This window comes from Phascolarctos cinereus, unplaced genomic scaffold (genome assembly GCF_003287225.1).
Source record: "Phascolarctos cinereus isolate Bilbo 61053 unplaced genomic scaffold, phaCin_HiC Scaffold_8;HRSCAF=390, whole genome shotgun sequence".
Taxonomy (NCBI): domain Eukaryota; kingdom Metazoa; phylum Chordata; class Mammalia; order Diprotodontia; family Phascolarctidae; genus Phascolarctos; species Phascolarctos cinereus.
The window spans coordinates 76,819,465-76,891,553 of NW_027556291.1; the positions used below are offsets into that span (position 1 = coordinate 76,819,465).

Here is a 72,089-nt window from a genome sequence, read left to right on the forward strand (position 1 = left end):
CTCTGCCTCCTCTTCCCTGTTTTTTTAATAACACTATTTCTCTGAATATTTTAGTAGTCTCCTTCTTGGGGACAACTTTTGTTTTGCATCAGTCACAGCTACATGAGAAAAGTAAGTTTATTTAATTTAATTCATTATCTTAGACCAGGGGTGGGGAACATGTGGCCCTTTAGGTCCTCAAGGGGGTTTTTCTCCTACCAAATAGATAATCAACTGCCCCCTCTCTTTGCCTGTGTATTACATGATCTTTTCATTCTTTCTGCCCTCATTTTTGGTAAGTCTGTTCCTTGGAAGATTTTATTAATTTTTCCCTTGTAGATCAACTTCAAATTGAAATCACTATTGTTATCTTTGACAAATAAGTTTGTACAACTCATGGAGGGAAAAGTGTGTGTAGAGCTTAGGCATGGGGAGGGGAACAGGCAATTCTTGAGGAGTGCCTCCTGATGGCCTCATTAAGTTATTCTGTCCTTTTCCTAACTGATCTTTTATTTGAAATATTGATGCAAAATGATGATGATTGTGTAGGTCATAATTATAAATGTACTTTAATAAAGTACGATGTGCTTTTTGCCACCATAGTAGAACTAGCAGGCAAGCACCTAAGGGTACTTTCACCAGATCAAATAAGCAAAGAGTGACAAAGTCCTGATAGGGACAGCCATACCTTCTGAGCCCAGTGCCAGACCTCTGTCCATTGCGTTTACTTTGCCCACCCCTTAGTCTCTTTTTCTTTGGGCATGTGTTTTCACTTCCCTCATGCTAGCATTTTTGGAGTGGAGGCAGCAGGAATAAGGTTGCAGGTAGCAATGAAGGTATCAGGCTTGCAGCAGTTTGTTTCTTCATCAGGGAGGTGATGCCATGACATGCAAGTGAATTGGATTTAAGTGAGGAAGGGCTATGCAAAGTCACCAGCCTCACTTTCTCTTCCAGAGCCATCTGGGTCCAATGGCAAGATATAGAACAAGATGACTAAAGATGGCCCCCAATGGAGTGGGAGATTTTGTGTTTTTTTTTTTTAAGCTAAGGTCTTTCCTAGTTCTCAGTTTGATGGAGGCAACAACACCCATTCAGTGATTAAGGCTAGGTAAGAAATGAGGTAAAAATGATCTTTCTTACCTAGTCAAAAAGTAATCAATCTTGAAGGGGAAGACCCTTAGGGTTTCCTGCCAAAACAGAAACAATTACTACTCACACTCATTCTAAGCCATTAAAACCCAAACAACGACTAAGTGAAGCTTGAGCTGGAACTTGTTAGCCAGTAAATGAGAACCAGAGTGATTTGGTATAAGGCATGGTCAAGTAGCTTCTTTTGATTACCAGTGAGTTTTATCAAAGTCTGGTTTTCCAAAGCTGTATTTCCAGAAATCATAAATGAAGGAGGAAGAGAGTAGCCAGGATGTTGCCTGAGCTCTCCGCAGTTTCCCTCAGAAACAACATTAAATCAAGTCTCTAAACTGATTCTAGAGCAATAGAACATACAAAAAGATGGAGTGAAACAATTTTCCAGCTTAAGTAAACTTAGAAGGACTTCAGGAAGGTCTCTCTCAGTTGGGTAAAAGAAGAGTGCAGCCTAGCAGAGATAGTGCCCAGGAAAGCCAGTGGGAGGCTCTTAACCACAACACAGATCAGCAACTGAGGCCCCTCAGTCCTGGCTCTAGAGACAAGTAGTACAGTACACCAACAGTGAGGCTTCCAGCCCTAGCACAGAAGGCAAATTGCCAGCCTCAGAAACCAGACAACAACAGGCACAATGAGGCCAGGCCACTCCAGTGCAGTAAGCAAGCCACCAGCACCCAAGGCCCCAGTACACAAAGCCAGGGACCAGGCCCCTGGTAGCTAACACAAGAATCTTGGAGCAGCACCCCTTATACCCCAGGAGCGGAGCTGAACTTTAAAAATCACTAAATAGGCAAAAATATGAGCAAGAAGCAAAAAAGAATCTTGACAATAGAAAACTACTATGGTGATAGGGAAGATTAAAATACAAACCCAGAAGAGGACAACATAGTTGGAATGCCTACATGTGAAACCTCAAAGGGGAAAATGAATTGGTCTCAAGCCCAAGAAGCCTTCTTGGAAGAGAGCTCAAAAAGGATTTTAAAAGTCAAATAAAGGAGTTAGAAGAAAAGTTGGGAAAAGAAATGAGACACAAGACAGAATCAATAGCTTGGAAAAGGAAGGACAACAATTGACTAAAGAAAATGATTCCTTAAAAAAATAAAATACAACTGGAGGGGGCTGGAGCCAAGATGGTGGGTTCCTTGAGCTCTCCCCCAAACTCCTCCAAATACCTGTAAAAATGACTGTAAAAAAATTCTGGAGTAACAGAATCCACAACAAAAAACAGAGTGAAACAAATTTCCAGCCCAAGACAACCTGGATGGTTGATAGGAAAGGTCTATTGCCCTGGGATTGGAGAGGAGCGCAGCTCACTGTGGGCCACGCAGGCAAAAACGAGGCATTAGTGAATCTGGAGCAGGCCTCAGGAGACTAAATAACAGGTAGCTGTGATGGATTCCAGACTTCTCAAACCACAAACGCCAAAGACAACTTAGAAGGTCAGTGGGAAAGGTCTATCAGACCTGGGTGAGAGATGAGTGTGGTCTAGCCCTGGCCCTAGAGCAGCCCTGGGGTGGCAGCCATAGCTGCAACTGCTGCTACCTGAGCTCCTGGCTCTTAACCACAACACAGATCAGCAACTGAGGCCCCTCAGTCCTGGCTCTAGAGACAAGTGGTACAGTACTGAGGGGGAATCGAGTGGCTGATCAGAAGGAGACTGCAGGGATCTCGTTGCTGGTGCTGAGGCAGGAATCTCTTACTTTGCCTGTGCTTGGATCTGGGTCACAGTTCTGGGTGGTGATCCTGGGGCAAGGAGGAGTGCTGGTGTGGTGGAGTTTGTGGCAGTGCTGAAAAGAGAATCCTTCTCATAGTTCCAAGGCAGAAAAGAGTGCTTGTGGTCACTCATAGACCAGAGCACAGGCCAGGAAAGGAGTAAACACCTCGCCCCTTATCACACCACCTTGGAAGAACTAAAAACTTACAGGTGCCTAGAAGTATCTCTGAAAACAGCTGCACAAAACCCCCAAAGCTTGGGACAGTACATTCTCTACACTGGAAGCAGACCCCTACCTTAACAAAGAGTTTATAACTCAAATAATTGGCTGGGATCATGAGCAAACAGCACAAAAAATGTCAGACCATAGAATTTTACTTTGGTGACAAAGAAAATCAAAACATACAACCAGAAGAATACAACAAGGTCAAAGCTCCTACATCCAAACAAAAATATGAATCAGTCCCTGGCCATGGAAGAGCTCAAAAATGATTTTGAGAAGCAAGTAAGAGAAGTAGAGGAAAAACTGGACAGAGAAATGAGAGTGTTGCAGGAAAATCATGAAAAACAAGTCAACAGCTTGCTAAAGGAGACCCCCAAAAATACTGAAGAAAATAATACCTTAAAAAAGAGCCTAACCCAAATGGCAAAAGAGGTCCAAAAATCCAATGAGGAGAAGAATGCCTTAAAAAGCAGAATTGGAAAAATCCTCACCAGATCAAAGCCTTTGGTGCCTGACTCAGAATTACCAGGGGAAGCCTGACCATAGCGAATGAAAGCCCGTTGGATTTCCACTTCCGGAAGCCAAGATGACAGAGTAAGAAGTCAGTCACTCTCATTATCCCTTATTAACCTCTGAAAGCCCAGAAAATACTGCCCCAGCAAAACCCTGGAACAGCTGAACCAGAAGAAAGACAGGGTACAGCAGTCCTGTAGCCCAGGAAGCTTGAGGAATTAACGAGAAAGACCCCTCTTGCCTGGGGAGAAGGGGAGCAGTATAGAATGAGAGACATCCCAGCAAGCCAGGGGAAAGCCTCACCTCAGCATAGTGGGGGGAGATCCTAAACCCCAGGTGGTGTAGCAGACAAACACCAACACCAGGACCCCTGAGTGCCTCAGTACAGGCAGGATAATCAATGGAAACTGGCTTAGAAAACCACCACATGCCTCAGTGTTCTCTGGTAGCCAAGTCTCCCAGTGCCTCAGCAAAACTCTGGGAAGTACAACTCCAAGAAGGAGAGCCCCAGGCAGAGAAACATCCAGTAGCAGCAAAACATCCATCTGCAAAGAGCCGAAGAAAGCAAAAGGCCCAGGTGAACAGGCAACCTCCAGAGGCCAGACTGCCCACCCCTACCCCTAGAGTTCCAGTGTTGCTGATTCCAGCCCAATACCAGGTAAGCTGTCAGAACTCTACAGCCTCCAACTGCCAGCATCTGAGGCCCCAACACACAAAGCCAGTGACCAGGCCCCAGGCTCCCAACACAAGAAGCTTGGGTCAGTGCCCTCTGCTCCCCAACAGGAGAGCTCAATTTTTTTTTTTAAAGGCCAAGAAATAAGCAAACACCATAAGTAAAAAGAAACGTACCATAGATGTTTATTACGGGGAAAGTGAAGATCAAGGAAGAAATTCTGAAGAGGACAACATTGCCAACAAACCCACATCTGAAACCTTAAAAGAGAATACAAAATGGTGAGAAGCCCAAAATGCCTTCTTGGAAGGATTTCAAAATTCAAATAAGAGAGGTAGAAGAAAAATTGGGAAAAGAAATGAGAGGTATGCAAGAGAAAGTCAATATCTTGGAAAAGGAAGGACAACAATTAATTGCAGAAAACAAGTTCTTAAAAAAATACAATTGGGCAAATGGAAAAAAGTACACTGAAGAAAACAAGTCCCTAAAAAATACAATTGGCCAAATGGGGGGAAAAAAGTACACTGAAGAAGACAACTCCTTAAAAAACAGAATTGGCCAAATGAAAAAGGAAGCACAAAAACTCACTGAGAAGAAGAACTCCTTAAAAAGTAAAATGGGCCAAATGGAGAAGGAGGTACAAAACCTAATAGAAAAAAAAAACAATTTGTTAAAAATTGTATTTGGGCAAGTGGAAGCTAATGACTCCGTGAGAGAGTGAGAATCAGTCAAAGAGAAACAAAAGGATAAAAAAAAATAGATGAAAACGTAAAATATCTCGTTGGTAAAACAACTGACCTGAAAAATAGATCCAGGAGCAGGAGCCAAGATGGTGGAGTAAAAAGGTAGTCACTCTCACTCTCCCCTATCAACCTCTGAAAACGCAGAAAATATCACCCCAGAAAAAAAAAAACCTGAAACAGCTGAACTAGAAGAAAGACAGGGAACAGCAGGGCAGCAGCCCAGCAAACGGGTCTCCCAGTGCCTTAGCAAAAATAATCCAAGCAGCACTACAAAGGGTCCCAGGTGGATAAGCACTCTGCAGCATTCATCTGAAAGGAGCTGAAGAAAGCAACCTAAAGTCTTCCTAAAGTCCCAACCTTGCTGATTCCAGCCCAACACCAGGTAAGCTCTCGGAACCTCCAACTGTCAACCAGGAAGAGATCCTGAAGCCCAGGTGGTAGAGCAGGCAAACACCAACACCTGGACCTCTGAGTGCCTCAGTGAGGGCAGGGGAACTGGTGGAAACCAGCTCAGAAAACCACCAGGTGCCTCAGCACTCTACCTCAAAGGAATCTCCCAGTGCATTAGCAGAAACAAGGAAGGCAGCATTGCAAGGGGCCCCAGGCAGATAAACACCCTGAAGCACCCATCTAAAAGGAGCTGAAGAAAGCTAAAGGAAAGGAAAAGCAGGCAACATAGAATTACCTGAAAGTTCCAGCCTTGCTGATTCCAGCCCAACACAGGGTAAGCTGCCAGATCCCTACAGGCTCAAATTGCCAACATAAGAGGCCCCAGCACACAAAGTCAGTGACCAAGACCTAGGCTCCCAACACAAGAAGCTTAGGTCAGTGCCCTCTGTTCCCCAGCAGGAGAGCTCAGTCTCTTTAAAGGCCAGGGAATAAAGAACAGCATGAGTAAAAAGAAACGTATCATAGATTCATATTATGAGAAGACTGAAGATCAAGACAGAAATTCTGAAGAGGACAACATTGTCAACAAACCCACATCTGCAACATCAAAAGGGAATATGAACTGGTCTGAAGCCCAAAAAGCCTTCTTAGAAGAGCTCAAGAAGGATTTTAAAAGTCTAAAGAGAGAGGTAGAAGAGTCCTTAAAAAATACAATTGGCCAATTGGAAAAAAAGTACACTGAAGAAAACAAGTCCCTAAAAAACACAATTGGCAAACTGGAAAAAAAGTACACTGAAGAAAACAAATCCCTTAAAAATACAATTGGCCAATTGAAGAAGGAAGTACAAAAACTAACAGAAGAAAACAATGTGTTAACAATTAGAATTGGATAAATGGAAACTAATGTCTATGTGACAGAGCAAGAATCAGTCAAACAGAAACAAAAAAATGAAAAAAATAGATGAAAATGTGAAATGCCTCATCGGTAAAACATCCGACCTGGAAAATCGATCCAGGAGAGACAATTTAAAAATTATTGGACTGCCTGAAAATCATGATGAAAAAAAAAAGAGACTGGACAGTATCTTTCAGGAAATCATAAAGGAAAACTGCCCTGAAGTCCTAGAACCAGAAGGGAAAATAACCATAGAAAGAATACACCACTCACCACCTCAAAGAGATCCCAAATTGACAATGCCAAGAAATATAATAGCAAAATTCCAAAATTACCAGGTGAAAGAGAAGGTGCTGCAAGCAGCCAGAAAGAAACAATTTAAATATCATGGAACCACAGTCAGGATTACACAGGACCTTGCAGCTTCTACATTAAGACACTGCAGGGCACGGAACATGATATTCCATAGGGCAAAAGACCTTGGATTACAGCCAAGGATCAACTATCCTGCAAAAATGAGCATGATTTTTCAAGGAAGGAAACGGATATTCAATGAAATAGGGGACTTCCAAGCCTTCCTGATAAAAAGACCAGAGCTCAACAAAAAATTTGATCTTCAAGTACGAGATTCAAGAAAGACACGAAAACGTAAATGGCACAGAAAGATATAATATGTTGTTAATAAGGGTGGACTGTTTACATCCCTACAAGGGAAGAGGACACTTGTAACTCTTGAGAGCTGTAGTTATAACACCATTTTAAATGGATATACATGGGGGGGGTATAAGTCGACTTTGATGTAATGATAAAAAAAATCCAATTAAATGAGTTAAATGGATCTAAGTAAGTAGATTAATCTGATCTAATGAAGGGATTGTACTGGGAGAAAAGGAAAGGAGGAGGTAGACAAGGGTAAATTATGTTACAGGAAAAGGCACAAAAACCTATTACAGTAGAGGGAAAGAAGGGAGGGAGATGAGCATTGTTTGAACCTTACTCTCATCTGATTGGGCTCAAGGAGGGAATAACATAATCAGTTAAGTATAGAACTCTAACTTGCCCTATAGGCAGTAGGATGGAAAGGGGGAAAGAAAAAGGAGAGAAGATAGAAGGGAGGGAAGAAGTAGTAAGGGTAAAGGGGAAGAAAAGGGAAAGGGCTAATAGAAGGGAGGCAGGACTGAGGGAGGCAGTGGTCAAAAGCAAAACACTAGTGAGGAGGGAAAGGGAGAAAGAAAGAAAAGCATAAACAGGGGGAAATAGGATGGATAGTAATCATAACTGTGAAGGTGAATGGGATGAACTCTTCCATAAAACAGAAAGGGATAGCAGAATGGATTAAAAACTATAATCCTACAATGCGTTGTTTACAGGAAACACATTTGAAACAGACTGACACACACAGCATAAAGGTGAAAGGTTGGAATAAAATATATTATGCTTCAGCTGAAATTAAAAAAAAAAACAGGGATAGTAATCCCTGGAGGTTCTCTGGGACTTCTTTCAGGAACACAGTCTTGGCTTCCTCTGGTCCCTTCCAGGGCTTCTCCAAGGAAGGTACCTTAGTAAACCCACAACATGGCACCCATAGCCTGAGCCAAAGGCCAGCCTTCCTCTAAAGTAATCCATCAGGCCTATCCCCTTAGCCATGATGGACGACACTGAGGGATGTGTGCAGCCCTCCATGCCCAGAAAACCCACCTGAGCACAGGTAAAAAGGGATGGTCTCTGGGCATCTGTGTAAGTATTTTCATAAGTTCCCTGGGTTTTGTAGGTGGGCAGTCACTGCACATAGAAGCTCACTGAAAATATAATCTATACATCCATGCTGCAGCTATTTCATCTGGCTGTTGTTGCAAATCCTTAGGAGTAGTCTGCAACTCAAGCCCAGCCAGAGATCTAATTTCATCATGCAACTCTCCTTTTTCACCACCCTCGGCTTTACAGCCCTCCTTTCTGTCTTTCCAGTGGTAACAGGGAAAGCTTGGGCTAGGCACTGGTGGGAGGAGGTTCCTCACCACTCAGATCGTCTTCATTTATTTCCTCAACTCAGCCTGCCTGGAGAGGGTGGGGGTGGAGCTAAGGTGGATATTCAGCCACCATCCTGGGCAGTGTGATAAGCAGGGGCTAGGCTGGGAGATGCTGGCACATCTCCCTTGCACCCTGACAAGTGTCTAAAACCCTGGTAATTTTTTGAGGGTCCCTAACAGGTGAGTGCCCAAGGGATTCAATCATTGTTCACTTTTCTGAGCAAAACTCAGGCTGGGATATTCCGAAGATATCCAAAGATATTCCACAGAAACCAGAATCCATTCAGACTAAGAGAGTGGTTCCAACAAGGACAACAGCAAAGCTGGCCAATGGCAGGTCACTTCCTTGTGAAGCTGGCCCACCTCCCCTGCCTCTGAGTGATGACTAATGTTCTGACCTTAGCTGCATCTGTTGCCACGGTAACCAGAGTTGCAATAAGGACCAGAAAACCTCTAGAGACAACCTAATGAGGGGGCGTGGCTAAAGACATTTTAGCAAGAGGGGTGGAGATTTCTTCTTCTCCAGACCCTGGAGAGAATCCAGTGGCTATTTTTTTCCCTGTACCAACTGCAGATACGAAGTAGTTCACACCCTCTCAAAACCTACCTGGGGTTCTTTTTTTCAACACCCGAGTTGCCAAGCCCAGCTTTTTTTCTTTTCCCACACCGTTTCTGCTGAGGGAAGAAGAGAATATTTTTCCCTCCCCAAAACTGTTTTCTACACATCCTGGAACTCAAGACACTTGAGTTCATCCCCTCTTTTCTCCAGACCCACAAAAAACCAAAGGGGCCTCATAAGCTAGACGAGCACGGACATGGCCCCCTAGTCTAAAAGTCCACTGCAGTAACAAACACTTTTCTCCTAACTCCTAGGGAAGAGAGGAGGGGAAAATAGGAGGCTCTAGGCTGGAGAAGGGAGTGGGGTCGCATCAGCCCAACAAGGGTGAGGAGGAGTGGAAAAGCTGATAAGGGCAAAAACCTGTGGTCACAGGGCGCCTCAGACCATGCTTGAGGAGGAGAAGTTAGGGCCCGGGGCAGGTTTGGGGTAACGTCCCAACAGCTCAGGCTGCAGGGGGTGGGCAGCTGCAGCACCAGTGACCTCTCTGAAGCTAGAGTGGAAGGAGGGGAAGGAACCCAGGCTGGGGTTCAGCCATTCCTTGTGACCCAGAATCGAGAGGAAAGGGAGGGGCAGAGCATGGTCAGCATAAAGGGGAGGAAATGGGGTGCCTACAGACACAGAGAGGAAAGGGGTGAGCGCATGGTTGATGGGGGCGGGGGCCCAAGCCAAGATCTTTGCCCCTTGCCCCAAAGGGAATCTGGCTCCCATTTGTCTACAGACCCAGCTCCTTATCTCCCTTTAAAAGCCCTAGCCTCACCTTTTGACCTTACTCAGATGCCTGCCAGTTCCCTTCATTACAGGCCCCATGAAACACTTCCAGTTCCCTCCATTATCTATTCCAATTGTCTATTCAATCTCTCAGACCTCCCAATCCGAATTCTTACCTAGACCCTTTTCCCAGCCCCCTTTTCTGGCCACCCAAAGTTACTTCAGTGTATAAAAATCCACCCTGGACCCCATTCAGATGCTGAGAATCTCATGCCCAAAAGGCTGAGACTTTCTCATGCCCGCTTGTCCTTATGGGCGTCACCTGACCTATGTGTTTTATCACTAATAAACTTTTCCTCTGGCTGGAAGAAGATTTGAGTTGAATTCATACAGTCAGGGCCCTGCGTTGCGATCTTGGGGGTTCCCCCAGCAGAACCACAAAAACCTAGACCTCTCTGCCCCGCTGCCCCCAAGAAGAAGCTCTCCACCCCAAGACACTCTCTTCCAAACAAGGGAGGGGTGGGGGAAGGACTAGAAGCACCAGGTTTATGGGGCAAGGGGGACTGCCCCCTTGTGAAATTCCTTGCAACAGCTTTAATCCTTTTCATGCTTTTCAATGGGGAGGAAGGCAACAGTGCTGCTGGCTGTGGTTTTGCCTTTCCAGGGGAACATAAGCACTTGGGTTCTCGCAGAACCCGGAGGGCAGATATTTTTGAATAGGCTCAAAGTAAAGAGTGGGATGATGAACCCTGGCTTTCTATACACCTCTTGGCAGAAATTCCAAATGGTGTGACCCACTCTGCAAATTTGCCAACTGAATGGATAATTAAATTATGGAATTAGGGACTGGCACGAGGGTTCTTTGGGCATTTACGGGGAAAGACAGGGAAGCAATCATACTTTAATGAGGCAGAAACAAGTGATGAAAAGTGGGGAGGGATACAGAGGCAAACAGCTTGGCTCCAGATGTGGAGTATCCCATCTGGGTGAAGGGAGGCAGGTATCCTGAGGAAGAGGATGGGGAGGGGGAGAGGCAGAGTTGGGAGAACTCGGGAACATGGACCCCTGTGAGTGGGATTTTAAGACCACTTACTCAAATAAAAACTCAGAGGTTTCTCCAGGTAGGAAACAGAAGTTTTATTCTAGCAAGTCTCGTGCGAGAGTTGGGCATCACCTACCCAGGGCAGACTGGAGCAGCGAGGCCCAGCACAAACAGCAGCAAGCAGTTATGTAGTCTTAGGCAAACCACTCCAAAAAGACCCCCTCTGCACTTGTTTGTCTCAATCTCTTTGTCCTCATTGGCTGAGGCAAGAGACCTCACAGTCTATATTTAGAACCCAAGAGACACATTTTACTCAAAACACGCTTGGGAGCTAGAAGATTGCCTTATTTGGTAAAGTTAAGGTACTAAACAAAAGAGGGGGTGGTTACAAAACAAGGGAGGGGGTGAGCAGCTGGTGCACAGTCCCCATTGCCCAAAAACGAAAGTGAAACTTAGGACCAGCTCATGCTGAAGCCTCACTACATTTTGGAGCATAGCTTACATTTCACATGAGAAACTTTCACTTGTCCCACACACATGGAAGAGGGCTGGGGGTAAAGGTGGCAGGGGAGGGGGAGAGGGGGGTGGAAAAGAGCTTGAAGTATCCTTTTTATAGAGTTTTTTGGCATAAGAGACCAACTCCTATCTGTGCCACCTTGGGGTTACTTCATTAACATATCCAAATCTTATCAAAGTTATCCGTAAAACGTCAAAATCGTGATAGCAAAGTGTCGACCTGAAAGTTGGTTAAAGAAGCAACAAGCTAGGTGATAAGCAAACTCATATTGTATATTCCCTTAAGTTAGCAGCATGTACGTGGAGACAGAGCTTTAACTCTGACGGACTTAAGCAATTTGAAAGAGACAATTTATATTCTTAGAGTAATCCCAAGTCAAGATGTCTGTGTCACTCAAAAAAATATAGCCTCCATATGTTTTTAACATATAGCATGAGAAAGGAATAGGCTGTAAGTACAATAAGACAAGAGAAGTAACACAGTGTCAACTGAAATTATAGTCCCAGGATATCTGTGTTTCCCTTACATAACATATGTCCACAGCATACCAAGATAAGAAAAGTCAAGACAGTGTCTGATCCCAGGCATCCTCTCCTCAGTGATCACAAACAGGAAGAATGCTGGTCAGCTTCATCTGCTCCTGTAGTTGCTGACACAGGAAGGGGCATTTTTAGTTCACTCAGAGAGCAGAGTATGCAAATCATTATGGTATATTAAGCCCAGAGTGGGCCAAAATGTCTCTCCTGATTAGCCAATTTAGGTTTTAGGCCTTTCTCAGGTGTTGGGGTTCAAAATGGTTTGAGTAAGGGTCTACATTCCTTCCTTTTGGTCAGTGGTGTGCCAAATGGTGCCACCTGCCGACCAAGAAAAGCATGGGAAAACTTCACTCTTCCTCAGGGAGTGGAGAGAGATGTCCACTTAGAGCAGGCATTTTCAGATGATGCAGGAGTCCGTATTCACAAGTTGGCAGCTGTAGGAGTAGTCTGATAGACCTGATAGGGGCTCTCAGAAGACATGTGAGTTGATCATTAAGAGAAAATAGCATAACATAGGTCCTTAGTTAAAGGGACACAGAGATGGTTCAGTTTCCAAGCCAGGCAGGGCTAGGTTCAAACAATACAACAAAGTTTTACTCATAATTCACAAAATTACAGTAAGTCAGGTACAGATTAAATTACTTAAGGACTCACAATGGACTAGTTTTGAGAAGGGAGATTTACATGTCACCAAGATAACCCAGAAAACTTAAACACGAACCATAACTAGCATTAAGTTCCTTGTATCCCAGTAACCTATTCCCAATGTCTATTTAAGCAGCACCTTTTGAATCCCAGATGTCTCATATAGTTATCTGGTCCCTAGATATCCTTTCTTGGACGATAGGTTTTATTCTTAGGACAGTTCAAAAGGGAGTTCTGCTTCTCTGGTTTAGATCTAGAAGTTCCCAGATAATTCTTACTTATTATAAATCCGTGGAGTCACTTAAATTTGATTCTCCATTTTTGAATCTTCAGTTTATGTATCATCTGCTGCTTCTGTTCTTACCTAAATCCTGTACCTGGTCTAAGAATCCTTTAAAATGTGAGGGTCCAACCATAAAATGAACTCTTCTGCCTTTTAAAATTATCAGACAGATGCCTTAATGACGGAAAAACAATTTCACTTACTTTTACCACTATCCTATACACTTTTGTATAAAAATCCAAATTTGAGATGTTATTACCAAAACATGCTTAAAGCTTGACTTTCCAAGATAGATAAATTTTGGAAGCCAATCATATACATCTGTATATAATTCTTAGAGGAATCAGTCTAATCCTGTTGCTTTTCTCAAAATTTGCTATCCTACTTAATTAGACATCTATCACATTACATCTTTTGTCTTATTACTTTGTCTAATCATTTCCTCCTGTGGAGGATGTTATCCCTATATTATTATTATTTGGCCATGATTGTAGGTTAAAATTGTAAGCTATTCATACTTGCATCCTATTATAGTAACTCAGAGATGTTCTAGTATCCATCTAGCATTTAATAGATTTAGTATAGTACTTACAGAACTTCTTGATTACAGAAATTTGGCATAAAAGAAAACGAGAGACAATGTCATACTTCATATCAGAAGGAAGGGGAAAAAAAAAACTTCCTCAGCTCTGTTTGATTCCAAGTATGAGTCGTATCTGTTAGCCAATCATGTAGTCACTATTTGTTAAGAGCAGGTGGGGAATTTTCCTTTTCAGAAAGGAAATAGTACAATTGGGAAATAGAGTCAGGAAGATCCTACCTAGGCTGTGTCCAAGATCGTCCTCAAAACTCTTCCCAGGCACAGACACCCACCTTTATCAGTTCTTAGCCTGCAGCACATGCCATTCAACTACTGGCTTCATGATACTTCAGATAACTGTACCTGTAATTAAAGCTCAAAACAATAGTAAATTGCAGTCCCCAAAGTCTTGCATAGTGAGTTCCAATACCCAATGCTTCAGGTGAGTTTAGTTCTCAAGGACCACACATCCTAGGTGACAAGTATTTAATCTCACATTGGTAACAGTAAGAGATTGATCACAGAAAAATATCACTGCTCTCATAATTCCTTTAAACGATGGGAACATCTTAAGCTGAGTTGCGCAGTTTGCAGAAATCTCTGCACGTGTTCTAATTCCAGATTAAAAATAATTCGATTTCCCATTAAGATAACACAAAAGAGCTCATAAGTTACTACTTTTCACTAACATAACTGTCTGTACTAGAATCCTATTCCAGTTTAAACAAAGCAAAGAGGTTCCTGACTAACCTCACACATTGATGAATTTATGTCCTTGTTCACACATCCTCAGCATAGCTGGTGAAAATCACCTTGTGAAAATCTCCCTATCTTTCCTTTCTCTGTCTCATTTCTCTTGGTCTCTGTCTCTCTCCCTCTCTCTCTCCCTCTCTCTCTCTCTCTCTCTCTCTCTCTCTCTCTCTCACACACACACACACACACACACACACACACACACACACACACATACACAGAGGAAATCATCTGCATAGAAATAATTGAAGTCCAAGGAGCTGATTAGATTAACAAGTGTAACAGTAGAGTGAGAAAAAAGAAGAGGGCCCAGAAGGCCCAGGACAGATTCTTGGGAGGCCTTGGTGACAGAGAGTGAATTGTATTTTATGACTGTGAATGTATATGGGGGGCAGAGGGAGACACTCCGAGGGAGAGGAAACAAAACCAAAAATAAAAAACTCCACCCACCCTAGTTTCCATGGAAACATTGGATATCTTGAAAGGAAAAAGGAGGTGGAAAGTCTGCCTCAGACACTGAAAAGGTGGACCCAACTCTATTCATGGGGAGAGATGGTGCTGTGTAGAGAACCTTTCATGAGATATTTTGTGCTCTGTGTGTGTGTGTGTGTGTGTGTGTGTGAGTGTGTAATATGCACAGTCTAGATTTCTTTTTTCTTAAGGACCATGCCTTAAACACAAATCGCTCTGGCTCTCATCAATTGGACAACAATAGGTTCCAACTCAAGCCCCACTTAGTGGTCATTGTTTGGGCCCTGATGACTCAGAGTGAGTGTAAATAGCAATTGTTTCTGTTTTGGCCAGAAACACTGAGGGTCTTCCCTTCCCGGATTGATTATTTTGAGTAAGTAAAAGAGGCCATTCTTTCCCTCATTTCTTCTTACCTAGCTTTAATCGCTGAATGGGTATTGCCTCAGTCAAACTGAGACCTGGGAAAGGCCTTAACTTAAAAAGGCCAAGGTCTTCCACTTCATCTGGGACGTCTCTAGTCATCCTGATCTATATTTTGCCACTGGACCCAGCTGGCTCCAGAGCAGAAAGTGAGACTGGTGACTGCACAGCCCTCTCTCACTTAGATCCAATTCACTTGCAAATCATGGCATCATCTTCCTGATGTCATGGTCTTCTTGGAAAATGAAGGACAAACAACAACAACGTGCCCAGTGTTGAGCCACGCCCCCCTCCCAACCTGACAAAGGCTGAAAACCTGGATTGGCCAATCAGGAAAAAGATTTTTTGGCTCTCTCTGAGCTAATATACCATAATCCTTTGCATGCTCTCTGAATGAACCCAAAATCCTCCTGGTGTGTCAACATTCACAAGACCTGATGAAGCTGACATGAAACATTCTCCTGTTCATGACTGATAAGGACCAGGCACCTTGAACTAGACACTATCTTGATTAACGGCACTGCTCTTATCTTGTTTTATGAACACCATCCTGCTGACATTCAAGTTTTATGACATTCCCATGCTTATGGCTTACAGAAAACCAGACATTTTGGGTGCACCCTCCTGTACTATGGAAACTATAATTTTTGGTAGACACAGGCATCCTGAGTCTGGAAGGGAAGGGGCAGGGCACTTCCTTGCTCTATGGGTATAAAGTCTCCTTCAACTGGCCTTTCTTTGAGCCCAGTAATCTGGCTCCCATGCATGCATGTTTCGCTGCACATATATGACCTAACTTTGTTTGTCTCTTTTAAGACCAAACTCTGAAGGCTGGCCTACTTCCATTTGTCTCTTTCAGACCAAACTCTGGGGGTTGTCAGTTATGGTGTAGCGATGAGGATGGAACTGATGGAGTAGAGAGATGACACCCCAGCCCAACAACACTAGTGACTCCAGCACCTCAGGATATATTTTCCTGGAGTCTTAACTTTGGTGAGAGTGGGTAGTCTCTCTCTATTCTCAGCTTCCACTGGTTTGGTCAAAGTCTGCAATTCTCTCTGAGCTAGCTAGCTCTGGGGATGGGGATCACCTTGCTCTGCATTGTGTAGGTCTTCTCCGTAATCAGGACTCTGCAATTCAGCCTTAAAACAAAACAAAACAAAGCAAAACAAAATAACAACAACAACAAAAAAAGATGTCTAGACAGGGGTGAGATCCCTGAACATAATCTCATCGGGACCTGTCCCTTTACATCTGCAACTTTAGGGGTGGTCCGAGGAAAGTTTGTAGGATTCGGTTCCCATCTGCCCCTTTTTGCCCCTCTCTCAACTAGGAGAGGTGTATAGGGCCACCCCATGGGCAGCCTTGATGGATACAGGGTCATGACAGGGGTTCCTAAGAAGCCCCTCTGGGCTTTTGGACTTCCCCTCTCCATGTCATTCTAAGCATATTTGTCTGTGTCTGTGTCTGTGTCTCTGTTGTAAAATGTCTGCATCATGTTCATGCTGTGAGCTAGATTCTGTTACCTTAAAAGATTTAAAATTCAGCCAGCCAGGAAAAAAAAAAAGCTAAAGAAAACATTGTAAAAGATTAACACAGATTCTGGAGGTTTTGAGATTGATCATTAAGGAGTCTGGAAATTAATCATTTTAGGATTTCAGGATAAAACTCCTAGGACTTTGGAGTAATTCCAGAAATTCACCTGCTGAAACATCTCCCCACAATCCAGATCACTCAGCTTTCCCCACTCCCCACCCCCCACCCAGAGTTAAGAATGTATCTCTACATGGAAATTGTTAACAACCCATGCTTCCATGTTAACCCCTCTCACCCCAGATCAGATTAAGAAAGAGAATGCTAGAGAATTGTACAGGAACACTGAATCACCCTTTCTCACCTGGTGGAAGAAGAGGGGACAGTACCCATAGCTGGGGGGAGGGGAGGGAAGGGGCAGAACTGGCAGTGGCCCCAGTGGCCCTGTGCTCCTGAGCACCCCACAGCTTGCCCCTCTAGGCAAAGCCTGGGACTATCACCCAGATGCAATACATCCTGCCCATCTTGCTCAGCTGCTTCACATGGACACAGCCCCAGCAGCATCAGCAGATGTGGAGAGGAGGAAAGCAGGACAAGTCAGGCCCCACAGCCAGCATTCCCTGAGCTCTGCCACCAAGAATTACCACTACTAAAAAGGCCCTGCCACCAGCCAACTCAGCCCCTAGACAGTGCCCTCTGCCACAACCCCCCCAGCACCCAGCTGCTACCTGGAAGAATCCAGGTGCCACTGGCAGAGTCTAGCATGGCACTACCAGGTGGGGGAGCTAGCCAGTCTCTGCTCTTGGGAAGCCCACTCTTGTCTGTTCCAGTTGCAGAAATATGTCAACTATGTAATTTATGGCAAGTTATTTTATCTCTATCTGCCTCATTTTCTGGTTTGGAAAGGGAAAAATAATAATGATTATTGTTGTGGGATCAAAATGATATGACTGCATCCAGGGAATGATGTGGGGACATTGGCTGGTACTTGCTGTTTGCTACCCACTGTAGGTGAATGGCCCATAGTCTGTTGTTGTTGTAAGGTTTGTTTTTCTTTTCTTTTCTTTTTTTTTCTTTTCTTTTCTTTTCTTTTCTTTTTTTTTTTTTTTTGGCAATTGGGGTTAAGTGACTTGCAAAGGGTCACACAACTAGTAAGTGGCAAGTGTTTGGTCTGAGGCCGGATTTGAACTCAGGTCCTCCTGACTTCAGGGCTGGTGCTCTATCCACTGTGCCACCTAGCTGCCCCTAATGGCCCATAGCCTGGAAGACACAAATTTGACAGAAAAAACTGCAGGGCCCTGATACTAGATTTAGGGCTCAACTTTTAGAGGATAAAACATCCTTAGCTCTGTTTGGATTCAGATAATTCAGTTTTCCAACCATGCACTATCAAATCCACCTCATAGCCAGACTTGGGAATAGCCAGGTGGGTAACATTTCCTTTCAAAGCAACATAATGGGGAAACTGAGCCAGGAGGATCTCATCTTAGACTGAGGCTAAAATTGTTTTCTCAGCTTTTCCCAATGCTGACCTCCCACTACTATCACCTTCTCTGAGTAGCTTGTGGCATTTCTCTCAGATGGTGGATTATTGATTATCAATGGATTATGACACATCAGACAACTCAAAATAAAATCCTATGAGTTTTTACCTCAAACAGCAAGTTTTACTAATCATAGCTTAGGAAAAACTTTTCCAGGATTTACATCTCAAACTTAAATTTGTCCTCATGTAAAAAGCCAATCATTAGAGATTTCTATACACTTGCAAATTCTCAGCAAGCCATACATAACCCAAATAAACTTTTTGGCTAGTTTACACATTAAAACAATAACCAACAATAGCTAAATCATTTTAGTGGTAACCAAATTACGAAAAGTTGCTTGACATAACTGATACAGAAAGTTCACCAATTTGAAACTTGAAACAAACCCATTACCAATCAGATGACTTCAGTTTTGTTAAAGGCACTTCCAAATTACTTTACACAGATGTGAGGGATGAGTGAAGTCTACTCAAGGGTTAAGGAATAGGGGGATCAAACAACTTGAAATCAACATGACCATCTGCTTGTTGAGCAAACATTTTTGCACCTTCGCCCAGGGTGGAGCCTCAGCACATCCCCCTGTCCAAGTCGCAAACATCCTGCTCTGCTTGGCCTTTTTCCCCTTTCACATGCTGACTTTGTAAGCAGTTGTTAAAAGAATGCTGTAAAACTCTGTATCTGGACAAAGCAGGCAGAATTCTGTCGTTCCTAGGCAGATCCTTTAGAATGAACAGATTATGCACCCTACTTACTGGCCAATTAGGAGTAGGGGGAGTACAGGTAAGGGAAGGGGTGCAGGGTCTCAAAACTGTATATAATCCTTGTTCTCTAGATAGATGCTATTTATTATTTTATTATTTTAAGGAACACTCCATTTATATCTATGCTTTCTAGTATTTTTAATAGGAATGGGTGTTGTATTTTGTCAAAAGCTTTTTCTGCATCTATTGAGATGATTTCATAATTACCCAGTCACCTCTTGCTTGGGGGAATTCGCTGAGTCCAGTCTTGGACTGAATTCCAAATTGAGTCTGCGGTTTTTATAACAAACCTGGGGGCTCATGTATCCCGGATGGATAAGTTGAGGAAGAGCGCTCCTGTCAATTTTTGGCGGTCCTCTGCTTTTCCCTCTGGCTCGCCTGGGCTGCCCATGAGACCTGAGACTTTGGTATTTGCCAAATGGAGTGTTTGATCAGATCCAGGGAAGAAGGGAAGAATTTGCCGTAGATCACGTGGAAGTGGATATATCGAGCAAGGTAGGAAAAAAAAAATTCTTTTTGCGGCTAGAATACCTACCTTGTTGATCTAAGAATTCTCATTTCTAGGGACTGTTGAGGCAAGCTTTTAGAGGATCAGTCTAGAAATGGGAGGGAGGAGCTCAAAGGAAAAGGCACCGAGGGAGGGGAAGGAGGACCCCCTGCCCAAAATTCCCCAGAATAGCCTGCTGGGGAAAATGCTGAGGTCCTGGGAGGACGGTGGGTCTAGAACCCAAGGGAAAGATAAGAAGAAAATGATTAAATACTGTTATTATTGTGAGAGATGAACTCTCAGAAGTGATGCGTCCTCAAAGGTCAATAATTCTTGATTATTACTTTCAAAATCCTCCCCCGCTCAGACCCTGTTTTTAAGCACGTTAACAGAAAAAAATAAGCCCTGTCCCCAACCTGAGTCGTTTGCCCTTGGCTTCCCGCCTCTTTTCTCCTCTCTGGGATAGGGGAGAAAGGGGGTTTGGGGAGGATTTCGGTTTTCTAGGAATTGCCTAGCTCTTGGGAATTTGGCCCTAAACCCCCTCCTGATACGTCAGCATCAGGTTTACAGAATGGGAGTATGTGTGCTTGGATTGGCTATACCCTGTTTCCTTGTCTTTGAATTTTGCCCTTAGAATGTAAGCCTGCCTCCCAGTTAAGGGGAATAAGGGATAGTGGTGGGTGGGGACTTGTTTGCGTTAGGATTTATAATCCATCTCCTTTTGTGTGCCAGTCTCTCTCTCCTGCATGAAGAGCAGACAACCATCCGGCAAGATTGTAATAAAGGTAACCTTTGCTTTCCACCTTGAGAAATCTCTGAGTTTAATTTGGGTTAGGGTCGCTGTCCCACACATTATGAATGGCCAAAGGAACCTATAAGGAAACCTTCTGTGTTTTGGCCTAAGTTCGGGGCAGATGAAGATTGGCTATGTCAGTTACTGAATTTGTATGTTAATGATAAACAGCCCTTTAATCAACAGGAGGTAGAGTATGCTGTCTGCTGGGTGGGACGGCCCCCAGCAGCAACCCAAATCTTCCTTGGTAAAATAAAAGGAGATGGAGATAGGGATAAGAAATGGGATCCATTATCAGCTCTTCCCCCTCCTTATCCTCCTCCTCCCCCAGATGCCCCACCGCTCCCTCCAACAACACCCCCTCAGGCATCTCAGCCTGCGACCCCAGAACCAAAGTGTGAGGGCTGAGGAGGTTGAGGGTGGTGGGGGACCTTTCTCCAGACTACAGCAGGAGTTAGAACAGTGCTGAAGGGAGTTAGAGAACTCTCTCCTTTCTTCCCACAGTCCCGACAGATCTCCTCCAATGTACCTCCTTAGGGAGGTTCCCCTGGGAGGAGGAGGGATTGGATAAGTTAACGCCCCATGGAGCAACCAGGATGTAATGGTCTTTAAGGACAAGATGAAGTCCCTAATGGAAGACCCTAATGGATTGTCACAACAATTAGATTAATTTTTGGGACCCAATGTTTACACCTGGAATGAGCTAATGTCTATCCTAAATGTACTATTTTCTCACGCAGATCGAGGAACGATTAGGAGAAGAGCAATGAGGAATGGGAAAGGAGACACCCTCCTACTGCTGGGGTGGTCCCCGCAGACCAAAACTACCCTACTCTAGATCCTCGTTGGGATCATAATAATGAATCTTACAGAACTCATATGCAGGATTTGAGGGAACTAATAGTAACTGGCATTAGAAATGCTGTCCCTATGTCACAAAACCTGAAAAAAGCTTTTAATGTCATGCAGAAAAAGGATGAGTCTCCATCTGAGTTCTTGGAAAGGCTAAAAGAAAGCATGAGGATGTACTCAGGTCTAGATATGAATGACCCTACTGCAGAGGCTGTGTTAAAAATGAGTTTTTTCAATAATGCTTGGCCAGATATAAATAGGAAGATATAAATAGATAGGTGGAACAACAGGACTTTAGAGAGCTTGTTGGAGGAAGAGACTAGACTAAGGTGTTCGTGAGAAGAGAGGATGATAAGTAGAAGCAGAAAGCTAAATTAATGGAAGTGGTGAAAGCAGAGAGGCAGCAATATAAAGGGGGCAGGGGAAAGGGGTATCAGGGGAGAGAAGGTAGAAAAAGGAAAGTCGAGGAAGGAGTCAAGGGAAAGTGGAATGGTAAGAACGAGTGTTTCTATTGTGGAAAGCTGGGTTACTTTAAGAGGGAGTGCCCTGAATTGAAGAGGGAGGAACGAGTAGTGCCTCTCATGATCTTTGATGAAGAAGAAGAATAGGATATTCTGGGGTTCTTTCTCCTTAAGCCCAACCCACAACCCCTGGTAAACTTAAAGGCTGGGAATTCCAGAGAGCACATAGTCTTCCTTGTGGACATGGGGGCTGAAAGATCTTCCCTGGCCCTTTTGCCAGAAGGAATGAAATTAAGTGAAGATACATTGAAGGTCTCTGGAGTTAAGGGAGAAAATTTCTGGGTCCCAGTTTTTGAAGAGGTGAATGTAGAATGGGAAAATAAGAAAGATAAAGCTAGATTCTTGCATATACCTGAAGCAGGAACTAAGCTCCTGGGAAGAGATTTAATTATTAAATTTAAATTAGAGATTAGAGTATTAAATGAACAGTTAAGAGTTCAAATGTATGTGTTGACCGCCGCAGAAAGTAAAGAAATCAACCATGAGGCATGGGTCAGGGAAGGTAATAGAGGAGGGCTGAGAATAGAACCCCTAAAAATCACACTGAAAGACCCCCAGATGGTGGCATGCATTAGGCAGTACCCCATTTTGATAGAGGGAAGAAAAGGATTACAACCAGTAATTAAACAACTGTTAAAGGACAGGCTCTTCGAACCTTGCATGTCCTGGTTCAACACTCCAATTTTACCTGTGAGGAAGCCAGATGGAACTTACCGATTGGTGCAAGATTTAAGGAAAGTTAATCAACTGGTGTTGGGGCACCACCCTGTAGTCCCTAATCCTTATACGCTCATGAGTCAGATCCCTTCAGAACACAAATGGTTTAGTGTCATAGATCTGAAGGACACATTTTGGGCGTGTCTGCTTGACCCAGACAGCAGGGATCTCTTTGCATTCACTTGGGAGAATCCTGAGACTGGGAGAAAACAGCAATATAGATGGACAGTGTTGCCTCAGGGCTTTCCTGAGTCGCCTAACCTGTTGGGGCAGATTTTGGAGGGGATTTTGGAATTATTCCAGGTCTCCCCAGGAGTCAAACTGTTGCAGTATGTGGATGACCTCCTGTTATCTGGAAGGAAAAAGGAAGAAGTATAGAAGGTTACTGTTGCCCTATTGAACTTTTTAGGCTCCCAAGGTCTGAGGGTTTCCCCCAAGAAGTTACAATTTGTGGAAAGGGAGGTAAAGTATCTGGGGCATCTGATCAGTGAGGGAACGGGATCGTGGACCTATCCTTACCCCGAACTAAGAGAGAACTAAGAAAGCTTTTAGGATTGATTGGATATTGTAGATTATGGATTGATTCTTATGCCCAAATGACTAGAGAACTATATCAAAAATTATTGGCAAAAGAACCTGAAATCCTAGTCTGGAAGGGGCAGAAGAAGGAGGAAGTGTCCAAACTGAAACATGCCTTTGTTAGAAATACACTTGACACCAAAAATTTAGTATCGAGAAAATTTATTACAGAGAAAGTCCAGAGGATTTAGACGTTTCTGGCCAGAAGCAGGCTCCACCCCTCTTCAGGAGGGGTGGGCCCTGAGTGTTAAGGTGCAAATACTTTTATACAGTTAAATTCAGGCATGAAACCTCCCAGGCCTGGATTGGTCCATCTCTCCCCAGGTTACACCTTTCCTTACATGTTTCCCCTTGATATGCTCAAGTATGTTCCCCCTCCCTTGGTCATACGTCCCATGACTCATTAATGAGGCCCCAATTTTATGTGGGGTGTGTCAGGTAATAGTAATGAAGTTCATTAAGCAGGCGCACTAACATTTTTCAAGTGTCCTCAGGTTGACCCTAACTGGTCTGAGCTGGCTTGACCCTTATCTTGATTTTGGGGTCTTTTTGGAACCATCAACTTACTTTTTACTGGCTAAGCCCGAGCCCACCTACAGTGTACTACTTCCTGAAGCTGTTGTTCTTTAAATCTCTGCATTATTCTCTTTCTCTGTGGAAATTTAACCTTTACCTGACTCTCACACCTTGATGACTGCTCCTATCCTAGCCCTACCCACTCTCGATAAGCCATTTCATTTCTTTGTCGCTGTGGACAAGGGGGCAGCATTGAGGGGTATTAACTCAGTCGGGGGTGGGACAAAGGTAGCCAGTAGCCTTCCTGTCAAAACTGCTGGATCAGTGTCCCAGGGGTGGCCTGAGTGTGTTCAAGCTGTGGCTGCCACAGCTTTACTGGTAGAAGAAAGTAGAAAACTGACGTTTGGGGGAGCATTAGTGGTGGGTACTCCTCACCAAGTGAGGACAATATTAAATCAGAAAGCCGGAAGATGGCTGACAGATTCAAGAATCCTAAAATATGAGGCTTTATTAATGGAAAAAGATGATGTAGTCTTAACTACCGATAGTAATATCAATTCGGCCGCTTTTCTGAAGAAGGGAGATGGGATGGGTCAGGATGACTTAGAACACGATTGTCTAAATCTGGTGAACTTTCAAATCAAAGTGAGACAGGATCTGAGAGACATTCCTTTTGAAACAGGGAGAAGGTTGTTCGTGGATGGGTCCTCCAGGGTGGTGGAAGGAAAAAGAAGGAATGGCTATGCTATAATAGATGGAGAAACTTGGCAAATAGTAGAATCAGGAGCCTTACCAAAACAATGGTCCGCTCAAACATGCAAATTATATGCTTTAAACCAGGCACTTAAGGCCCTGGAGGAGGAAGTTGGGACTATTACACAGACTCCAAATATGCTTATGGTGTGGTGCATACCTTTGGGAAAATATGGGAGGAAAGAGGACTAATTAATAGTAAAGGAAAGGAATTAGCTCATGGAGAATTAGTCAAACAAGTGCTGGAGGCTTTACTACTACCCTCCTATCCTCTGAGATTGCAATACTACATGTATGGTGAAGTCAAATCCCCAAGATCAGTCTCCATCTTCAGTGAAGAGGAGGAAGGGGAGCTAGACAAAATCAGGGCCATTAAAACTGAAGAGGGGTGGCGGACACTTCCTGATGGGAGGAAAATGCTTAACAAAGAAATAACTAGAGAAATACTGGGGATACTACACAAAGGAAGCCACTAGGGAACCCAGGCTATGTGTGATGCTTTTCTAAAAACCTTCAGGTGTATAGGGTTGTATACTGTGGCCAAACAAATCACTGAAAGATGTGTGATATGCCAGAGGGTTAGTAGAAAAGTGATGAGAAAATCCATACCTGGGGGAAGAGAATTAAGCCTAAGACCTTTCCAGAGCATCCACGTGGATTATGCAGAGATGCCTCTGGTAGGGAGACTGAAATACTTGCTGGTTATAGTAGATCATCTCACGGAGTGGGTTGAAGCTTACCCTCTGAACTATGCCACGGCTTCAGGGGTGAGCAAAATAATTTTGGAGCAAGTGATTCCTATGTTTGGATTAGTAGAAAGAATAGATTCAGATAATGGAACCCACTTCACCTCATGGGTACTACAAAATATCATGTCTAGCCTAGATATTCCATATTCTTTGGCACCCTCCCTCCTCGGGGAAGGTAGAGAGAATGAATCAGACCCTAAAAAGGCAACTATCGAAACTGGGTATAGAAACCAGGCTACCTTGGACTAAGTGTTTACCTACAGCTCTGTTAAGGATAAGAACCACCCCAAGCAAAAATATAGGAATCTCTCCTTATGAAATGTTATATGGAATGCCATGTTTGTGTAGAGGGGATGAACTCCCCACCTTTGAAAGTAAAGACAGGTTCTTAAGGGATTATATGCTGGCAGTGTCATCCTTCCTTTCAGGACTCCACCACAAAGGCCTGTTAGCACAAACCCCACCTCTTGAGTTTGCTTCAAACCTGGTGAGTGGGTACTCATACAGACTTGGAGAGAGGAGAAATTACGCCCTAACTGGGACAGACCTTATCAGATACTGCTAACCATAGAGACTGCTATGAGAACCACTGAGAGAGGCTGGACTCATTATACCAAGATAAAGGGACTGGTGGAGGAACCTCGAGTATGGAGAGTTGTATCAGCTAATCCATCAGCCCTAAAGATTACCCTTGGCAAAGGGACTTAACTACACATGACTCCTGAAGAATATCATCAGCAGCTATGGTGCAGTGCTGGGAATCTGTTTCTGTTTACCTCTTTGTTGTTGCTTGGGGGCGGGGATATGATCTTACTCTGTAAACTTATTTGCAAGTGCGGGAAAGATTTACAGAAATAATGTATGTCTCTCTTCTACAATTACCCTAGCCAGTCTGGTAGTACTTGGTTATACAGCCAAGTCCCTCAAGCCACTCCTTGGGGAGAGGAGAATAAGTACATTCAACTGACAGAAGTCATTGCCCAGTCCTTTAATGTGACCAATTGCTGGATTTGTGGTGGTCCACAAAAGTTTGAGAAATGGCCCTGGGTGCCGGTGCCTCTGAGTCCAGCCTGGATTCTCGGTAACCGGTCAGAGGTACACAATGGCACAGGGTTTTGGTCTGACTCAGAAAAACACCAGTGGCATTTGACACAGTCAGTGCAGGACAAGTATTGTCTGAACCAGACGGGGCAGGGAAATTATCTAGGACAGAGTGAGTGTCAATGGACTCACACGAGGAAACAGGATCTATATACTCGGGATTGTACAATCTACAGAGAAAAATGGAACAGGACACACGTACAGTGTGATGATGGTACCTCGGTTCCGTGTCAGGATTCACAAATTGAGAGACTTCAAAAAGGTAACTGTGATTACAAGTTAACGTCAGGCTAGATGGATAAAACACAGACTTGCAAAGGAAATGTTGCAATAGCCACTTGCAAAAAGTATAACCAAAGGAATGTCACTAAGCATTTCTTCTATAGCTGGGGGTGGTCTAATGGAACGACTTCCAGAATCTATTTTGATCAATTCCGGAGTAAGGAAGATCATTCTAATGAGCCATCCATAGATTCTTGTCAATGGAGAGAAAGAAAAAAAAAACTTTGAGGTGCACTTAACTATAGTGACAAAAATATGGCTCATAAGGGAGGACCCCTTGGAGATAAAGATGAACAGTATTATTCATTTACTGGAAACAGAGACACCACATTTTTAAAAGAACCACCAGCCTTGAAGGGACATTACTGGATATGTACAGCATATACTCACTTGTCCAAAGACTAGTCAGGGAACTGTTATATTGGACTAGTCAGACCCAAATTCTTCTTCCTCCCTGTCCAGGGAGGAAGTCAGCTGGGAATACAATCACATGATGATCTGAACCGAGATAAAAGGAGCACTGATAACCTCATTAACTAGTACTGGTGATGCTAACGGTTGGGGAGATACTCAGCCCCCAGAGAGAATAATTCAGACTTATGGACTGGCCACCTGGGCACAGGATGGGAGTTGGGGTTACACAACTCTGATTTACATGTTAAACAGGCTCAACAGACTTCAGGCAATAGTAGAGATCATTACCAACCAAACTGCTAGAGCTTTAGACCTGTTACCTGATCAGCCCACTCGAACAAGAGAGGCAGTCATTCAGCACCGGTTAGTAGTAGACTACTTGCTGGCAGAGGAAGGAGGAGTGGGTGGTAAACTGAACCTGTCAAACTGTTGTATAAGGATCGATGATAATGGAAAAGTGGTAAAAGAAATAACTAAGGATATTAGAAAGCTAGCCCATGTCCCTGTTCAAACCTGGACAAATCCCTTTGGCACATCCTGGATGGGTTGGTTCACTGGATCTTGGTGGAAACAATTGTTAGGAGTCGTGTTGCTAGCTTTGAGTGGAGTAATATTGCTACCTATGTGTCTCCCTTGTATTATTCGGTTAATAACTCAAATAGTACAGGAATCCACCAACAAGATAGGGCAGATACATGTATCCAACACTGAAGGGGTAAAGATTTTAACAGAGAAGACCAATGATTCCACTAGGAATGAGGAATGTGAATTGATGTTAAAACGGTTTGAGGAAGGGGCAGCTGAAGAGGCGTGGAAACCAAATCCTTATTTAAAAAAAAAAATGGGGGAAGTGTGAGAAACATTAACAGTTTGGTTTCCACAGGTTTGATAGAAACACAGGAAAGGGGTACATTAGGTTATTGATTGGTTTGTCGTTTTGTTTATTGGTTTACACAAAATGTACAGACAGAAGAGATTGGTTTTCACAGATTCTATAGAAATAATAGATATCGTAAACACAGATGGCACAAGGAACATGCAGGAATGTTGGGACAAGTTGGGGGTTAAAACCAAGAAATTCATGTAACTGTTTCCTTTACTTCTGTATGTATGTGTGAGTTCCATGAAGGAATCTGCGCACCCGTTTCTCGTGAGAATCGTCAAATAAAGGTATCTCTTCTTTCACTCCAAAAATTGTGATTTCATAATTACCCAGTTAACTCTTACTTGGGGGGAATTCGCTGAGTCCAGTCTTGGACTGAATTCCAAATTGAGTCTGGGGTTTTTATAACAACTGTAATAAAAATAAAAAATATTGCCACATTCTTAACGCAGCAATAGTTTTCCAAAATATTTTCTATGAAGCAATACTTTAAGAAAAGTATCAGAACTTATCCAATTATCCAACACAGCCAACTTTTTTCTCCCCCTCTGCTCCCTTTTGGTCAGTCGGGACAATAAGAAAAATGATATGAAAGGTTCATAAAGTTGGTGACTCTGGATGTTCAATGCTGTCCTTCGCTTTCTCAGCATCTTCATCTGTTTCTATATTGCCTGTCAGTCCTTTTTCCCTATCACTGTTTTCATCATCTCTTTTAAGGGACTGATTCTGAAGTTGTAACACTCCTGCTTTCTTGAGTGGTCTTTGGTTCTCAAAGTCAAGAGATTTACGCTTAACTTTGCATCGTGTTCCATCATCTTCTGCAGAATCAGGGCTTTCCACCATCAGAGTTAATTCACTCACTACACTGAGCTTATGGTCAATGTTACAGCACTTACTAGCAATCTGCCTGCCTTCCAAAGAAACAACAGATGAATGAAGAGATTCTTGATTTGGGAAAAATGTATGTAAAGCCTGACACAGCAAAACATTCTCTTGTGTTTCTGGGTCACCGCTTTTTCCTGCTAAATGAAATAAAACAATTTATTATTATTCAGCATTATGTAAAAGTTCAGATTGACGTGGAAGGTGAGGGTATAGGGCCTTTCACAGCTTATTTGATCTAAGAGTCCAACTGCAAAATTTTAATGAAGAAAGAGTCCCTTCACTTTTCAAAACGTCTTCTTGTGTGCTTACTGACCAGAGACTGCTGACTACATCCAATCTTGTTAAACTGAGGTTATTTAAAACTTTGACATGGCTCGCTGCATACTGGTTTAAGAACTGGTTATTACAAGCATCCAAGCCATCGCTTTCTGAGCCTCTGTTTTCTTTGCAAAATTGGGAGTGCAGGGGCTGCTTGTGAAGTAACAGGTTTGTCAATTTGAAAGTGCTAGGTAAAGGCTATATAGGGGGAAAATATGGTTATTAACTTTTCTTTTTTACCTGATACTACAGTCTTTGGTCTCTTTCTTGTTGCAAGTTCCTCTTTTAGTCTCTTTATATCCTTTCTGAGTTTTTCTACTAATTGCTCACTGTCTAATACTTGAGTGCATATTTTCTACAAAAGAAAATTAGTTTAATTATACAGACAACATTCTAATTCATGATACATTAGTAACCTATACTAAGTAAAAGGAATTCTATTGGAAAGAATAGGGCAACAATCACAGATCTTAACCACTTCCTAACCATTTCACACATTAACTACTGCATTTCTGCAAGGGCAATTTTCTTCTTTACTTAACAACAACGTGGCTAATTAGGGTGTGGGTGGAGAAGCTTAATGTAACCAAAGATAATTCAAATTTATAGGTTTATAAGTTTATAGGTTGAGGAATTTATTAAAATAAACTTTCTGAATTAAAAAAACTTTAATGTATATGTGGAATAATAAATTATTACTTTTTTGGGGTACAATATATTTTTTGATAGACGTTTCCTCTAGGCAAAATCCATACATTTATTGAGAAGAAATCCTAAACATGCAGAACTAGCATGATTTCTAAATCTAGAAACAATCTTTAAAGGTCTGATATAATTACCTTTAATTCTTCCTGCATAGAGACATAAAGATTACTTATTTTCTCTACCTCTTTTAAAGTTCCATCTTCATTAAAAAATTCTGACCTATTGGTGAGAAAGAAAATGTTTCCTTGTGCATATATATGTCAAAACTGATGCTTATAGTTCATCTGTAAAATGAAGATTTGACTAGGAGATGCCCTTGAACACAGATTCTATGAGTAAGCGGTATCAAAATATTTTGGAGATACTCTGTCCCTCAGAGCTAAGGCCCAGCAAGCAGGCTGTGCCCTGAGCTTGGCCTAACAATATTCTTTCTGCTCCTATGATATCACCCTGTGGCAAAGTGTATTGCTCAGATCAGCACCAGGTGTTCACTGGAGGATTCAGCTCCCCTTATTTCCCAGGGCCATCTATCACACATTCACAATGCCTGTTCCTTGTATTGCACTGCTGTTCCCTTCACAGAACTCCAGTCTCTGGTTCTGTACCCCACAGAATAATCACAACCCCCCAGCACTTGAGACAATGACTGTTCCCATGGGACCCAAGAATGCCTGTATTGTCCCAAGAAAGGCCAACCATGAGAACTATGCCAAGACCCAAGAATGATTGTGTTATGAGTCAATACCTTTCATGCATATAAGTGGCTCCAGCATCAGCAGCTTTAAGCCCACCTTCTTGGGGGGGAGGGCTTCCTCACTCTGAAATTAATTAAACTGCTGTTTGTGTCCTGACTTTCCTGTCTCTGGCCTATTCTGTTTTGCTCTGGCCACCTGCAGGTTAGAGGCTGATTCTGGTTCAGCTGACCAGGGTAAGGAAGTAGAGTGCTACCCTTTTTCTTTTTTTTTTTTTTTTTGAAGAGGAAGGTAGGAAAGATAAGGACAAGTAGGGGAGTAGCCTCTGCTGTAGGATCAAAAGTAAATTTATTTTTTTTGGATGAAGTAAATCTGCATGTTTATAAGCAGAAGCTCAGACGACAGAAAGTCTGAACTTTTAAAAAGTAGGGGTGAGGAATGGAGGTAGGAAAAGTTAGGTGGGATTTAAGCAGGATGGCATTAAGTGGAACTCTTAAAGAGAAAAAACACCTCATTCTTTCAGAATGAAGGGAAAGAAATGATGAAGACCAGGAAGCTCATATTGAATGGGCTTTATCTTATCAATATCATAGGTAGTGAAGTCTTTTGCAGGGAAGAGGCAGAGTGGAGACAGAGAATGGAAAAGATTTGCAAACAGCCACATGGCAAAGTATGGAATTCCCAAAGCACAAGTAGGACCATGTCACTTCCCTGAAGAAGAAGCTCCAGTGGCTGGCTCTTATTGCTTCTAGGATAAACATGGACTACTCTATTTGGCATTAAAATTAAGTGAAGTTGGGTTATAAAACAGGCAGCCTGGTGTACCCACTAAGTGGCAACCATGAGAGGGGACAGAAGGAAAAGTGCATTGAAGGGGGCAGCGTGATTCTGTTGACAACAAGGCTATACTGGCTAGGAGGGAAAAGGAGTTTAACATGCCCCATCTCACTCTTTGGGGTGAAGCCGTGTTTCCCAGCAGGGTGGGCTCCAGACCTAACTCTGGAGATACCATGAAGCCCTTGACTCTTTTCAGGTACCTTGTATATATAATTTGTATTTCCTCACCTATGAATGTGTTGTTCCCCCACAAAAAGAAATGTAAGCTTCTTGAGAACAGGAATTGTTTCACTGTATCCCTAACTTGGGGCCTGACACAAAGAAGCCACTTAATTATGCTTAATGATCAATGGATAAGATAGGCAATTACAGAAGAATAAAAGGAAGCCCTGAGGACTTGATTAAAGTGAGAGAGCATAAATTTGTAGACAGCTACATCCATAGTGGCTTTAAGTTTAGATCCCTTTTAGATTTAATGATACAAAAAAATCCTTGTTTAGAAAATCAGCATGTTTGAAATTTAGGGCACCTAGGTGGTGAAGTGGATAGAGTGCTGGGCCTGAAGTCCGGAAAACTCCTCTTCCTGAGTTACAAACTGGCCTCTGACACTCACTAGCTGTGTGAAGTCAAGTCACCGACCCCTGTTTGCCTCAGTTTCCTCATCTGTAAAATCAACTGGAGAAGGAAATGGCAAACCACTCCAGTACCTTGGCCCAGAAAACCCCAAAAGAGGTCACAAAGAGTTAGACACAACAGAGAAAACGACTGAAAAACAACATCTTTGAAATAGGTAAGGTGAGGAGTTAGTGGCTAAGGAGCCATCTTACCCAAGTGTGTGGATTGTTCGGCTCAAGGCAGCGGATCTACAGGAATCTGACACAGTCTTATATCTCTGGCGCTCTAATGTACCCAAGTTGGTCACCGTTAAAGGCACTTGATGGAAAAGTCTAAAAAATATTTTTTAATATGAATTTAAAGCAAGGTTAAAAATTTAGCAGTGGCATTCTATTACCTTCATTTTCCATTCATTGTAGACAAGCATCTCTTATTACTTGTCCAAAAATAATTGTTCAGCTAAAACTGATCCAATTATAAGCAATTACTTTTATCTACAACACTGTCAATCATTTTAAATATTAAAAAAAAACACTTTTGTTGATTTTACAACAATTAGTTCACTCAAAATGGAACACAATTATCATTAGGCATAACTAATATTTTAGCTTAAACTATTATCCATTTGTTTAAAAAAAACAACTATCAAGTCAATGCATTTTTGATAACACTCTGAGGCTGTGTGGAAAAGGCATCTGTATAACATGAGTTAGTATTACCCTTATTAGCATCACTAAGGGAAGGAAAAATTTGTGATTTTCCTCCTACTGGTAACCAGGCATCGCTATGATCCCTGTGTGCAGGAAAATCCAGATATAAAAAGGAAAGGACCATCTCACATACACCCATGCGTAAAAGTTATTACATCAACTTAAACATTTGTATAAAATATTTAAGAACTATTGAAAAATCACATCCTGAAGTTTACTAGTTGATAACAAATACGCGCCAACACTTACCCTTCCTGAAGTCTATGCAATGCATGATTCAGTCTATGAGTGGAGCAGCTTTCTGTGGTTATGCTTGATGTTAGCAACAGAAAAACAAGTTCCTGATTTGAAAGATGACGTTGTAAATTTTTGTGAAGATTCCTCTCTCGAAATGTCACCATTTGGTCTGAATTACGTCTGAATTTGTACCATCCAATCACATTCTTGGAGGGGGGGGAAAACCAAATTTAAATGTCTCTATTATCTAAAACTGTACTACCACAATGAGACAAAAATAAATAACAAAATATTCAAAAATAATGATCAACATTTAGAAAAACTGTTGACAACCTTAAGGATTTACATATATGCATTTTGCACATTCCAAAAGTGTAAATATTTGTTTGTACTTACAGTACTTTTATGCATTCTTCAGTTTTTACCCAAAAAATTTCAAGAGAGAAAAAGAAGTCCTACTCAAGACAACTTTCCTATTTTTGTCCTGAGACCAGAACCTGAGAGATGTGATTATTTTTGTATTATATTAATAACCAAATTAGGATGGAAGCTTTTTTTGCCTTTCTATTTCCTCCTTCAGGGACCAGTGCTTATAGGTAGGTCAGTCAGTCTCTAAAGTGCAGGGCTGATGAAGAGACTGGCCTAATCCTCCTTCTAATTCAAGAGCAAATAGAATCTAATCTAGGTGAATTCTAGCCCTAAAGCATTAGGCTCATGCCCCTGAAACCTCCCATTGTTGCACAGGAGTGATCTGGGTAGAGTAAGATTCCTTTGTCCAGATCAGCTGGAGGCAGCTGATCAAATCAAGTTCTGAGCAGGAGGAGCTGACCCTACACCTCCTTATTAAAATGTCAACCCCCTAGTAATTGTTCACCAGTCGGGGTTGATTTTCACCTGTCAGGGGCACTTCCTTTTCCAAAGGTATTTAAGCATTCAGTAATCTCCATGGTTTTGTCTTTCCTTACCAAGAGAGACCACTGACCATCAATTTATTGATTATTTGCTAGCCTAATTAATAAATTGCTTACTAATTACCCAGAAACTCTCTCTTGGGCTTTTCATTTGTAACCAACCTTTAATTTATAACAAGACCATTTTTAAAAGATGGGATTAATGCAACTAAAAGTATAAAATTCACCATGACTTAAGAAATACCCCACAGTTAACCAAAAATGTTTATTCAAACAGAATTATTGAAGCAGAAAGGTGAGAGGCTCTACCCTGATCAGACCAGAAGGATCATATTCTCTTCAGTTCTGGGACCACATTTTAGGAAAGGTCCTTGATAAGCTGACCAGTGCCTAGAGTAGGACAGTCAGGATGATAAAGGGTCTTGAATTCATGCCATATAAGGATTAGCTGAAAGAACTTAGAGCTATCCAAAAGTGGAATGGGTTTCCTTGGGAGGTTGGGGTTAAATAAGGTTTAGTGAGTTTTCCCTCACTTGAGGTATTTAAGCTGAGGATTGTTTGAGCCCCCTCAAAAGAGGGCCAAAACCTGGGCTAACCAATCAGAAGAAGCATCCTGGTTGGCATAACAGACACACTCTCCAAGTGAACCCAAAGCTCTCCTGGATTTGGCTGACTGGGAACATTTTTCTGATGAGGACCAGATGCCACTGGACATTTCCTTTATCTTATTATTTCTATGACTCTCCCTTGTTTAGACATTATCTTGAATAATGGCACCTCTCTTTGCTTATCGTATGACACTTATGCTTTGACATCTTTGTTTACGGCAGAAGAAACCCAGACATCCTGGGCATCTTCTTGGAACTATAATTTCAAGTGACACTATGGCACCTCTCATGCTCATGCTCAATGGACCCTATCCTTTTATGTCATTCCCATGTTTATGGTTGACACACATGGAGACTATAATTTTGGGTGACACAGGCATCTTGAGTCAGGAGGGGAAGGGGGCTTGCTCTGAGGGTACAAAAGTCCCCTTCCGATACAACAGAATGGTCAACAGAAGGGTTACAGCATAGCTAAGAAATAGTCAACCAGCCTGACACTGTTTATGAAATAGAAGTTTTCTCCAGAGATAAAGCTTCCTGGATTGTGAGGCTGTTTTCAAAAGGTATCAAACCGCTAAATGTCTTCAGCCCAAAGTTCACTGGATGCCTATTAACTCCTCAAGAGGCAGGACCCTCATTGCATTTAGATTCTCACATATACCTCTGTGTTGTTTTGTGCCTAGTGATGCCTTAATGACCTATTTAAAGAAAAAAAAACAGTCATTTTGTTAAAATTAAGCAAACAACCGATCTAAAAAAGCCAAATCCTGGATGAGCTACAAGAAATTCCCTGACCCACTTCCTAGGTAGAGTTATGACAATGTTGTTTGTGTTCTGGATGAACGAATTGTGACTAGAACAATGGTTTGGTAAAAGAAAGTTAGAACATATAAAACAGCATGTATACAACCTAATTCCGTTTGTTTCTTTATAGACCAAACCTCTGACCAGGTTGACAAAGCAAAATCTCTCTTTTTTCTTTCTGTTTGGTATTTAAAAATACCTCTTCATATTTTTTCCCTTTTCCTCCCACTTTATTTGTTTATTTATTTAGAGTTTTCAACATTCACTTTTATAAGATTTTGAGTTCTAAATTTCTCCCCCCTGCCCCAAGACAGCATGCAATCTGATATAGGCTATACATGTACAATCATACGAAACATATTTCCCCATTAGTCATACTGTGCAAGAAGAATCACAGCAGAAGGGGAAAACCAAGAGAAAGAAAAAAAAAGAGAAAACAGTATGCTTCAATCTGCATTCAGACTCTATAGTTCTTTCTCTGAATGTGGATAGCATTTTCCATCACAAGTCTTTTGGAATTTTCTTAGATCACTGTATTGCTGAGAAGCGCTAAGTCTATCAAAGTCGGTCATGGCACGATGTTGCTGTTACTGTGTACAGTGTGCTCCTGGTTCTGTTCATTTCACTCAGCATCAGTTCATGCAAGTCCTTCTAGGCTTTTCTGAAATCTGCCTGCCCATTATTTCTTATAGCATGATAGTATTCTATCACATTTCTATGCCACAACTTGTTCAGCCATTCCCCAACTCCCCTCAATTTCTAATTCTTTGCCATCACAAAAAGAGCTGCTATAAATGTTTTTGTACATGTGGGTCCTTTTCCCTTTTGTATGATCTCTTTGGGATACAGACCTAGAAGTGGTATTGCTGGGTCAAAGGGTACGCACGTTTCTGTAGCCCTTTGGGCATAGTTCCAAATTGATCAGTCCACCCACATCTTCTTCACCATTTATCATTTTCCTGTTTTGTCATATTAGCCAATCTGATAGGTGTGATGTGGTACTCAGAACTGTTTTAATTTGCATTTCTCTAATCAATAGTGATTCAGAGCACTTTGTTAATATGACTATAGATTGCTTTAATTTCTTTATCTGAAAACTTCTTGTTCATATCCTTTGACCATTTATCAATTGGTAAATGACTTATGTTCTTGTAAATTTCACTCAGTTCTCTATATATTTTAGAAATGAGGCCTTTATCAGAGATACTGGCTGTAAAAAGTGTTTCCCAGCTTTCTGCTTTCCTTCTAATCTTGGTTGCACTGTCAGCACAAAGCAAAATCTTGCTAAGTACTTAAAAGATTCTCTTTCAGAGGCCATCTAGTCCAATCCCCTCCTTTTGCAGATGAGGAAACTGAGGCCCAGGGAGGCAAAGTGACTTGCCCAAGGACACAGAGTTAAGAGGGAGGGTTTGAGCCAGGTCTTCTGGCTCTGGAGCCAGTGCTCTTCCCACTAAAGGGGAATCCTTCAAGTCTGGAATACCCTTTGAGTTCTAGCCTAACTCTTAAGTTCTGTGGTAAAGGGCCTGTCATTCAGATTTATACAGCACGTTAGAGGTCTTTTCTCACAAAAACCCTTTAAGGTACAGCATTTTATCTCCATTTGACAGACAGATGAGGGAACAGGCTTAGAGAAGCTCAAGGACTTGCCTATGGCCCTATACTGCCTTTCAGCTCTTCTTTCTTACTTTGGAGGATAATATGAAGATATTATTATATATAATATTGAAGCCATGTGTGCAAAGTTAATGTCACTATAAGTGTTGCCAGAAGCCAAAAGAGCAGAGAATTAAAGGATTAAGTCACAGAGGTGGAGTAAATCCCAATACCTTTTCACAGCACAGGATGATCTTCTTCAGTGCCTGCTCATTTACTTCACCTAATGAGTCATAAAAGCTAAAAAGAGGCAGGTGAAAACATATTTCAGTAAGATTCCTTAATAAATAACTCCCTCAATGCCAGTATCATATTGTAACTGGTCCTAACCAAAGTACCTCAATGCAAAGCAACAAGTATCTACGTGTCGCCTATGTGGGCAAAAGTCAAGAGGCAATACTATCTGCCTTGACATCCTACTGGACCCTACTGAGTCTACGTGACAAATGAGCCCTAGAATATACACAAAGACATCTTCCCAAAAGTTTTCAAATAAAGTTACTTAATTCCCAGTCTACTAATTGTTATTCTTTTCTTTAAAAGCACATGTCAACAAATTGCTTTGTTTTTAAAACGATTATTCATACTTTGTTTTTACATCACATTCCTTATACTCCCCCTGTGACCTCCAGCAAATCATCCCTGGCAACTCAATATAAACAGAGGGAAACGATGCCAATTCAACAAAACTATTACATCAACTGAATCTGAAAGCACATGTAGCATTCCATAACCATAGTCCACCACCCCTTGGGGGGTGGTGGTGGTGTAATTTTCTCATTTCTTCAGAGCCAAGCTTGGCCGTTATAATTAATGATCAGTTTCATTCTTTTTGTTCTTTACACTTATTTTGCTGTTACCGTGTGGACTGTTTGCATCATTCTGCTCTTACTTGGTGTTTCAGGACTTTTTTTTTTTTTTGGTTGGCTAGGTAGAACATTTGAACTGCTACTGATGAAATGTTAAAGAGTAACTGCTAATGATGATGGAACCAAAGATGAGAAAAGCTCACCTTTAGCTCTTCCTTTCTACAACATAGAAAAAAAAGCTAATCCTAGGCTCTGCTAGAATAATTTATAGGATTACATAAAGCAAAGTAATCATTTATATTGGAATGTCTGACAAATCTGTTTAAACAAACACAGATCCTTACACTCAGGTCTGATCACCTTAGCCCCTCTATTCAGTACTCCCCCATGACTTCTGGGATCAACTATAAAACCATCAGTTTGGTGTTTCATAAGCTGACCCCAAACCTACCTTTCTAGTCTTCTTTTACCTTACACCTTTTACCTTTTACCTTACACAGCATCTCCACATACTGCCCCTCCCCCCAACTCTTTAATCTAATGGCACTGGTCTCTCTGCCATTCTTTGAACAAAACACCCCATCTCCCAACTCCAGGCACATTCACTGGCTGTCCCCTCACACCTGGAATGTTCTCCCTCCTCATCTCTGCCTCCTGGCTTCAAGTCCTAGCTAGAGTCCTCCTTCCACAAGAAGCTAGTGCCTTCCCTCTGTTGACTGCTTCTAATGTATTGAGCCTATATCTTCTTTGTAAATAGGTATTTGCATGTGGTCTCACCCATTAGACTTTGAGTTCCTTGAGAGCAGGGACTGTCTTTTGCCCCTCTTTGTATCCCCAGCACTTAGCACAGTGCCCTGGGCTTAATAAAGGCCTATTTTCTGACTGATATCCTTTTGGATGTTATATTACTAGAGATAAAAGAAAATTTATAAGTAATTTTATTATAAATTTTACTTACCCAATATATACAATATACTATTTGCAATACAAACAAAACTTGCCTATTAGAGGTAAACATTACCCTCAACATATGTCAGATTGTCAGCCTATACAGAAAAACAAAAACAGCTGAATTTCTTGAAGGGTAACTTCACATACTTAAGGTCTCCAAACTCTCCTTGAGTTGTGCCAACTTAACTGTTCATTGTGTCTCAATTACCCACTGCAAAAAATACTGTGTTGTAGACAAAAACATTTGGAAAGATCTTGAGGTAGAATGTGATGGGGCAGAGAAACACAAAGTGCTCCACAAACATCTGAAGTCAGAAATGAGTGTCATGAAACTACAACTGAAGTTGCAGACAATGCTACAACACATCCATTTCTCATACTGGTGCAAAAACTCACTCAATTAAGCAAGCATTAAGGGCCTACTATGTACCAGCAACTGGGGGATACCAAGAAAAAATAACAACAAAAGTTTACATTCCACGGGGAAAGATAATAAGTCCATAAACAAATAAATGCAAAATATACACAAAGCAACATGGTTGTGGGTTGTGGGAAAGTGACACCCCTAACAATCAGGGTAAACAGTTAAGATCTCATGTAGGAAACTGGCATTTGAGCCAAAATTTAGGGATTTCAACATGAGGAGGGAAAGCATTCTAAGATTGCAAGACAGTCTGCAAAGGTATAGAGGTGGGAGATAGGTAATAACTCTACATATATGTTTGTGTGGATGAATCTGAACAGATGTTAGCTCTGTTTGTAATAAAGAGTTGCAAAGACAAACTCCTTATTGAGTTTATTTGCCCTTATCTCTCCTCCCTGTGCTTTTACATTAAAAAAAAAAAAGATCTGAAATTGAGAATGGCCGCTCTCCCTCTGCCCAAAAGGAATGCTAAAAGGATCATTTATAGCCCCTAATTTCTATCTCCAATCCCACAAATCTATGCCTTGATATGGCAACTCTGTAAATACAAAGCATTACATATTATTTTTCTAATACCTCTTCATTCCTGATGGGATAAACTAGATAGAGCTTTTGAAAATGCTATCCACTCAGCTACATACCAATGCTATACACCAAGCTCAGCACTTGGTAAAAACCAGTACAGCAGCAGGCATAGCAGATAAGAGTACTGGACTCGGAGTCAGTAAGAACTGGATTCATATTCTTCCTTGGACATGACTAGCTATGTTACTGTGGCCAAGGCACTTATGCATTTTCCACACCAGCGCAATCCTAAGTCCCGAAAGAAACAAAAGGACTAGATTATCAGTCAGTCAAAACATAGTCAGCAGGCACTGACTAAGAGCTTACTTTGTGCCAGCCACTGTGCTAAGCCTGAGGATACAAAGAAAGAGAAAAAAGTCTCGCCCTCAAGGAGGTCACAATCCAACAGGGGAGTAAACATACAAGTAGATGAAAGAAATACAGAAATTCATTGAAGCAACTGGTGCATACCACACTGAAAAACTAGCTGAAAAGTAAGTTTCATTCTAGTCTCGGTTTTCTCAACTGTGTAATCTTTGGAGGGTCACTCTTGGCCTCAATTTCTTTATGTGTAAAATAAGGGAGTTGAACTAGATGATCTTGCAGACTCTTTCCAGCTGTAAGACTGTATGATTCTGAGTAAATGATTCAACAACCATCTGGAAACCACCAAAACACTCCCCAAAGTGACATCAAAACAGTCACTGTTTTTTTTTCCATTTTCCTCAACTCCCTCCCCAAATAGCCCTATGACCTACTCTATGAATACTGTTTACAGACCCTACGGTTGTAATGCAGAGGCTTCTCCTAAGAATCTCTTAAAATCTCCTTTCCTGCCATACCATGCTAAGACTGATCTTCATAAACCTTTTTACTGTAATCCTTTCTACCAGGGTTACCTACATCAGGGACTTGATACCCCCATAAAAGTGATCATATTCTCTATTCTTCCTCTACTTGATCCTCAGAGCTGTGTAGCTATTATTTCTGGTTTTGTTTTTTTGTTAACTGATCAATAAATATTAAATCAAGATATATTAGCAGACTTACACTTAATGACAGGTCCATACAGATTCAAATTTTCTCAACAAATGTGTTCTAATTGCTATGAAAGTTATTCTCATGCAAGGTGAGCAAATGATTCGCTGTGGGAAGGTGCCGCATACAAAGTTTCTAACTATAAAGCAATGAAGCCTCAGTCATATTAGACACTGTGTGGGTGGTGGTAGAAAGATCAAAACTATAGCCCTTTAGAAAATGTAAGATGTAAAAGGTGAGCAACCATCAAAGAAAGGACAGTGGGTGAGGAATAGAACTAGTTAGTAGAGAGAGAAGAAAGGTAGTTGGATTAGTAAACAAACTGGGCAAATGTGCAGGTGGCTGGAGTGATTCAAAAGGTGAATCTGAAGGTCTGGAAAAGTGTAGCAACTAAGTATCACAGGGAATGTGAGCATTCAGGTTGAATGAGTAAATGAAAAACATTTCAGATAATTAGAAAAAAAACCTTTTTCATTATAAGATGGCTGGTAAACTTCTTGAGGGCAGGGGCTGTCATTTTTAAAATCTTTATATCCCCAGTGCTTAGCACAATGCTTGGCATATAGTAGGTGTTTAACAAATGATTACACGCTTGCTCGACATAACACAATCACAACAAAATACTGGTCAGAATTCCTCACACATGGTAATACTCACCTGAAAAGCTGATAGCATGGAATGTGCCTTTGTATATCTGAAAGTAAAAGATGAGTATTTTTATATTAATTGAATTAAAATTCTTAACAGTGCATTAATGATTACAAATACCTTCCCAAAGGCACAATCTTAGCCTGCTATATTTTCACTGAATTTCAAGATGTTTTTACTCTAATTTCATATTTTTGGTAAAGCAGCTGTTATTATTAGGGAAGGATTTTATATATTATACACACACATACCCCTACCTGTATTCCGTGGTTGCTTAACAGATATTAAGCTGCATGAATGTGTTGATGCTTAGGAACTATTTTTATAACTACAAAGAACTAATAAATTCTAAGGAATACATTACACAAATTTAGATGTACTGATGCCTGGGCATAGTACACAGGATTGCTCTCAGTGTCCATAAAACTTAGGTTCAGGTCCTAACTCAAGACACATTCTGACTACATGACTCTTGGCAACTCACTGAACCTCTCACTGCTCCAGACACACTCTAAAACTCTAAGTTGCAGAATCATCGCTGACTAAAATGGGTAGAGGGAATTTTCTCATGGTAAAAGTGCCCCTAAACTTACCAAATCACTAGTTTGGACCCCACAAAGGATGCACTCTTTCCACTAAAGCAGAGTATTCTATTTGGGTAGAAAAAAAACCCAAGAGACGTCTAAAAAGATGTCTACCTTATTTCCATGCCAAAAGCCAAATCAGGTCTAAGGAAAAGGGGTGGGGGTAGAAAAGAGACCATCTCCTTGGGCATACATTTATGAGAAGTTATACAACAGGAGAAGTGCTGCACTTAGAAACAGAAAATCTGGGTTTAATCCCAAATCTGTCACTTAATAGCTGTCTGATCATGACTTGGCTTCCTCTTCAAAAAAAAAAAAATGGGGATGATATTTGTACTACATACCTCACAGGATTTTTGAGAAAGGTTTTGTAAATCCTTAAATGCTACGTAAATGATGATTATTCTTATTCACTAAACATTTAATAAAAGACTACCATGTGCCATTCACTTTTCGGGGAAGTACAAAAAGTAGCAGAAGTATGAAGATAAGCCACAACAATCCATACCTTCGTGTTGTCCCAGCGGTCTCTATCTATGTTCCTCAGGAAAGTCTAACTGCAAACACATTGTGCACTGCTACCGATGTAATGGCTGTTACAGCTAGTCTAGCTGATGACTGCCCTTGCTACAATGCTGTGCACATGAAGGAAGCAGCTGTCACCACAATTTACAACCTCCAACTAAGGAGCAGGGAAAGTGGGCCCTTCCTGGATACCAGGAAAACTATGTTTTCTCATAATAAAATAATTTTAAAATCATTAGATTAAATCCCCAGGCACTGTAACTGAGCATAATACAACCGAGGGGACGAGGAGTGGGGTGGGGGAGAGGAGAATAGACTTTAATGAAATAGAGCACTGCGCCAAGCTTTCAAGAAGAAAAGATGAGTTGAGTAGAATTTTGAAATACAAACAAAAGAATCAAGAGAAACAGAAAAAGATAAATATAAGAGAGCAATAATAAGGTATTAAACAAGGATGCAGTGTTTACATTCAGATAGAGGGAGATGATATAAGTTTCCCCTCAAAACTCTAATATCATCAGGGGTCCAGAAAATGCCAAATAAAAAAGAGGGTCTGGTAGAAGTTTTGATATAATCTAGAGGAAAAGGAAGGGAAAAGGAAAACGATGGGGGTAGGGGTGAGAGGGTAGAAAGGGTGAGGGAAAGTATGACACGTATCAGGATGCACAGTCAGAAGACTATACAAACAAGGAGGAATGAGTGGAGGGAACAGGTGACATGTGAACCTCACTTTATCTGAACTGCTCAAAGGAGGGAAGAATACAGAAACACAATTTCCCTCAACAGGGAAACAGGAGGGGAAAGGAAGAGGGGGAATCAAAGGGAAAACTGACTTGGGGAGATTTTCTAAAAAATCTAACCATAGAGGGTGGTCCATAAAGAGGGGTTTAAAAGGAAAGCAAGCAATTTGTGATTGGGTACTTGGAGACGGAAAGAGAAGAAAGGCAGGGAAAATAAAAGCAGACTGCAGCACCTAGAGCACTGAGGCTAAGCACACTCCTTGCACAGTCCTCTTCTTTATAAGAAGAGAACAGGAAACAAAGAAAGGGGAAAATATGAGAGAACAGGATAGAAATACATAACTGGGAATGGGATGAACTCACCCATAAGGTGGAGGAAGATAACAAAACAGATGAGAAAGCAGAACCCAACAATATGTTGTTTATAAGAAACACAAGAAACTTGAAAAAGCAAGATGGTTAGGAACTATTTAACACAGAGTTAAAATAAGGAGCTGGAACAAAATCTATCATGCCTCAGTTGAAGTTAAAAAAAAAAAGACATGGTAACAACCATGACCCCATGACAAGGCAATAGCTAAAATAGGCTTGATTAAAAGACATGAAAAGAATAACAACGTTTTGCTGGAAAGTACCACAGACAATGAATTCATATCAATACCAAACATAGAGACCAACTGGCATAATATTTAAATACAGAAAAGTAAATGAGTTAAAGGGAGAAACAGACAACAAACCTATAACAGTGTGGGAGGTCAATATGTCCTTTTCAGACCTAGATGAATATAGCCAAATAATAAACAGGAAAGAAGTTAAGGACCTGAACACATTTTAGAAAAGTTGGATACGACAGAAGTTTGATGGTTACTAAATGGGAATAAAAAGGAATAGATATATTTCACTGTATGTGGCATTTTACAAAAATTAACCACGTCTTAGATAATACAAAAAGCAGAATATTAAACACATCTTTTTAAGTTTTGTTGAATAAAAGGCTGCTGAAGAAATTATTAAAAATTAATTTGAGACCAAATAACTTGACCCTAAAAAATAGGTGAGTAAAAGAACAAATCACTGTATAGAGATAGCCAGAGTGTGAATGTGTCCTATGACTCCACAGAAGACTGTAAACTACCTTGAATAAATATAAACAGAAAAAGAAACTCCAACTATCCCATGGGAACACTTGTATGTAACCCTGGGCCATCCCTGGCACTATGCATTCTTTGTTCTGTTTCTATATAATATATGAAAGGGTTCTGGAGAAGAGAGTGAAAAATCCATTCCCGTGCAAGTCAAGACATCCCGTTCCTGATGTCATCGGTCCTCTTCACTAATGAAGAACAAACGATCTGTGAGTAGTAGTAGCTGCACCACTGGGGACCCAACTGGCCACTTCCAGTTGGGCAACGCTGCTCCCTCCCTCCTCTCCCTCTGGTGCTGTGCCCAAAGGAATATAAATTTTGATCCCTGAAACCTTGCAAGATATCTTGGGGTTTGTAGGCTACAGTTGTTTTTTTTTTTCTCCTCTTCCCTACTTATTTATTCTAACATTAAAAAAAAAATTGGGACAAGTAACTCTTTTTGCCCCGTGTAGTTTCATTTATGATTTCTTGAAATACAGCATTGGAAAACCAGGCTTTGATAAAACCCATTGGGATTCAAATTCAGACAAACTAACACCTGGGAAAGACCTTAGTTTAAAAAGGCCAAGGTCTCCCACTGCATCCGGGACTATCTCCAGTCATGCTGATCTATATCTTGCCACTGTACCCAGATGGCTCTAGAGGAGAGACTGAGATGGGTGACTTTGCACAGTCCTGTCTCACTTAAATCCAATTTACTTGCAAGTCAAGACATCACTTTCCTAATGTCATTGGTCCTGTTCCAGAACAAAAAACAAACAACAATATAATAGGTGACCTGGCCTAGCGTGGGTACAGGGATCCACGGATGTTACTTTGTCCCAGTGCCATCCGGGATGACTGACCTCTTGTGAGTAAACTCTCCCTAATGAAAACTACTAATAACCAAGCTGCCATGGGGCCTTCTTTCTTCAGTATCTCAGTATTTTCTCAGAAGGTATCCCACTAATTATGACTGGCATAATTAGGGCAGAAGAGATGCTGCCCCCTTACGACCACAGAAACAACCAATAATTTCATTAAAATAATGACAATGATGAGTCAATATACCAAAATTTCGGAGATGAATATTTCTTAGTGGAAAACTTCTATCTCAATACTTTTATCCCTAAAAGAGAGAAGTAAAGAACAACAAACAGGTCATGCAGCTTGAAAAAGAAACCCATCTACCAAAAAATTATTTTACAGAGCTAGAAAAAAATAACAAAATTCATCTGGAAGAACAAGAGGTCAAGAATATCAAGATATCAAGGAAATTAATGAAGAAAAATATAAAGGAAGGTGGCTTAGCTGTTGAGGGCTTGCACGGATGTGTTTGAGGATTTAGGCCAGGCCGGGTTTTTCCTCCAGCCTGTTCTAAAATCTAAGAGCCACCTAAGTCAGAAAGTAGGCTCTCTAACCCCTCCCCTGTGCTGCCTTTCCCTTGAGAACAGAAGGACCTTCAACAGACCTTGACAGATAACCAGGAAGTGAGGAGACGACTCTGGGGGGACTCCCCCCCCCATTACTGTTACCATGAGAAAAATTATTGTTGATACCTGGCTTTTTCTACTCTGAGTTCTGGTCCCACAAATGGGGTATAAAAACCCTAGCCCTCAGATCAATGAATGGAGCTTGTTCTTAACTTGCTACCCCCTGGTCTGCGTGATCTCTTTTTCTCTCTCATACCTCACCGGCAAATAAACACCGTCAGGGACACAGGAGCCCGAGACACTTAGCAATACCAGATCTCAAACTGTATTATAAAGCAGTCATCATCAAAACTACTTGGTACTGGCTAAGAAATAGAGTGGTCGATCAGTGGAACAGGTTAAGTACACAAGACACAGTAGTCAATGACTATAGTAATCTACTGTTGGATAAACCCAAACACTCCAGTTTCTGGGATAAGAATTCACTATCTGACAAAAACTGCTGGGAAAACTGGAAAACAATATGGCACAAACTAGGTATATAGACCGACATCTCACACCATATATCAACAAGATACGGTCAAAATGGGTACATGATTTAGACATAAAAGGTGATACCATCAGCAAATCAGAAGAGCAAGAAATAGTCTACCTGTCAGATCTATGGAGAAAAACATGGGATAGAGAGCATTAGGAAATATAAAATAGATAATTTTGATTCTATTAAGTTAAAAAGCTTTTGCAGAAACAAAACCAATGAAACCAAGATTAGAAGGAAAGCAGAAAGCTGGGAAACACTTTTTACAGCCAGTACCTCTGATAAAGGCCTCATTTCTCAAATATATAGAGAACTGAGTCAAATTTATAAGAATGCAAGCCATTCTCCAATTGATAAATGGTCAAAGGATATGAACAGGTAGTTTTCAGATGAAGAAATCAAAGCTATCTATAGGCATTTCAGGAAGTGCTCTAAATCACTTTTGATTGGAGAAATGCAAATTAAAACAACTCTGAGGTACCACCTCACACCTATCAGGTGGGCTAATATGACAAAAAAGGAAAATGACAAATGTTGGAGAGGATGTGGGAAAATTGGGACACTAATGCACTGCCAGTAGAGTTGTGAACTGATGCCCAAAGGGCTATAAAACTATTCATACCCTTTGATCCAGCAATACCACTACTAGATTTGTATCCCAAAGAGACCATAAATAAGGTTGAAAAGGACCTACATGTACAAAAATATTTATAGCAGCTCTTTTCATGCTGGCAAAATATTGGAAACTGAGGGGATGCCCATCAACTGGGGCTCAACAAGCTGTGATATACTGAATGCAATGGAATACTACTGTGCAATAAGAAATGATGAACAGACAGATTTCAGAAAATCCTGGAAAGACTTGTACAGACTGGTGCAAAATGAAATGAGCAGAACCAGGAAAACATTGTGCACAGTATCAGCAACAATGTGTGATGATCAACTATGATCCAACACAAAGATCCAAGCCAAGTACAAAGGACTCACAAAGGAAAATGCTATCCATATCCAGATAAAGAACTGACGGACTCTGAGTGCAGATCGAAGCATTTTTTTTCACTTACTTTATTCTTTTTTGTGATTTTTTTCCTTCTGATCAGTTTCTTCTTTCACAACTGTGAGTAATATGGAAACACGTTTTACATGATAGTACATGTATAACCTATACCAAATTGCCTACCATTTTTGGAAGAGAGGAGGGGAGGGAGGGAGGGAGAAAAATTTGGAACTCTAAATCTTGTAAAAATGAATGCTAAAGGCAGCCCTAGCAAGACCGCTGTGGCTGTGGGTCGCAGTCCCACAGGAAGATTGGATGTGGTTAGAGGTGGAGGGTGGCCTCCCCTCCACCTGGGCCCTTCCTGCCTCTGAGGGCTGCCCGGTGAACTCCGACTGTCAGGGCTGTAAGTTTTTCTTACCAGGTATTAACGATATGGATGCTGAACAGACAGGACAAGCAACTCCCAGAGTGACTGATACCTTTGCAGCAAATGATTGCCTCATGTACTGGAGCTATTCTTACATCACTAACAGACACCTTTGGATGTTGTTAAAATTCATCTCCAAGTTCAGAACAACCCTTACCACAAAAGAAGATGGTTTTTTTTTTTAATACTGTAATGGACTGATGGATCATCTATATTTTGATGAAGGTAGCAACAAAGCACGGTACAAGAAGCCTGGCCGCTTCAGAGGAACATTGATTGCATCTATTATGACTTTACCATCTGACGTTGTAAAAACACAAAAACAAACCAGACTTTGGAGACATGAAATTCTTCAAGATGTAGATCTATATACCCTACCCACATCAACATGGGGCATTACGAAGCAGACTGTTTCTAACAACGGAATTTCTGGATTATCTGCAGGACTAATTCCCCAGTTAATTAAACTTGCTCCTGCTTGTGCCATTATGGTCAGTACATGTGAATTTGGGAAGGCTTTTTTTCCACCAGCAAAACCTCAAACAGGAATACCATGCTTCTGGCTGTACGGATTTGAAATAATTATCATGGTTATATTATTACCTGGAAGATTCTCAGAAAATATGTATAAATTTCAGGTCTATTTTTAAATATCTTTTTTATTTAAAAAAGATTTAATTTTACAATTCTAATTCTAATTTAATAACAAGTTTTCTATTTTATCTTGTCTTTGGAAAAGTTTAAGAAAATTCTTCATTGGGTATCCATAACCCTTGTGAGAATATTAGAAAGGAAAAGAGAAAAAACTTGACAGGAGAGCAAAAATTTTGTACTGAATTCTAAATTAGCCTTTGTTAACTGTTGTCTCCTATAAGTCTGTCAACTGTACCTAAACCATGATAGGAGTAGAGTGTCTAAAAAGAAAAGGCTAAGAAGTCTTTTGTGCAAATCTTAATCATGCACACAAGTATTTATTTTTTAGTGAAATGGAAGTGGGAGACAATTATCAAATAACATCACACCCGCACTTGCCAAATATTACCAATGTGTTTTTATTTTAAATTCTGATATTCCTTAGTTTTTTGTTTGTTTGGGGCCCCTATGCATAGTAGCATTTCTTCTGGCAAACTATAATTGTTTTATCTTTATATCCAGAAATAATCCTTTTTTTGCCACCATAAGCAAAAGTGACACATCTTTTGCTACGTTCTGCCAATTCTGAAGAATATGGACGCTGTTCCTGGAAACTTCATACTCATTTCAAATTTTGGTTCATCCTAACTGGAGTGAGCAGCACAGAATGTATTGCTTTAGAAAACTACTCCTCTATATTTAGTTCAGATAAGTTGAGTACTTGAAAAGGCGGCCTAGTTTGTGATATGGATAAGATAATTGCTAAGAGGTATGTAGAATACTTCGACTGATATACATTCACTTTAGCATTTGAGGACTACACTGTATTTAAATGAATAAAATTTGGCACAGAGGGTTGCTGTGCTTTTTATTCTGTGATTAATAGGTATCATTGCTGTTTTCTTTGTTTTTCCAGCTCAGTTGTGTAGGCTTGTTCTAATATGCTAGAGATTATCACATCATCAGTGGCTAAATATTTTCATGTTGTGTCCAGATTTCACATATTACTACATTTCACATTAGTCTGCTGGCCATGAAAATAAGCAATAATCAGGGGTGGCGGCATTTTATTTTAAAGAAACTTTTCTTGTTACAGGCCAATAGTGTGTGACTAAACGTCAACATGAAATGAAGAAAGATGTAATGACAAAATAGGAAGTAGCATAAATTTTAAAAGTTACTCTGATCTTTTTTTCCCCTCAGAACAATTTATATGCTACGGGACAAGCACTTTATCGTGGTCTAAGTATTTTTCATGAAAAAGTGAAAAACTTCAGATGGAATAGTTAAAGGAGATGGGTATTTAAATATTATCTGGAAAGAGTTAGAAAATTAATGCAATCTATACTAAACTATGAACATGTTCACATATTTTGCTAAACAAATAATTTTATATCTCTAAAGTTTGAATGTAACCATGTATGTATTCTATTTCACCTTATGTTGATCTGTCTTAGATTTGGAAACAAAATATATGCATATTTGTTCTTAATTCATTTTCATTAAAGATTTTGCTTCCTTTCTAAAAAGAAAAAAAGGAATGCTAAAAATCATCTTGACATGTAATTGAGGGAAAAAAAATAAAATACTATTAAAAAAAAGAAAACAATCAAATTTAAAACTGCAAATTAAATACCAAAATGGAAATGCTGAAAAGTAAAATAAGAGATTAACAGAACTAAGAGGGGAAAAAAAAAAACCAAAACAACTAACTGGATTAATAAACAACCCTAGCTGCTAGTTTTGTTTTGTATTATTTGGGGGAGGGGGGAAGTGAATAAACCATTTGCTAATTCGATCAAAAGGAAAAACAAATTACGACATCAAAAACTGAAAAGAATTTTAAATAAACCAATAAAAGAAAAACATTATTAGAAAACTATTTCACCGAATCATCTACCAATAAAATTAATACTGAAATGAAATGGATGCATAATATGAATATAACAATATAAAAGGCTCAGATTACTATAACAAGTAAAAGAGTACTTAAACTACTCATTTTGATTTATTTTTTTTTAAATTTTAGGCAACTGGGGTTAAATGACTTCCCAGGGTCACACAGCTAGTAAGTGTCAAATGTTTGGTCTGAGGCCGGATTCGAACTCAGGTCCTCCTGACTATCCACTGCACCACCTAGCTTCTCCTAAACTACTCATTTTTAGAAGAAGAAATTAGACATAAATGAACTCAAAAAGAAAACAACCTGAAAGACCAGATGGACTTAAAAGCAAGTTCCATCAAACATTTAAAGAAAAATTTATTTCAATATTACATAAACTGTACAGAAAATTAGGAAAAGAAGGTGTCCTACCAAATTCCTTCTATGATGCAAACATGGTCCTCCTATCTTAACAAGGGAGAGTAAAGAACATAAGAATATCGAGGCAAAATTCTTAAATGAAACATGACCACAGTAACATATCACAAAGGTTACGATGCCTGCAGGGCTGGTTCAATATTAGAAATATAATTGAGAAGAACAACAACAAATCATATGACTATATCAATATACAGAGAAAAAGCTTCTTGACAAGATAAAACATTCATTCCTGTCAAAAACACAAGAAACATGGGAATAGGTGGATGTCACCTTATTATAAGTAGTATCTATCTAAAACCAAGAGCTAGCATTGCATATAATGGGGATAAACTAGAATGTTTTTCTGTAAGATCAGGAGTAAAACAAGGAGGTCCACTATTTGATACCATGCTAGAAGTGCTAGCTACAGCAGTAAGACAGGGAAATGAAAGTGAGAGAATAAGCACAGTCAAAAAGCAAACACAAGTATTGCTTTTTGCATATCATATGAAGGTTTACTTAAAGAACAGTAGGGAATCAACTAAGAAATTAATTGAAACTTCAGCAAAGTTACAGAATATAAAATAAATCCACATAGATCATTAGCATTACTATATATTACCAAGAAAGACCAGCAGGAAAAGACAGACAAAAGAAATTCCATTTATACTGGGAAAAATTTTTTTAAATTATATATTAATAACCAATTTTACATATGGGGTCCAAAAATCTTCTTTTTGCTTGCTCATTCAAAGCCCAGTTTCTCTAGGACATTTCTGACCTAGCCCCCAAATTCACCCCACCCAGACCATCTTATCTAGGTGGAATTCTTACTGTAACCCTATTACTGCTCAAATTCAAGTAGGACTGGGTGGAGAATAGATTCTTTTGTACACACCGATAGAGGCAGAATGATCAAAGTCACTTCCCCCAACCCCTCATAGAAAAAAGCCCACCTCTCATTAATTGTTAACCATTCAGAGTTCATTTTCACCCTCAAGGACACCCCCTTTTCCAAAAGTATTTAAAACATTCAGGGACTTCCATTCTGGGTCTTTGGTTAGAAGAGAAACCACTGACCTCACTTTATCCATTATTTGCTAGCATAACTAATAAACCGATTATTAATTACCCAGAAACTCTGTCTCTCAGACTTTTGATTTATAATCCTTTCTGTTTGATTGTCCTCAGTTTTTTCCTACTTCAGCCAAGCTCTGCCTAATGCTTTTAGATGAGGAACAAGGAGTGCATTCGTTTTATCTGCAATCTCCATGAAAAAGCTTTATTTTTAATTACTTTTAAAATATTAAAAAAAAAAATACTTCTACTGATTGGACACACAGACAACACATAGTATAGACTCACCAATTGTATAAACAACTTCAATATCACTCAACTGAGAGTCTGCAGCACTGTTCTCTGATTTACCTCTTATTTCCCCAAGAAGAAAACCTTCCTAGAGGGGTACAAAAGGAGAAGCAATATATGAAATAAACTAACACTTGCTATGTCTTTACTCATCAATTCATTCCAAACCTGAGCACCTATAATATGCAAGATACTAATGAGGATATGAAAAAGCACCGCACTTGGCCTAGTTGGAGAGAAGGCACGAATTAGTTACGCAACAGAATACAACATGTCGAGATGAATGGTATGATTAAGTATTATAAAAATTGTCATAAGGGGAAGATTAATATGGATGGTATTACTGGGGATTATCATCCATTTCTTGCCCCCTAACCATGAGGGTGCCCCAAAGTGCTGTCCTTAGCCTTCTACTTTCTGTGATCTTATCAACCCCCATGGGTTCAAAGTATCATCTTCATACAGATGATTCATGAATAGATGCATATCCAGCCCTAATCTTTTTTCCTGAATTCCAGTCCCATATCACTAACGGCCTTCCTGGACATCTTAGGTAACTCAAGCTCAACACAACCAAAACAAACCTCATTTTCTCCCCCTTTAAACCTACTCTTTCTCCAAACTTCCCTATTTCTGTTGAAGGTATCACCAATCCTTCTACCAGCCAAGTTTGAAAATTGGGGATCAATGACCCTCTCTGCCACCCCTTAAGCCTCTAATCCACTGCCTAGTCTTTTCAGTTTTACCTCAACATCTTTCCTATCCATATTCCTTTTCCCCCTTATGTTGTCTCTACCCAATTTTGGATCTATATTACCTAGTTGCATGGACAGTTGCATAACCTAATCAACCTCCTCCCTGTTTTCCTCTGCCCCTTCACCCCCCCCAAATCCATTCCCACAGCTGCCACAATAATTTTCCCAAATCACAAGTCTAATCATGCTAATCCCTGCTTAAAAATCTCCCACGGTTTTCCACTGCCTCAAAGATAAAATACCAACTCAAGTTGGCATTTAAAACCCTTCAAGTCTGGCTCCAGCCTAACTTTCCAGATTTATGTCAGACACATTTATATACTAGCCTAAATGGCCTACTCTTCTCTTCCTGAACTTAATGTTCCATCTCTCACCTGCATGACTATAAGCAAGCTATTTTTTCATGCCTTTTAGAATGCTTAGCTTCCTTCCAAACTCATCTAAGGGGCCACTTCCTTTGTGAACCCTTTCTTGATCCCCCTAGTTGTCAGCATTCCCTCCCTCCTCAAATTACCTTGCATTTATTTCTGTTTACATGCTGTATACCCCACTACCATATAGGTTCTTTGAAGGCAGGGTAGTCTTTTTGCTGTCTTTATAACTACCCAGCACCTTAGCTGTTCAAATTAATTATCTGAAATAGAAAATAATCCTAAGGTACAAAGTTTCTGAGTTAAAATTATTTAATAGCAAGGCTAGCAAGTTACCATTAAATCAGGTCAACTAATTCCTCAGTAATCAGTGACAAAGGAGTGATTTAAAAAGCTTATTTTTATAACGGAAAAGAGAAATTTTTTTAAAATGGGAAATTTGCTTTGAACACAATTCAGTTGGACAAGACAAGTCATCTGACCAGTTTGCTTACCCCAGGCTTTCTTAAACCAAATTTTCAAAGTGAGATTATCCCAGAAGTCCTTGCTCTACAGGCAAACCCTTTTTGTAACCTGAAAGCTTACTGGGAAAGAGAAACTTGTGGTGTATAGCTAGCAGTCACACATCACCTACCACTACCCTCACCCACCCTCTGCCCCCTTGCCTCCATCTTCCAGCTGCCAAGCTTAGAAGATTCCTTTACTCAACTTAGACTTAACCTCCAGTTAAAGAAAAACAAACAAACTAATCCACTCAGATTGGAAAGAGGAACTTAGCCTTCAGTCAACCCTCTCTTTCTCCAGCTGCCAGAAAGGGGAACTCGGCCTTTAAAAAGAGTTTTATAGTTCTACGATTACTTTATTCCTACAAAGACACATGTCTTACTCTAAATTATCGGCTACTAAATGATAAAGTCTTATCAATCTGTTTACTTATTTATTTATTTATTCTTTACTAAATCCATAGGTAACCTAGGTTTAAGAGAATATCTATGTTAGTCTGCCTTAGCTGTTAGGGCTAGCTTTTCCTGAAGAAGGGAGCTTAATCCTATAATCAAACTAAAAATAAAGCAAAGTAATCAATACTAACTGATTTCCCTTGCTATATGCAAGCACAGTGCTTGCACATGGTAAGCTCTTTATGTTTATTGAATGAATGAACCATAGGACCACAAGCTGAACCCTGAAGGTAGGATTTAGTCAGTCAACTGGCATTTATCACTGTTATCAAATGCATCAAATCACATGCCTACCATGTGCCAGGCACTGTGCTAAGTACTGAGAATACAAAGAAAGGCTTAAAACAACAACCACCACCACCACCACAACCACCCAGTCTCTGCTCTTGAGAAGTTCACAGTCTAATGGGGAAAAGGATATTCCTGGTAGAATAAACTGTATGTGTTAAGATTTGGAATCAGGAATGTGTATTATAGGTTCAGAAGATAGAAAGACGGCTAGTCTGGCCAGAGGGGAAAGTTTATGGCATATAGGTATGGTAAGCTTAAAGTATGGAGAAACCTGAATGGTGAAAGGAGTTGGGACTTTATTCTCTGGGTAATGAGGATGCACTGGAGATGGTTGAGGTGTATTAATCAACAAGTAGTTATTGAGTACCTACTTTGTGCTAGGCAAGGGGGTAAAAAAAATCCAGTTCATGCCTTTAAAGGGCAAATAAAAGGTAAATAAAATGGGGCACTGGAGGAGGGAGGAACTAGTAGCTGGGGGGGGCAGGGTTGATTAAGAAAGGCCTCATGTAGGAGATGGTGAATGAGCTGAGCTTTGAAGGGCATTAGGGATTCTGAGAGGCAGGTAAAGAAGGAGCGAATTCTAAGCAATACGGGACAACTGATAAAAAGGCATGAAGACAGGAGACAGAATGTTTAGAGGAACTGCAAGTAGGGCAGTTTGGCTAGAAACCGGTTACACGGAGAGGAGAAATGTGTAATAAATCAGAAAAGGAAGGCAGAAGCAAGTTAATGAAGAGTTTTACTGTATATGTACATGTCAAACTGAGGCGTCTGTTTTTGGTTCTAGTTGCCACTGAAACTTTTTGAGCATCAGAGCATCAACCTATGCTGGATGAACTGGATAGGAGAAAGCCCTGAGCCAGGAAGACCAATCAGAAGGCTACTGTTCTGCAAGTAGTCTAGCAAAGAAGTTCTGAACTAGCTGGGGGGAAGGGGAAAGCCACGGGGGGGGGGGGGGCAAAAAATTTTTGATTATCTTTTATTTTAATATCAGTCATTTACAGCCACACCCTTTCCTGCCAACCTCCCCAGTGAGCTTTTCCTGGTAACAAAGAAAGTTACACAAAAGCAACTGATCTGGCAATAGCACACACAAGATTCCAAACCCATAGTCCTCCACCTCTCCAAAGGAAAAGAATCTCTTCTGGGCCAATTATAATTGGCCATTATAATTAGCTGTATGAGTATTGCCTCTACATCCACATCATCTCTCACAAGATTTGGCAAATGATCAGATTTTGGGGGTGAGGAAGGGTAAATAGTCAAGGATGGTTCTTAAGTTTGAAACCTGGATTGAATGGAAGGATGCTGGTGTCCCTGACATAAAAATCAAAGTTAGAAGAGGAAGTGGGTATGGGAGGATTAAGTCAGTGTTTTAGGAAATTATTCTATCTGGATTGAAGAAGGGAAGAGATGGGTGCGATGGGGAGAAGTGTGCTGACTAAAGGGAAGGATCATTTTAAATGGGTTGCAAGCTGTTTCCCCAAGAGTACTTTTTCTTTTTTTAATCAGGGAGGTATGCATACTCCTGGAGATTTAAAACAAATACACACATAGGTCTACAATCTCTCTCACCTTTTATAAAAGGCCCAGTGTTTTACAATACTGCTAAGTTGCTTAGCTTTGTATTTTAGCATTGATTTTCTTCATTTCACAACAGGCCAAAAGACAGGCAGCACTTTTACTAATCAAGATGTGGTGGCCAAGAAAAATTTGGCATGTCTAACTTCCAGCCTCAAGTATTCTGGGCTGCTTCCAAGAATAATCACCTCTAAGGGAGAGACAATGCAAATGATGCTCTTCAGATCCTTTCTTTTGAAAGACTAAGGAGAAGGTGCGGTAAGAGCCATTCACCAATTGATAAAAAGTCAGTGGACACAAGGAAGCAGTTTTCAGAGGCAGAAATCCAAGGCATAAGAAAAAAACGTTCCAAATCATCAGGTGGAGCAACAGATATTAAAGCAACTGAGAGTCCACCTCACTAGCACAGACTGGCAAAGATGATAAAATTAGATAATGACAAATGTTGGAGGGGCTGCAGGAAAATGGGCAAACTTATATATTATTGGGTGAGGCTGTGGGCTGGTCCAGCTATTTTGGAAAGGAATTTAGAGCCACGCCCCCGAAGTCACTCAACTGTGAATACCTAATAATCTAGAGACATTACTCCTAGGCCTACACTCCCAAAGATGTCAAAAAAAGAAGAAAAGGATGTGTCTCATGGCAAGGAAGTAGAAGCTAAGGGAGTGATGGTCAACTTGGGAATGGCTGAACAAATCACGGTACATGTAAGAAATGAAGGTGGAGATTCTGAGAAACCTGGGAAGATTTGTATGAACTGATGCAGAGTGAAGTGAAAAATAGGTGAATAATTTATACAATAACACCATTATAAAGAAAAATAACTTGGAAGGACAACTTTTGTCCCTGATAAGGCAACGTCCACAATTCCGGAGGATCAATGATGAAGTATGCTACCCATCCTTCGGACTGAGATGCAGAAAGAGACATACATTTTTGGATATAGCCAATGCAGGTTGTTTCACTTGACAAGGATTTTTTTTTCTTCGTTTTTCCTTCTTTCTTTTGGGGGGTCTGGGGAGAGGCGGAGAGAGAAAATGTTAGTAAAACGAATACTAAAACTACAAGTCCAACAAAACACCGAGGGGGTAAGGATGGGACTGTGGGCCGCCATGCCGCCGCCAACACTCCTCCCCGACTGTGGTCCAAAGCAGGTTAAAACACAACTGGGCAAAGTTTAACAACATAAATACAAATACAATAAACCTAGAGGGTGTTAATGCCTGGTTTTCCAAGTCAGTAAGAACCTAGCCTCCCCTCCGCCCCGCCCCGCCCCCGCCCCGCCCCCCCCCCCCCCCCCCCCCCCGGCGCTCAGTTTAGAGACCTCGGTTTTCTGTTTGAGTTTAATGCCTTAGTAAGGGGTGAGGCCGGCCTTAGTAAGGGGTGTCCAGAGGAGGGTCCTTCTCGCACTTCTCCGGGAGCACTGCGGCCTGCTCAAAGTCGACCCTTCATCAATGTGGGAGAAGCTGAGAAAGGTCGCGGTCTAGGGGGAGCAGCTGGACCCCGCCCTTCCCCTCCCCCCGCGCGGCGCTCGCTCCTGGCCGTGGCTTTGTCTCCTCAGGGCCTCACCGTATCAGCGTTGCAGTTAAGGTGCCGGAAAGCGAGAGAACTAAACAGGAACCCCGAGAGCGTCGCCGACATCTTCTCGCCCTCCATGCTGCCGTTCTGCTCCCGGCCTAGGACGTCCGGCCGCCCTGCGCGTACCCGCTCTCTCCCCCGTATCTTCCGGGCGCCGGCGCGAGCACGCGAGCCCGGACGGCGCGTGCGCGGAGCGCCCCACCAGCGCGCGGAGGCGGCGCGTGGTCTACAGCGTCCTCTGCCGAAGGAAGCCTCGCCGCCCCGCCGCCCCGCCGCCCCGCCGCCCCGCCGCCCCGCCGCCGCGCCCTCGGAGCTGGGTGGGCTCTGCTAGGGCCTCCAGGCTGCCCCTGTTGTCTTGTTGGGTCATTTCTACCGTCCTTGCCTGTCAAAGGCTTTAAGATTTCCAGAACCCTTTCCCTCGGTCACCCGATTTGACTTAGAGAAGCACCCGGTGGGATATAAAGGGCTGCTGACTGTAATCCCTATTTCGCAGATGAGGAAAATGGTTGAAATGACGGACAGGTTCTGGGACCTGTCCCAGGTAGAGCTACCAAAAGGGGAAAAAGACAGCCTGAACCACTTGTTGCTGTTTAATTGTGTCCGACTCTTCGTGACCCAGTGGACCATAAGACGTCAATACTGTCCATGGGGGGCAGCTAGGTGGCGCAGTGGATAGAGCACCGGCCCTGGAGTCAGGAGGACCTGAGTTCAAATGCGGCCTCAGACCAAACACTTGACACTTAGGAACTGTGTGACCCTGGGCAAGTCACTTAACCTCAAATGCCTCAAAAAAAAAAAACCTGTCCGTGGGGTTTTCTTGGCAAAGATGACCACTGTGTATGGTGCATCTACTCTATTACACTGACCCACCATTCTATTTCTTAGCCGTTACCAGATAATTTTGATCATTACTGCCTGATGTTGAGATCTGGTATTGCTAGACCTCCTTCATTTTTTCGTTTCTTTAATTCCTTCGATATTCTTGAACTTTTGTTCTTACAAATGGATTGTTATTTTTTCTAGCTCAATAAAATAATTTTGTTGGTAACTTAATTGGGATAACATTGAATAAGTAGATTAATATTGTCACTTTTATTATATTAGCCTGACCCACCCATGAACAATTAGTATTTCTCCAATTATTTAAATCTGACTTTGTACATGAAAAAGGAGCTTTCACTTTTCTTGAGGCAATCGGGGTTAAGTGACTTGCCCAGGGTCACACAGCTAGTGAGTGTCAAGTGTCTGAGGCCGGATTTGAACTCTAGTCCTCTGGACTCCAAGGATGGAGCTCTATCCACTGAACCACCTAGCTGCCCCTAAAAAAAAAAAGTATTTTTTAATTATGTTCAATTATGTTCCTGGATTTTTCCTGTCAGATAAACTCCCAGGTATTTTATACCATCTATAGTTATTTCAAATGAAGTATCTCATACCATCTTATCTTTTTGTTTCTTCTTTGATATTTTATTTTCCCCCAACAACATGTAAAATCATTCTTTTTTAAAATTTTGAGTTCCAAATTCTATTCCTCACCTTCCCTCTCATTGAGAAGGCAAACAATTTGATATAGGTTATGCATGTACAATCATAAAATACTTCAATATTAATCATATTGTAAAAGAAAAAGAAATAAAGTTTTGTCCTTTTTAAAAGTATACTTTAATCTGCATTCAGACTCTACCAGTTCTTTCTCTGGAGGTGGATAGCATTTTCCATCATGAGTCCTTTGGAATTGTCTGCGATCGTTGTGTTACTGAGAATAGCAAAGTCACTCACACTTGGTCATCATACAATATTGCTGTTTCTGCATAAGAGTTCTCCTGATTCTGCTCATTTTACTTTGCATGTTCATGTAAGTCTTCCCAGATTTTTCTGAAAGCATCCTGCTCTTCATTTCTTATGTCTCAATAGTATGCCATCACAATCATATATCACAACTTGTTCAGCCATTCCCAAATCAATGGGCATCCACTCAATTTCCAATTCTTGGCCACCACTAAAAGAGCTGCCATAAATATTGTGTACATATAGATAACATTTTTCTTTCTTTTTTTTAATCTCTTTGGGATTCAGACCTAGTAGTGGTATTGCTGGGTCAATGGGAATGCACAATTTCATAGCCCTTGAGGCATAGTTCAAAATTGCTCTCCAGAGTGGTTGGGTCAGTTCACAACTCCACCAACAATCCATTAGTGTTCCAATTTTCCCATGTCCTCTCTAACGTTGATCATTTTCCTGTTTGGGTGTGAGGTGGCACCTCAGAGTTGTTTTAATATGCATTTCTCTAATCAATGGTGATTGAGAGCACTTTTTTTCTGTGACTCTAGATGGCTTTGATGACTTCATCTGAAAATTGCCTGCTTATGTCCGTTGACCATTTATCAATTGGAGAATGACTCTATATATTCGACAAATGAGACCTTTATCAGAGAAACTTGCTGTAAATTTTTTTTTCACCGTTATGATTACTAATCGTGTAATTTCCTCCATCCTATTTTCCCCATTTATCTTCCTCCTCTCTCTTTCCCCTTTCACTGTGTCATCCTCAAAAGTTGTTTTGCTTCTGACTACTGCCTCCCCAAATCACCTTCCCTTCTATCAGCCCCACCCCTTGTCTTATCCCCTTCCTCTCCTACTTTCCTGTTGAGTAAGAGAGATTTCTACACTCAACTAAGTCTGTATGGTATTCCCTCTTTTAGCCAATTCTGATGAGAGTAAGGTTTAGAGTAAGCTCCCTCTCACATCCCCCATCTTCCCTTCCACTGTAAAAGCTCTTTCACACCTCTTTTATGTGAGGTAATTTACTCCATTCTACTTCTCCCTTTCCCCCATCTCCCAGTGCATTCTTCTTTCTCACCCCTTAATTTTTAAAACATCATCCCATCATAGTCAACTCACACCTGTGCCCTCTGTCTATATATACTCCTAGCTGACCTAGTAATGAGAAAGTTCTTGGGAGTTGTAAGTATCATCTTCTCGTGTAGGAATGTAAACAGTTTAAACTTAGTAAGTCCCTTAGGATTTCCCTTTCCTGTTTACCTTTTTATGCTTCTCTTGAGTCTTGTATTTGAAAGTCAAAGTTTATATTCACCTCTGGTCTTTTCATCAAGAAAGCTTGAAAGTCTTCTATTTCATTGAATATCTATTTTTCCTCCTGAAGGATTATATTCAGTTTTGCTGGGTAGGTGATTCTTGGCTGTACTCCTAGTTCCTTTGACTTCTGGAATATCATATCCCACGTTAACATGGAAGCTGTTAAATCTTGTGTTATCCTGACTACAGCTCTGAGATATTTGAATTGTTTCTTTCTAGCTGCTTGCAATATTGTCTCCTTGACCTGGGAGCTCTGGGATTTGGCTATAATATTCCTGGGCATTTTCATTTTGGGATCCCTTTTAGAAGGTGATCAGTGGATTATCAGGGCACCTTTCCTTCATAATTCCTTAAAAGATGATGTTGAGGCTCTTTTTTTGATCATGGCTTCCTGGTAGTCCAATAATTCTTAAATTTTCTCCTTTTTGATCTGTTTTCCAGGTCAGTTGTTTTTCTGATGAGATATTTCAATTTTCCTTCTATGTTTTTATTCTTTTAACTTTGTTCTATCATTTCTTAATGTCTTGTGGAGTCATTAGCTTCCACTTGCCCAGTTCTGATTTTTAAGATACACCAATACACTGCTGATGGAGCTATGAACTAGTCCAACCATTCTGGAGAGTAATTTCAAATTATGTTCCCCCAAGACTCTAAATACATGCATGCCCTTTCACTCAGAAATACTGCTACAACAAAGGGACCAAATAAAAATAGAAAAAAAAAACACTGGTGCAAAAATGTTTATTGCAGCTCTTTGTGGGGGCAAAGAATTGGAAACTGGATGACCATTGACTGGGGAATAACTGAACAAGGTATAGTATATGAATGTGATGGAATACTATTGTGCTATTAAGTAATGATGAGGGGTATGGTTTCATTAAAACCTGGGAAGACTTATATGAACTGATGCAAAGTGAAAGGAGAACCACAAAGGAAAATAATTTACACAATAATTAGCAATATTGTAGAGATAATCAAATGTGAAAGACTTACTAACTCAGATCAATCCAAATCTACCATAATTCTAAAGAAATCGTGATGAAAAATGTTATCCACCTCCAAATACTGGACTCAAAGTGCATATTGAAGCATTTTTTTTCTCTTTATTTTTTGGGACATGTCTAATACAGAAATGTTTTGCATGTCTCCATATGTACAATTGGCATTATAATTTTTGCCTTCTCAGTGAGTTGGGGAAAGGTGGAACGAGGGAGAAAATTCAGAACTGAAAATAAAATGACATTGAATAAAAATATAAAATAAAATGAATATATTTTTTTAAATGAAAGAAGAGACAGCTTGTGGCTGGGATCTCTCATTTGAAACTCTCCAGATGGCATGATGTGACTCCAGTGATGAATGGTGAAAGAAGGGATACTCTACTCCAGTATCATAGTGACCTCACTGTCACTGGGATTCTGCCAGCGTGTCTCATTTGCCTTTGTCCCTTGGGTGTTTGATCATTCCCGAATTACCTCAGGACAATGAACATCCCAGGGTAGACGTGTGTAGAACTTGGTTTTGAAAGATACTGAACTCCAACATTGGAACTGGATGGAGGCAGGAGAAGCTTCTGTTTTAGAGAGATCCGCGCACTGACAAGAGGGTTGGCCCAGCCAAGCTGTGGTGCCAGCTACTTGCTATTCTGATGATGCAAAGACAAGGTGAAATGGAAAGTGCCTAATCAGCAGAACTGCTTTGTGTTCTGATGAAGTTTAAGTATCACCTTCCTGCCTGTTGTTACACGTTAAGCTGCTGAATCTTGTTCTGCTAATGTGTACTCATGGGTATTTTTAATGTTTTGCCTTTCTTATGTGCATAGGAATAATACCCATTCATATTTTACATTGAGTCATTTTTTTTCAATCCCCCTCCCCCTTTTGGTGTATGCCACAGATCTGACAGCTATGTGCTAATTTCCTGATTACAATTTGCTGATTAAATAACATCTTGAGTTTGCTGGGGTAGGGATTTAATGAGCTAATAAGCATGTGTCTCTTGCCAGACACAATCTCTATAGACGAGAACCTGGTCCAAACTGCATGGCTGGTTACAGAGCTGGGAGAGGTAAATGCCACAGTATTTGGGTGCCTAAATAAAAATGTCAAACAGGCAGATAGATACACACGTTACATATAGATAGACGATAGACAAATAAAGGGCTAAACAAAAAAAAATTATGAGAATAGTATGCACAAGGTCATTGCTGATGAGGATATTGAGCTTTCACAAATGATATTCTATAGCAGATTGCATTTTTACTATTGCACAATTGATCGAAAGATGCTGAAAATACAAGATGCTACTTTTGTTCAGTCATTCAGTTGTGTCTGACTCTACATGACCCCATGAACTTTGTCCATGGAATTTTCTTGATAAAGATACTGGAGTGGTTTTGCCATTTCCTTCTCCAGAGAATACAAGATCCCGCTGTGCTTATTATTTGTGGACTATAAAGGAAAGCATCTGAATTGATAGACCCAAACCTCCCTTTCCATCAGGCTGTTTCCCAGGTATCCATCAAAACTATCAAAGATTCCTTGAATAGTATAACAATTGAGGCAACTTTGCTATCCCACTGACCATAAATGTCAGGTGAGGTACAAAAAGGGGAGAAACATGATCACCAAATGTGGTCACCCCTGTGACTGAGGAAATTCATCCCAGAGTGTGAGTTGAAGAGGGTATCCAAGTGAAATCAAAAGACAGCAAATAAGACTGAGAAGGCCCCCTATGGGGTGAACTAATGGGAGGCCAGGGACCAAAGTCACCTAGGACTTTTTGAAAATATTATTTACTTATTTTAACATTCTTTTCTTTAAAATGAAAAAAAAATTGAGTTCCAAATTTTCCCCCTCCTTTCCACACCCTCCCACAGCCACTGAGAAGGCAAGCAATATAGCAATTATATGTGTGAAATCATGCAAAACATTTCCATATTAGTCATACTGCAAAAAAGAAAAAACAAAGAAAAGAAAAAAGAAAGAAAGTGAGAAATTTATACTTCAATTTGCACATCAGTTCTCTCTCTGGAGGTGGTTAGCATTTTTTCATCACGAGGCCTTTGGAATTGTCTTGGATCATTATATTGATCAGTTGATCATCACTACAACATTGCTGTTACTGTGCATAATGTTCTCCCAGTACTTCTCACTTCATTTTGCATTAGTTCACATGGGCCTTGCCGTGTTTTTTTCTGAAACCACTCCCCTGTCATTTCCTATAGCTCAATGGTACTCCATCAAATCACGTGCCACAACTTGTTCAGCCATTCCCCAGGTGATGAGCACCCCCTCAATTTCCAATTCTTTATCACCACAAAAAGAGCTGCTATGAATCTTTTTGTACAGGGAGGTCCTCTTTTCTTTTTTCTTTGATTTCTTTGGGATACAGACCTAGGAGAGGTATTGCTAGATCAAAGAGTATGCACAGTTTTATAGCCCTTTGGGGCTATAAAATTTCAAATTGTTTTCCAGAATGGTTGGATCACTTTATATCTCCACCAACAATTCATTAGTGTACCTATTTTTCCCTCATCTCCTCCAGGATTTGTCATTTTTAAAAATAGTTTACATTGCTGTATAACTCAGTAAGTTTATTAGGAATGAAATTTGTGGCCTTTGATATATTTTTACATCACAGATTCAGTGTCATAACAGTAAGCAGAATTCAAACATTAAGTACAATGCAATAGAATAAGGCTATTTAAAACTGAAATGGCTTTTATGGATGAAGTGAATCTCCAAATAAAAAATTTGATGTTTATGAAACTAACCATTCTCTCTAAGGGATGCCAAAACTCTATTTTTAGAATAATTTGGTCAGTAAAAGGGCAACAAGTTATTTGAGCTTAAGAAGCAGGTGCTTTGATGTTTTCATCTATAGCTTAATTTACACGCCCAAGCACAGAATATATACAGATGATGAAATTATGCACTTGTTCCTAAAATATTAATTCCATCGAATACTGAGAGGAAGAAGGGAGAGAATAGTACATGCATTTCTGGTCACTTTCTAAACATTAATTGGAAATACATAGAGCCTCTCAAATACCAGAAGGCTACAATTTTCCTAAGGTGAGACTTCAGATTAATATTTATATCATTCCAGGTAGAATTCTGAAGTGAAAAATATTAAATGATTGCAGCATATGCATCACTTTTTATTTCTACAGTTTTCTATATGACAACACAAATAGTAGGAGCCTAGGCTGAAGCTACTGAGGATGCTAGTAATAATCACTTTCAAAAGATGCACCAGGGCTTTAAGCAAGGCAAAATATGAAAGACATAAAAATCAGCATCATAGCCAATATTCAATAATTGCCTTCTAGCTACATACAGCACAAACCAAAATTTTCAAACTTCTTTATGTTTATAAGCAAACTGAAAGATATTTTTCCTTGCTTAAAAAAAAATTAAAGTTCAGAAGAATGGAAGGCAGAAATAAAACAATAAGAAAATTATGATTACCAAAGGAATAAATATAAATTCTTTTTTTAGCTTTTGCTCAATATACATCATCCAGTTTCTAACACATCGTTCAACACTGGCTGTGATTCTTGAAGATACTAGGGATATCTTACTGCTACATTTGTTTAGGATTTGTCATGTCTGATAGGTACAAGGTGGTACCTCAGAGTTGTTTTAATATGCATTTCTCTAATCAATAGCGATGCCGAGCATTTTTAAAATGTAACTATAGATAGCTTTGATTTCTTCTGAAAGCTGCCTGTTCATGTCCTTTGACCATCTATCAATTGGGGAACGGCTCTTATTTTAAGTGAATTTGACTCAATTTTCTATATATTTGAGGAATGAGGTCTTTATCAGAGAAACTTGCTGTAAAAATATTTTGTTATTTTTTTCACTGTCTATGGTACCTTTTAGCAAAATATGGTTTCCCTGATTATCTCTTCTAATTAGGCCTATTTTTGCTTTTGCTTTGTCTAAGATCATGATTGCAAATGCTGTGATTTTATTTCAGCTGAAGCATATTAGATTCTGCTTCAGCCCTTTAACTTTGCGTGTGTCTTTCTGTTTCAAGTGTGCCTCATGTAAACAATATGGATTCTGATTTCTAATCTATTCCATCTAACCAAACTATCTGCTCCCATTTTATGGGTGAAAGCTCATCCCATTCACATTTATGATCACTAACTGTGTATTTCTCTCCATCCCATTTTCTTCTATTTCTTCTCTTTCTCTTTTTATCCTGTCCCTCCTCAAAAGTCTATTTTCCTCTAACAACTGACTCTCTCAATCCACCCTCCCTCTTTCTCCTATTCCCTTCCCCTCCAATTTCCCTATTGGGTAAGATAGATTTCTATACACAGCCGTGTGTGTGTGTGTGTGTGTGTGTGTGTGTGTGTGTGTGTGTGTGTGTGTGTATTCTTCCTTCTTTCAACCATTTCCAATGAAGGTGAGGTATAGTGTCCACTCCCATCCCACCCAGGCCCGTTTCCCCTTCCATTATAAAGGCTCTTCCTTTTGTGCTTCTTTTCTGTGAGAAAATTTCCCATTCCTCTTACTTATGAGGATCGTGGCTTTTGGGGAAGCCAGGTGGTGCAGTGGATAGAGCGCTGGCCCTGAAGTCAGGAAGACCTGCGTTCAAATCCGGCCTCAGACCAAACACTTGACACTTACTAGCTCTGTGGCCTTGGGCAAGTCACTTAACCCCAATTGCCTAAAAAAGAACAAAACAAACCAAAAAAAAATCAAAATTTCCCCATGCTACCTCTCCTTTCCCCTCCTCTCAGTACATCCTTCTTTCTCAAACCTTCATTTTTTTTGGAGATCATTGAACATAATCATCTCACACCCATAACCTCTGCCTATGTGTACTCCTTGTAATTGCCCTAGTAATGAGTAACATGAATCATCTTCCCATAAGGAATGTAAACAGTTGATTCTTTTATGATTTCTCTTTCATTTTTACTATTTCATGCTTCTCTGGAGTCTTCTGTTTGAATGTCAAATTTTCTATTCCACTCTAGTCTTTTCATCAGGAATGCTTGAAACCCCTCTATTTCATTAAATTTTCATTTTCCCCCTGAAGAATTATACTGTTATGCTGGGTAGGTGATTCTTGGTTGTAATCCTAGGTCCTTTGCCTTCTGGAATATCACATCCCTAGCCCTCTGCTTCTTTAACATGGAAGCTGCTAAATCTTGTGTGATCCTGACTGTGGCTCCACAATATTTGAACTGTTTCTTTCTGGTTGCTTGGAATATTTTCTCCTTGACCTGGAAACTCTGGAATTTAGCTATAATATTCTTGGGAGTTTTCATTTTGGGATCTCTTTTAGGAGGTAGTCAGTGGATTCTTTCGATTTCTATTTTATCCTATGGATCTAAGATATTCAGCAGTTTTCCTTTATAATTTCTTGAAATACAGTGTCTAGGATCTTTTTATATGTATATATATGCATATATATATGTATTATATATATATATATGTACATATATATATATATATGTATTAGCTTTCTGGTAGCCCAGTAATTCTTGAATTTTATCTCTTTTTGATCTATTTTCCATATCAGTTGTTTTTCTAATGAGATAGTTCACATTTTCTTCTATGTTCCCCCATTCTTTTGGCTTTTGTTATATTGTTTCTTGATGTCTCATGGAGTCATTAGCTTCCAGTTGCCCACTTCCAATTTTTAAGGAATTATTTTCTTCAGTGAGATGTTGTATCTCTTTTCCTATTTGGCCTATTTGCTTTAAAGGGAGTTCTTTTCTTCAGTGAATTTTTGTGCCTCTTTTACCATTAGACCAATTCTGTTTTTTAAGTTGTTACTTTCTTCAACAGTTTTGTTTGTGCCTCGTTTACCAAGTTGCTAATTCTCTTTTCGTAATTTTCTTGCATTATTCTCATTTCCTTTCCCAATTTTTCCTTTACCACTCTTATGTCTTTAGCTCTTCCAGGAATTTTTGTTGGGCTTGGGTCCAATTATCATTTTTCTTTGAGACTTTGGTTATAGATGTTTCCCTATTGCCTTATTCCAAGTTTGTGTCTTGGTCTTCCCTGACACCAGAGTAGCTTTTTATGATCAAGTTCTCCTTGTTGCTGTTGTTTGCTCATTTTCTCAGACTATTTATTGACTTTGAACTATATGTTAAAGTTGGGCTCTGTTCCCCTGGGGATGCGGAGGCACTGTCCCAATCTTCAAGCTTTTTCGTGCTGCTGTTTTCAGAGCTTGTTTTGGGAGTCTGCAAGTCTTTGGTGCTTCCAAGGCGGTGAGATATGGGCAGAGGTGTGGTCACTGCTCTCCTGGTCTGTGCTTTGGTCTTTACCCAGGAAGGGTAAAGTAAAACAGTAAACTGCTCCTCTGCACCTGTAAGCACTAGCACTCCTCTCCACCATGGAACTGCAACCAGAACTGCTATGGGCAATAGGGTTGCCAATCAGCACCAGCTGTACCGAGTGCTAGCAACAAGTTCCCTATAATCACTTTCTGACCAGTTGTCTGACCCTCTTTTTGGCTCAGAGCTCCTGAAGCAGCTGCTGCAGCCAATATTGCTGCTGGTGCACGTGTGTGACAGGCTTTCACCCTGGTGTCACAGACCTCTACTACAGACCTCCCAAGTTTTCTTAGACTGGAAATATCTCACCCTGACCTTTTGTTGGCTCTGCCACTTCAAAATGTTGAGTGAGTTCAACATGGGTTACTGCCTCTAATCCACCATCTTGGCTCTGCCACCTCCAAAGTCACCTAGGATTGGTAAGTTGGATGGGTTTTGCCTTCCATCAATTTAGGGAGTATACATTGCAATGAGATCATAGATCCCTCTGACTATTTAGTGAATGAATGCCTCACCCCCCACCCCCGACAGAGGGATTCAAATCAATCATATAGAATCATAGAGTGACAGAGGAAAGAGGAACTTTAATGCTTGTCTAAGTCAATCACTTCATTTGACAGATGAGTAAAAGGAGGCTCGGAAATAGAAGTGGCTTGCCTAATGGTATGTTTTTGAACCCAGGTTCCTGAATCCATCCCTTCTTGGTGTCATTTTGATAGTCAGACATCTGTGCTGGGGCCTGAGGGAGGTAGCTGGGAGGCACAAGTTTTGCTTATGGTCCCTGCCCTCCAGCTCCAGGAGCTGACACCCTCAGTCAAGGACAAGACTCTAAAACTCCATACTGGCACAAATGAGAGCATCTCCCCTGAAATGAAAACTGGAAAACTGCCTCTAAACTGCACAGCCAAATATTGGCTGAGATCTGATTGCAGAATCCATTGAAAGTGCTGCTGCCACCATCCTCTGCTACTCTATTTGAGGAGATGTAGGGGGAAAAAATGGGACAAAAACCTCAGACATGGCTCTAGGCTGCTTGAAAACCATGTGTTGTAGTGGGGAGCCACCCAGGGTCCCAGTGTCCTTCTTTGTGTGGAGTTATGAAGACCACTCCCCACCACTGCCACCACCCTCAGCCTTTGGTGGAGACAGGGCTATTTCTTGACCATTGTCTAGGGGTGCTGCACCTGTGCAAAAGCAATGTGTAGGAGATGCTGTCATTTGTACCCTGGGTGGACAGCGAGTTCCTCCCTCACAGAAGGTGCTGCTGGGTCAGGCCTCATGCATGGTGGCTGTCCAGACTCACATCTGCCTGTAGAGACTCTCACTCGGTTCTGTAGGGCCAGATATGTGGCAACTAGCTCTGCCTTCCTTCTACCATTTACCATCATTGATTCTTCTGCAGGACCAGTCAGGGTAGCTTTATAAGCGGTTGAAGCTTCTGGGGTAGGGCCTTTCTTCTGCTTTCTTGTATTTCAGACAATGGATGACCAGGCCATTTTCAGATCTGCTTAGGGTTACCAGCCAATAAACTGACAAGAAACTAGTTCTTGCCCTATATCTGTCAACCCCTATTGCTTTCGAACCCCAATAAATTCTTTCTGACTGACTGACAGACTGATTAATTTCAAGAAACAGCAGTGAAGGACAAAACAGGATGCAGGTAGTTCTGTCAGAACAGAGCACTGTATCAACAGGAAGGATGGTTTTTATTTCTTTACTGAAGGATGGTCAAGCAAGATCAACAAAGAGGAGAAAGCTTCTCTTCCACTGCCCCTGTCTCTGTCTCCGTCTCTCCCCCTCCCTACCCTCCTCCTTCTCTGCAGACACCAGTGTGAAGACAGGAGGTCCAATATCCTCTTGACCTCTCTGCTCATAAGTTCCCCCCTCCTCCAGCCAAAGTAGAGGCAGAGGCAGTGGGAAGGAGATCTGGCCAAGGCTGAGGCTTCTCCTTCTCCCCCACGTAAAGCCCCTAATTCTTCCAGCCCTTCAAATGAATTTGTTTCTAACTAGCTTCTTAACTTATAGACATCACTTAACACAATGCTTGGCATGTAGTAAGCACTTAATAAATGTTTTTTAATTAAACTAAATTTATTATTTGCTGCATTTTAAGTTCTGAGCTATCTCCCTCCCTTTCTCCCCACCCTGCACTAGAGATAGCCACCATTTGACACAGATTTCACATATATACAGCATACATATAATGTATATGCACACACACACACACACACACACACGTATAATTCTACTTATCAGTTCTTTCTCTGGAGGTGGAAAGCATCTTCCTTCATGGATCCTTCGTAGTTGATTTGAATATTTATAATACTCAGAATAACTTAAGTTGTTCACAGTTATTCTTTGAACAATATTGCTGTTACTGTATACAATGTTGTCTTGGTTCTGCTCATTTCACTCTTCATTATTTCATGCAAATCTTACCATGTTTTTCCAAAATCAAGATTCTCATCATTTCTTACAGCACAGTAGTGTTCCATCACAATCATATCCCACAACTGCTTTAGCACTGATGGGCATCCTTACAATTTCTAGTTCTTTGCCGACACAAAGAGAGCTGCTATAGATATTTAGAACATATAGGCCCTTTTCCTTTTTCCCTGATCACCTCGGGAAACAGACCTAATAGTTGTATTGGGGGGGTCAAAGGATATATATACACAGTTTTACAGCTCTTTGGGCATAATTCCAGATTGCTCTCCAAAATGGTTGGATCACTTCACAGTTACACCAATAGTGTATTAGTGTCTCAATTTTTCCACACATGCCCTCCAACATTTGTTGTTTCCCCCTTCTATCATTTTACCCAATCTGATAGTGTGAGATATCTCAAAGTTTTTTTTTTAATTTACATTTCTCTAATCAATACTGATTTAGAACATTTTTTTCCCCCATACAACTATGCAAAGCTTTGATTTCTTCATTAAAAGGCTGCCTGGGGGAGGCAGAACCAAGATGGTGGAGTAAAGGCAGGGACTCACCTGAGCTCTCCCCTAAACTCCTCCAAATATCTTTCAATAATGATTCTAAACAAATTCTAGAGTGGCAGAACCCACAAAAAGACAGAGTGAAATAATTTTTCAGCTCAAGACAACTTAGAAAGATCTGTTGCACCAGAGTGAGAGAGGAGCACAGTCTAGAGCAGGCCACACCAGTGCAGACTGGGCCCCAGCAAACCAGGAGCAGGCCTCAGGGCAACTGAATCCAGGGCAGCAGTGGCCATTTTCAGATCTCTCAGGCCACAGACGGTAAGGGGATAGGACAACAGGTCAGACAAAGGAGATTTACAGGGGCCCTTTTGCTGGCACCAGGGGAGGGCTCTGTTGCATTGCCTGTACTTGGATCTGGGTCACAGTCCTGGGTCCTAGTACCAGTGGGAGGAGGAGCATTAGCACAGCACAGCTTGCGGCCTCAGTGGAGCAGGGGCCCTGGTCACAGTTCCAGGGTTGAAAAGAGTGCTTGTGGTTGCTCACAAACTAGTGCACAATACAGAAGTGTAGTAAACACATCTCTCCCTAGATCATGCCACCTTAGAAGAGCCAAAAACTTACAGGTCCCCAGAATTACCCCTGAAAACAGCTGCATAAAAAGCCTGAAGCTTGGGACAGTGCCCCCTCCACTTGGGAAGCAGAGCTCTACTTTAGCATAGAGTAAGAATGTCAAGAAATAGGCTGGGAAATGAACAAACAACAGAAAAAAAAAATTCTGACCATAGAAAGTTACTATGGGGACAAGGAAGATCAAAACACACACCCAGAAGAAGACAACAAAGTCAAAATGCCTGCATCCAATGCCTCAAAGAAAAAAAAGGATATGAACTGGTCTCAGGCCATGGAAGAACTCAAAAAGGATTTTAAAAATCAAATAAGAGAGGTAGAGGAAAAATTGGGAAGAGATGAGAGTAATGCAAGAAGATTATGAGAAAAGAGTCAATAGCTTGGTAAAGGAGGCACACAAATGAATTAAAAAACAGAATAGGTCAAATGGTAAAAGAGGCACAAGAATCCAATGAAGAGAAGAATGCCTTGAAAAGCAGAATTGGTTAAATGGAAAAAGATGCACAAAAATTCACTGAAGAGAAGAACTCCTTAAAAAAGTAGAATTGGTCAAATGGAAAAGGAGGTGCAAAAGCTGGTGGAAGAAAATAATCCCTTAAATATTAGAATTAGGCAAATGGAAGCTAATGACTTTATGTGACATCAAAAAACAATCAAACAAAATCAAGAGTGAAAAAAAAAGAAGACAAAGTAAACAAAGCTATCTATAGTGATACCAAAAAAAATGCTCTATATCACTACTGATGACCTGTCAGATTGGCTAATATGACAGAAAAGGAAAATGACAAATGTTGGAGGGGATTCGGGGAAAATCAAAACACTGGTGTATTATTGGTAAAGTTGTATAGTGATTCAACCATTCTGGAGAGCAATTTGGAATTATGCCCAAAGGACCACAAAGCCATTCACACCCTTTGACCAAGCAATACCACCACTAGGTCTGTATCCCAAAGAGATAAAAAAGAAAAAAGAAAAGGACCTATATGCACAAAAATTTTTATAGCAGCTCTTTTAGGGGTGGTAAAGAATTAGAAATTGAGGGGATGTACATTAATTGGGGAATAGCTAAACAAGTTGTTGCATATGATTGTGATAGAATACTGTTGTGCTTTAAGAAATGACAAGGCCTTAGATAAGG

At 40.8% G+C, this 72,089-nt stretch overlaps 1 protein-coding gene and 1 pseudogene across 1 annotated transcript; one reads left to right on the forward strand and one right to left on the reverse strand.

Annotated features, from left to right (window-relative positions):
- Positions 1 to 27,412: 27,412 nt before the first annotated feature.
- Positions 27,413 to 57,109, reverse strand: LOC110203656 (BRCA1-A complex subunit Abraxas 1-like). Its single transcript, XM_020980142.1, has 9 exons — positions 56,969 to 57,109; positions 51,440 to 51,530; positions 40,781 to 40,817; positions 36,511 to 36,577; positions 32,374 to 32,567; positions 31,627 to 31,746; positions 29,405 to 29,489; positions 28,806 to 28,920; positions 27,413 to 28,384 (listed from the first exon to the last, which is right to left on the reverse strand). Exons 1-9 carry the CDS (start codon positions 57,053 to 57,055, stop codon positions 27,960 to 27,962), a joined length of 1,221 nt encoding a protein of 406 aa, XP_020835801.1. The 5' UTR covers positions 57,056 to 57,109; the 3' UTR covers positions 27,413 to 27,959.
- A 10,110-nt stretch (positions 57,110 to 67,219) lies between these two features.
- The window catches only part of LOC110203650 (rho GTPase-activating protein 20 pseudogene), a 7,062-nt pseudogene continuing 2,192 nt past the window's right edge, over positions 67,220 to 72,089 (forward strand).

Excerpts from the sequence above, each read along its gene's own strand:
- LOC110203656 (XM_020980142.1), bottom strand. The coding sequence starts at position 57,055 with ATGGAGGGCGAGAAGATGTCGGCGACGCTCTCGGGGTTCCTGTTTAGT. Across the intron at positions 32,568-36,510 it reads TCATCCTGTGCTGTGAAAAG|AATGTGATTGGATGGTACAA; the intron begins GTATTGGGATTT and ends CCCCCCTCCAAG. Across the intron at positions 31,747-32,373 it reads TTGCATAGACTTCAGGAAGG|ACTTTTCCATCAAGTGCCTT; the intron begins GTAAGTGTTGGC and ends AATATTTTTTAG.